Source organism: Hydra vulgaris, chromosome 08 (assembly GCF_038396675.1).
Source record: "Hydra vulgaris chromosome 08, alternate assembly HydraT2T_AEP".
Lineage (NCBI taxonomy): Eukaryota > Metazoa > Cnidaria > Hydrozoa > Anthoathecata > Hydridae > Hydra > Hydra vulgaris.
Window position 1 is genome coordinate 28,439,898 of NC_088927.1, and position 72,089 is coordinate 28,511,986.

Here is a 72,089-nt window from a genome sequence, read left to right on the forward strand (position 1 = left end):
TTTAGTACTGAGAATGCAAAACAAACGGTGGAACTCATAATATAGACGTTAAATCAACGTTAATTCAACGTCGCGTTAAGTTCATGAGCTCAACGAATTTTCAACGTTGATTAAATGTTGATTTTTGGTTATATGACATCACAACTAAAAATAGACCGTAAATCAACGTTGAAATAACGTCGTGTGTCCACTGGGTAATATCACTGTGGGAGTAAAAAAGATTGGAGTCATCTGCAAAAAGAATACAATTTAATGGGTCTGTTGCTAAATTTAAATCATTAATATACACTAGGAACACCAGTGGTATTAAAATAGAGCCCTGGGGAACCCCACAAGTTTACGGCAATCGGGAATGTTTTCTTTTGTTCATAAACTATAAATTGTTTTCTATCGGCCAAATAATTTTTAAATCAAAATGCATGTTTATTTTTTACACTATAGTGTTTAAGTTTTTTTCTATTAGTATATTATGATTAACGATTATGAAAAATTTTGTGTGACAGATCAATGAATCTCCTAAGGTAAAGTAGTTACTACTGAATGCACTTGATATTTGATTTACTAGTTTCAATCACTGCATGCTCCGTTGAATTTCTTTTTTTGAAACGAAATTGTTTTGAATACAGCATGTCGTTTTCTGATAAGTGATTATTAAGTCTATTGTACATTATTCTCTGATCAATTTTGAAAAACAAGGTAAAATAGATATTGGCCTATAATTAGAAATATTTGAGTCATCTCCGGACTTAAATATCGGCGTGATTCGTGCAATTTTTAGCTTTTAGGGACGATACCTGTTTTAAGTGAAAGATTAAGTATGTGAAATAACACATTATATTAGAGGGTTCTATTATATTATATACTAAACTGCACAACATTAACGTTAATTTTATCAAATCCAGCACTTTTGTTAGTTTTAAGATAAAAAAGGCGGTTTGCAATTCAATTAGTTTAGAATACAGTCATCCGATAACTTTATCGTAATTTTTTAAATAAGATTTAAACGGCATTGAATTCATTGGAATTTTTAATGCCAAATTCGGACCAGTATTAGTAAAGAAGCTGTTTAGCTTTTCAGCAGTAATTGACTTATCATAAATTGTGTTTTTATCAATTGTTATTTTTTTTGGCAGAATGTTTCTCGCATAAATATTTTTTCCTATTAGTTCTTTAATTACACTCCATGTTTTTTTAGTGTTTCCGGTTGCTTTGCTTAATAGCTTTGCATAATAAAGCTTTTTTTGAGTTCCTTTTTGTTTTTTCAAATATATTTTTATAATTTTTATATGTCATTTCGTTTTTATAAGTTTTTTTTTTAGATTGTTCTCATATAACTTTTGTTTTCTTTTTGAAGATTTTAGTAACCCGTTAGACATCCATGGAGTTAAAACAGTTTTGGTTTTTACAGTTATTTTTTTTCAGGAAATGTGTTACATGATCTTGCTTGCAGAATTGATTTAAAAATGATTCATATGCGTTGTTAACGTCATGTGACTGCAATACCGAATTCCAATCAACGTTGTCTTTTTTTAAAAGATTTTGAAATTTTTTTACCAAGTTTTCATTGATCTGTCGCCTAAATATAATGGATTGAGAAAGAATACTGTTAAATAATATGTTGTTAGTAACTAGAAATGTTGGGAAATGATCTGATAAGTCAAGTGCCTGTGTAAAGACTATTAAGATGGTTATTAGTTATTATATTACCAAATATGAGGTTTAGTCACTCTCGTTGGCTTGTTTGTTGACGGAATTAAATTATATTGAAGAAGAGTATTAATAAAATTGTTAACATTATTATTTGAAGCATGGTTTATTAGGTCTATGTTAAAATCCCCAACTAAGTAGGCATCCATTCGGGTTTTATTAATATTTGTTAAGAATGGTTTAAGATGAGTTTTAAATTTTTTTAAGCTAGAAGATGGAGGTCTATATGTGGCATTTATAATTATTTTTTTTGTGGTTTTTTTTCTTCTTTCAATGCATAGTCATTCACAATCTTTTTCATTTACACAGAGATCGTGACGTAAATTATAACTAATTGAGTTGTGAACAAAAATACATACACCCCCACCAACACCAAAACCACGTGGTTGATGAAACTAATAGTAATTAATTAGTTCAAATTGGGCATTTGTTTCACCACGCTTACACCAAGTTTCCGGTAGACAAATAATTTTAAAATCGTGTTTTAATTCATCCAACAAAAACCTTAGATTTTCAAAATTTTATTTAAACTTCGAATATTAATGTTTAAAATTGAAAAACTTTTTTTATTTTTTTGAAGATATTGAGAAGATTCAATAACTGTATAGTATTGGCTTTCAATTTTTTGATTAAAGTTATTAGAGTCATCGACGTCACTGAGTGCGACATTTTCATCTAGAAATTCAATTATAAAGTTTTCCTCCATTTTAAAGTAACACATATATAATTAAACGCAAAAATAGTTAATAAAATAGTTAGGAATAGTTAAAAGAAAAGTAATAAACCAAACTCTTACTGACACGGTTTCGGGATTTCTTTCGTTTTCTTAGACACCCACTCGCGTACAATCAGCTTATCATATGATATGTATGCAAATTTTCCCAGCTGCCGCTCAATTTTCATTTTTTCTCTAAGATCTTTTCTTATTAAGTTCGTTTCGAAGCATCTTCGTTTATGTAGATATTTTCACCCTTTAATTTAGAAGAAGTTTTTAAAATTTCTACCTTATCTTTGTAGTCTAACAGCTTAATAATAATTGTGCGTGGTGTTTTTGCATCTCGGAATCATCGAATTATCATCGAGCCCCATTTACATTGAAAAGATCGTTAGTTTATATACAAAAAAGAAAAGTAGCTAAGTACATAATTAGAATTTTACACATGATAGTTACAATATATAAATTATTATAATATAAAAATTAACGTTAAAATGTACACACAATATATCAAAGATTAACAACATCATAAAAGTATTAAAGTTTTTTAACAAACAAAAAAAATAAATAAATAAAAACTGCAACAAGAGAGAAGTAGTGTCAGTAACTATATTTTTAGGTAATTTTTATTATTTATATATTTATTTAAAAGAAATATTAAATAAAAATGGTATTTTGGGATAAGAGACTCTTAGATTCTTTCGTGAATTGTTCCAAAGAGATGTTTTGATCAAAAAAAGAATATTCATGAATATTCTTTTTTTTGTAATAAATTTTGAAAAGTGTTTCCATAGAAACGGTCCACGGTATTGATACAATAAAGTTGCAAACTGAAAATTTAGTAGGATACTTGTGCGAGATTTCACTAAAGTAAGACTGAAATACAATAGGAGAAAGCCCATGTTTTATTTTAGAACTGTAGAACTTGGTGTGTATTAAGTTTATAGTATTTAATACTATAAACTTAATATAAGTTTATAGTATTAAATACTATAAACTTATATAAGTTATTAATATTTATACTTAGGGCACCAAGCTTCCTTCAAAGAGGTTCGCAATGAAAAGTTCTGTGTGCACCAAACACAATCCCGCATGCGTGTTTTTGCTTACTATAAATTTTTTTTAATTTGCTATAATTAGAACTACCCTATACAATATTACAGTAAGAGATAAAACTATGAATAAATGAAAAGTATATTTTTTTCAAGGAAGCAGTGTTAAGATATGGTTTAGTTTTATATAATATGGAAATATTTATTGAGATTTTATTTTCTATGTATTTTATATGTGGTTTCCATGACAAATTTTAATCTAGTATTACTCCTAAAAAATTAACTATTGGTTCCTTTTTAAATAAATGTTTTATTGATTAAAAGATTAGGTAATTTTAGAGGAACATCATCACCTTTACTAGGTTTGGAGAACAAAATAAAATTAGTTTTTTCTACATTTAACGAAAGCCTATTACTTGTAAACCACTCGTTTATTTTTAATAGTTCTTTATTCAATATATTAAAAAGAATTTTATGTTTTTGTTGCAATAAATAATTTTTTTAAATATTAAATTCAATTAAAATATTTGATGCTAAGTAAACTTTTACATACAATAAAAATAATAATGGTCCTAAGATTGAACCTTGGGGCACACCACATGTAATGTGTTTTTCTTTTCAATTTTTTTATAAACAATACATTGTGACCTGTTCACCAAAATAAGTTTTTATTTCTTACTCCATAGAGTTCTAGTTTTTTTATAAGTATCTTATGGTTAACAGTGTCAAAGGCTTTTGACACTGTTAACCATAATCACTGTTAACCGGATTAATAAAAACTCCTAAAGTAAAATAGTAATTATTGAATGCATCGATACATGATTAATGAGTTCGATTACCGCATGGTTACTTGATTTATCTTTTTTTAAACCCAAATTGCTTACTGTAAAGCAAACTGTTTAACATCAAATAATTATAAAGTTTGTTGTACATAATACGTTCCAGTAAATTCGAGATGCAAGGTCAAGACTGAAATAGGACTGTAGATGGAAATACTAGTTTTTGTCACCAGATTTAAAAACTGGAGTGATTACGGCAACTTTAAGTTTTTTGGCAAAACATCTAGTTTTAATGAACAGTCGAAAATATGAAATAATGGCGGTTTAATCATATGGAAAACTGACTTAGCAACATTTACACTAATTTTGTCAATGTCCTTTTATTATTTTTAAGACTATTAAAAGCATTCCTTATCTAGCTTAAATTTAAATTAGAATCTTCCATAATAGTATTACACGGTTTAATATAAGATTCAAACTCTTCGGTACTTGGCAGAATTTTCTCGCCAAGTTCGGCCCTACTTGTAGAAAAAAATCGGTTTCGTTTCGCTATTTTTTTTTTATCATAAATCATTTTCCATGTCAATATAAAGCTTTTGGAGGATATTATTTTTTACACATTTATTTTTACCAATTATTTGTTTAATTATATTCCACGTTTTTTTAGTGTCGCCGTTGGTTTATTCCAGCAACTTTGCATAATAAATTTTTTTAAAGTATTTTTTTGTTTTTTCAAATAAGTTTTTATTGTTTTCGTAGTTTATTTCATTTTTATATGTTTTATGCCTTAAATATTTAACATTAAGGTTTTGTTTTTTTTAGACGATTTTATTAGTCCCTTGGTCATTCGGGGTTTCAAGAGATTTGAATTTTATAATTGTTTTTTTAATAGGAAATGCTATGTCATACTGTTCACAGAATCGCGCTAAAAATAGTTCATATGCATTATTGACTTCATGGGATTGTAAAATAGGATTGAAATCGATATTTTTTGATAAAAGAATTCGAAAATACAGTAAGGAGTTTTCATTGATCTGTCACGTTAAAACTGTAGAGTTCGAGGGGGGATTATTTTGGGTAATGTTATCAGTAATTAAGAATATTGGAAAGTGATCTGTTAAATCAATTTTGGTTATGCCTGTTTCTAAACGACAGTTTTGAAAATTGTTAGTAACTATATTATCAAGTAATGACGATGTAGTTTTAGTTATTCTCGTTGACTTATTTATTGTTGGTATTAGGTTATATTGGATTAGAGTATCTAAAAAGTATTGAACATTTTTATTTCTGAAACATAATTAAGCACATTTAAGTTAAAATCACCACCTAAGTAAACATTTTTCCGTGTTAAACTAGATTTGGTTAAAAATCTGCCTAAATAAGTTTTTAATTTTCTCAAACTACCAGATGATTGTCTATAAATAGAATTAATTACAATATTTTTGGTGGTTTTGTTTATAATTTCTATGCACAACGACTTATTATCTGTTTCATTAACATTAAGGGTGGAATACAAGAAGGGAACTTCAGTCAAGTTCGATTTGAACTTTACATCGTAACCAATAGTGGCAGAGTAATTTTTAAGGGGAAAACCCATACTCTGCTATTGGGTACTAATGTAAAGTTCAAGTCGAACTTGACTAAATTAGCTACTTGCATTAAGCCATTACGTAAAATACAGTTAATTGATTTGTGGACAAAAGTACTAACACTACCACCAGCCTAGTTAAAACGCGGTTGATGAACTGATGCGAAATTATTTAATTCAAAATTTGAATTTTTTCTCTTGGTTTTAAGCCAAGTTTCCGTGATACAAATTATTTGAAATTCGTGGTTTAGTTAATGCAATAAGAGTTGAAGATTTTAAAAATTTTTGTTAATACTTCGAATGTTTACATTTAATATAGAAAAGTTATTTTTGTTCTGACAGAGATATTGAGTAGATTTGTCAAATTGAATAATATATTCATTTGTCAAATTTTTTCCATTAAAATGATTATCATCACTAGCATTCTCATCATTAAAATTAAATGAAAATTTGATCTCCATTTTTATAAGTAAAATTTAAAATAATTAATTAAACAAAGTATTATATAGAAAGGAAAATAAAATTGTAGTATATATAAATATGTTACGAAATTTTATCGAATGCAAAATTTATTACGGATATTTTATGCTTCATATTTTTACGCATTTTATAAATATTACCCGTATATAGCTAACAGTATTTTTTTTAAATTTCATTTTGTAATTAAATTATGCCGCCATATCAAATAAAATAACGATGGCTTCAGTAAAAAACAAAACAAAGTTTTAAAGCCTAAAGTTAAGAAAGCAACAAATAGGCAATAAAACTGAAGCATCAATATCATAGGAGCCAAAATATTTAAATAACCAAAATATTTAATTAAATGGGGGGAACATATAGGTGTCGTTGAAGATAAAATATCAAAAAATTTAAGTATAATGTACAAAGCTAAGCATTTATTTAAGTTATTTATTTATTATTTCTTAGACATTAAGGTTTTACAATAAATTGTGTAGGCATAAACTACCTGTCAACCTAGTTATATAATACTTGACAATTACAGAGTTTGTATAACTAATAGAAAATAAAATGTGGATTAGTCGTTGAGAAGCCATTCATTTTTTAGATGAGTGTCTTGAAGCAGCTTAAACGTTTTTAGAGATAATGCTGATACAATGTCATTGGGAGAAGAGAGTTCTATGTATTTATTATTCTTAGAGAAAAAAAGTTCAAACGCAAATTTAATCGTGAAGTTTGTTTTTTTAGTTTATATACATGACCACGAGTAATAAATTAGCTACCTATTTCAAAAAGACTTCTGTCACTATTGTTATTTTTGCACCATTTATAGACGTTGATTAGGTCTGCACGATATAGCCTGTATTTTACAGTTGTCATATTTAACGCCAACAATCTTTGTTCTTACTTCAATAAGATTGTTTTAAAAACATTTACTTTTCTTTTATTCTAGCTTGCTCTTCAAGTTACGCGACAAAAATAAAAAACAAAAACAGGCTAAAAAGATATAGTTTCCAACGTAGATTGTTTCTCACACACACAAACACTATTTAATAAAACAATATCCAAAATGTATATCAATTAAACCTTTATCATGTTCTTATTTTTCATGTTCAAACTTGATAAAAATATATTACCAATCTTATTTTATAAATAAATCACATATATCCTACTAGATTTTTAAAATTCAACCACATTCAATCCCAAAACTTATTATTCCGCTACTAAATTCTCAATTGTAAACCGAGGACCAAAGTTGTGGAGCATAATATTAAATAATGAACTGAAAACTAATTATTCTCGAAACCAATTCAAACAAACTTTAAACAATTACTTTCGTTAAATGAATGTGAATTAAGATTCTTCTAAATAAAGTTTCATTAAATTAGAAATCAATAATTGATAGTCAATTAATTAATTACAGTAGATTAACACATACTTAATCAACATATGTACATATATTTTGTTATTTTAAATGATAATATTCTTTTTGAGAAATTTATCTTTATTTTTGCGTTGTTTATTAATCCTATAATTTTACTTTTTAATGTTTATTTGCCTTTACTGATTGTAAACGGCAATAAAAAAGTTCTATAAATTGCTCCAACAATAAAATTTATTTTATATAAAAACATATCTTCTTATTCTTTGAAAAATTATAAATTTTAAACGTTAGGTTATATTTTTACATTTTCTTTCATATTGTTCTCATTTTGGAGATATATACATTGAAAATATAGTTTATTATTAAACTATATTTTACTGTAGCAATGACGTTTTTTTTTTGGTGCTTGACGATAAGACGAATTGTACCTTCTTCTAACCCCGGTCATGTAATAATTTTTTATAAGTTACGACTGTAAAATTATTTTTATTGGGAAAGTGTAACTAAACAAAAAAAAACTCAACTTTTAATATATCCCCTTTGTTATGCTACGTGCACATATATCACTCAAGAAACTCAAGAGAAAATGATAAATTGAGATCTCCAATGAGGTTAAGATCATTATTTTCTACAATTTTCCGTAACTTATGGAAAACAAATGAGACATGTAGGAGTTGTGCACCAGATCTTTCTTGAATTTCTTGACCCGTATTACGGGTCCGGACTTACTAGTATGATATATCCTGATAGTTTCATATATTACTTATGATTAATAAGAATAGACAGAAACACAAAACTTCTTTGAATAATCAAAGCTTTTCTATACTCTTTTAACATGACCTGGCTGTTAAGTTTAAGTAGAAAGCGACGGCTGGAAGAATAAATTTGCAATCTGCAAATGAAAAAACCTAATAGTACTGTGCCGACTTTTGCTGTCCACACCTAAAGAGTATTGTACAACTATGTTGTCAGCACCTAAAGAGTACTGTACAATTTCGTTGTCCACACCTAAAACAAAATTTATGACTCGAAAGTATGAAAACAAGAGTAAAGAAATAAGTGATAATGGAAAACGAAAAAAATTTCCATAAAAAACTGCACATACTTAGATTATTAGAAAAGAGTTTGAATACATATGGTATAGCATAATCAAAATTTATAAACTTATGTGCTACACATATATAACCTCAAATTATATTGATTTATAATTTTACAGAGTCACAACCGACAGTTGATATTAAAATGATTAAAAAAGCGACAAAAAAAGCAGTTTCTTTACAAATTTCGGGTTAAAATCATTAAACTCACTTTAATACACCTAATTCATTTTTAATGATAATGCTTTCAAAACCCTCATTTTTTTAATGATAATGCTTTCAAAACCATCATTTTTTTAATGATAATGCTTTCAAAACCCACACGCAAAAACAATAATTTTTATACTTTTTTTAGAACAAAAAGTATAAAAAATATTTAAAAAACCTTTTGTTATGCAGTGACTAGTAAAGTTTTACTTTACATTAATCTTTATGAACTCATAACTTCAATTTAAATATTTTAAATAAAAATAAACAAAACAAAAAAATTTACAAAAAATTAATCAAAGTAAAGACAAAAACATTTTTTTTCCTTATTTCCCTAATTAAGGCTACATCACATTACACTGCATATCAAATTTAATACTTCAATTAACTGTTTGGACAGAAGGTGAAGCTTTATTAAAAAAATACAGAATATTTCACCGTCAACATTAGGTAATATTCCAAACAAACAAAAAAATGTATTATTATTTTAAACATTAAATAAATAGGGGAGAGTCGGGGAGAAGTGGGACGCGGGAGATGTGGGACAGCTTGAAATTTTAGATTAAGAGCGGTACCCAAATACTGTCATTTAATGTAAACAATTAAATTTCTCCCTCTCTATTTAGCAGAAATTGCTTTCCCTGCGTGCGCTAAAAGCCCTACTTTTGAAATGTACTTTAAAAAAGTGTTACATTTGCGTGAAGTGGGACAGAAAGAAACATGCATCTTCCCGTCGCCAGTTGATTATTTCATTTGGTGAAAGCTTTTGACATTTTTATGTCGATTAGGTTATTTCATCAGTTTCTATTTAACAATATGTGTTTTGAGTTTATTTGTCGCACTTGTATTCACACTTGTCCTACTTTACCCCAATGCCGCGGTTTTTCTAAAAGCAAAAATTTAAAAACTTATATAAGTCGCTGAAACCTAAGGGGAACGAATCGATGCCTAAAAAGAAGGTATATTCGTAAAAAATTGTTTGGTTCAGTTTATACATTAAATAAAAAAGATATTGCACTTACCCTAAAAAAAATTTACGTATCCCACTTCTCCCTACTCTCCCCTATGTGCAATATTGAAAGTATTTTTCTGGTAAACTTTTTTTCGAATAAAAATATAGCTGCTCACGAAAAAGTCTGAATCTATGTATTACAACATGGATAGAGAATATTGATAGATATCGTTATTTTTATGATGCGCAATGCAACATTATCATTATGTGTGAAGTTATTGCCGATAAACTGTAACTAAATGAATACACAAGTAAAAATGAAGATTGGTCAAACTCCACATCGGAAGAATGACCAAATGCTCTGTCTTTACAAAAAATCTCTGCAAAACTTTGAATCCGTTTATACACTGCTAACAATTATACGATTGACATGATATCTGAGAGCCACTGCTATTTCTTTACAAAGTTGAACACAAGATGTGGTTGGCGCATACATAGGAGTACCGGAAGTTGTGTATTCAAAGGGGTATATATGCTATATACCACTTTGAATTTTATAAGCTATTTTCAATCAGCTGGGTTTCCACCAACAGGTTTTCCTCCAATATATTTTGAATTGATTTATCTTCTCATGTCATAGCAATATATCAAAAATGTTGTTAAATACAATTAATAAGTACAAATTGCAAATGATAAAGTGATTTGTAATTTTGCATAATAAAGTAACATATTGACCTATTCTGACCGAGTTTTGAATTTTTATATTCGTTATGGGTATTTTTATGTTTCATATGCTAATAAAAATGCTAATATAATTACAGGTCAAATTTGATTGAAGCAGTAAAGCTTGGCTGCAAAGAAAATTCAACGATGGCGGAACACTTTGAAAGGCTTCGTGGTTGGTTTGAGAGTCAAATGGCTCCTGTGACAACTACTAGTTGCACATTAAAATGGAAGAGCTAGCGAATTCCATAGATATTTATTCAATGAAGCACTTAATGAGAAAATTAGAAGAAAAATACAAAGACGACATAATTATTAGCCAAGCTGAAGGAAAATGTAATTTAGTATGCTTTAAAAATGCGGCTACATTTATTATTAAAAAATCTAAGGTAGAGAACAAAGATGCAAACCAAGGTGAAGTTATTATTAGAACCGCGGCTAAGTTGATAAAGGCAGAAATTTTAAATCTAAAGTTCAGCACAGAGAATTACCCATCTAAACACGATATTGAGCATCATGAAAAAAGTTTAAGCCCATTACTTCGCCTCTTTCATGAAACAAATCACATCTGACGAACTAAAACAATCTTCCATTGGTCAAACTATAACAAAAGCTATTCGATCGCGGTTTTACGTACCGCCTTTGCTTTTTGATTTAGGAATAGAACTAGATCAACATTTGCATCAATATGGTTGACAAATGAGCTATTTAAACTAGGCTTTTGCATAAGTCCATCAGGAATAACATGCTTTAAACACTCTGTTATGGCTAACAACGATAACATTGTTGAAGGAGTGCTGAATGGATTATTTACTCAGTGGGGGGGCAGACAATGTTGATCGTGATCTTGGCACATTCAATGCTAAAGACACTTTTCACGGTATGTAAACACGTTGCTGGAATGATGAACTCTAAAATTTTGGATAACCTTCATCAATTAAAAGAATAAGATATAGTTTAAGGGCAGCAGAAATAAGTTCTGAAATTGAATCTTCCATTTTGCCGATAACATTTCTGATACAGCAGCATTGACAAAGATATTGTTCGAAGCCCATTATTGAGCTTTAGTCATCACAGACTTTTTCACTGTCTCTCGGACTTGATTTTTTCTTGCAAAGTTCGTTAAGGCAGACTCAACTAAGAGCTCACTTCTTAGTTGAGTCTGCCTAATAGTCTACTTTTTAAACAAAGCACCAAAGATGAAGCTGATAGTTCTCTAGAAGAATATCAGTGGTTGCCAAACATGGATTTGGAAAAGATAAACAATAGCAGTGTAGTTATAAGATTCTTAAATCTTATTGAAAATTTAAAAATACAGCATTCCCGTTCATCCAGAAAAGCAAAACTATGGTTGCAATATCTTGAACAAATTAGCATTATAGAAATGCTCGTCAGAGCAGAGAACTCGGGAACTGGCAAGAACTTCTGGAAGCTATCAGTCTCATGCTTAATTTATTTGCCGTAACAGGACATATAAACTATGCCAAAAGTGCTCGGTTATATCTATAATCCATGCACTCACTGGTCTTTGGCCTGATTTAGTAATTGAACAGTGCATGATTAGATCAATAAAAAGCAGTGGAGGCTTAACCAGAAGAAGGTGTATGTCAGAGACTACAAGGAATCTTTGGGTCAGTGCTTTTGCACGAATGCGGTGCAATCCATGATTCCATGTCAACATTGACAAAGCATCGTTTTAAGAGCAATCAGCAACATTGCGAACCTGGTGAATCTCGGCTAAAAACAGATAAAGATTTTAAAGCATTAAAGGAGCAGCTCGAACTGTTTAAACCTTTTGAATTTCAAGACTCGGGATTTCAATGTATGTTTACTGGCCTATGAGCTGATAAGGATGATAAAATCAATTGTGTCCAAGGAGAAAATGTAGTTTAAGATTCAAAACAGTCTTAATAATATTGCAGTCAATCAAGCAGTTATCAAGCGTTCAAAGCGGGTCAAAACACTTGCCAAGCTAATGCCATCTGTTAAAGTTAATGGCGATGCAGTCCACGTAGATCCTAATGTATTGTTCCTAAGACTAATCATGCAAACTGAGAAGGTTGAAGATTTGACTGACTGCTTTGAATATGAATTAACACCGGAGCCCAGATCTCTCTTCAAAGATGGATTAATGAGAAAACCAACAAGACGAAGCGGTGAGGGGTTTGAAAGATTAGACAACTTCGAGAATAATGACACAACCTGTTATTCTTGACGGCGGAGCTTTGCTGCATTGAGTTTTTTGCAGTCTCCCAGCTATATATTCAGACATTATTGAACAATATTGTACATATATTAGAAAAAGTATGTTAATCGTACTTTAATTATTTTTGATGGCTACAAATCATCAGTCAAAGATAAGAACATCAAAGGAGAGAGAAAATTTATCAACATTGTATTCCAACCAAACCCAGTGAAAAAGCCACATGGGATACACCTAGATTTTTCCATATGTAACCCATATGGAGATATTTATTTTTTTGTCCATGTGAGGGTTTCATATGGTATATCCCACATGGGTTTTATGTGGTAAATCCTACATGGGATATAGGTGGAAAATACTACATGTTATATATCTAAATGCCACATACTTTAATCCAAATGGTATAAAAGTAGTCAATACTAGACACATGAAAGGCCGAATGCTTCTATGATAATTTTTAAAATTCTTTTAATTTAAAAATTACTTAAATAGTAATTTATAATTAATCATCGAAGCTTTCAGAGAGGTTTAACTTAATCTGGTATTTGCTACTTTATCCCATTGGTCTTGGAAGTCTCTGCATTTTTATCTTTTACATGTGATGTTTTCCACCTATAACCTGTGGGATTTACCTAAACTATTATGACGAAATCTTATAAAATTAAAAAACGTGTTGCAAAATGAATTTATTTTAAAATAAATGCTATTAATCAATACATCCAAAATAAATATAAAAATATTATTTTTTCTTTTGCGATTTACACGTCACCATTTTATCGATTGAATTAATCAGATGACTGACTGCATAATACCAAGGTTTTTAGTATCTTCTAACTTTCTCAAACATTTTCTAAAAAAAAAAAAATACAAATATATATAAATAAATATATATATATATATATATATATATATATATATATATATATATATATATATATATATATATATATATGTATAAATATATATATATATATATATATATAATATAAAATATATATATAATATATATATATATATATATATATATATATATATATATATATATATTTATATATATATATATATATATATATATATATATATAGAGAGAGAAAGAGAGAGACAGAAAGAGAGAGAACAATTTTAATAAGAATTATTTAGTGAGCAATTTTAATTATTAGCCAGGTTGAAATCATTAATGACTACAATATTTCACAAATAATTATTTTATTTTTAATTTATTACTTACAATGACTAACGTATTATGGGTAATTGAACACATATTATGCGTAATGAGCTTGAACCCGTGAGGAAAATGCTGAAAAAAAGTGATCAATTAGGATAAGTAGTTAAACAAAAAAACAGAAAACAAAAATGTAAAAACCTACTTTTACAATGATGTAGACCTTGGGTGCAATGGCCAGATAAATAAGAAGCATCTCTACTTTTCAGTCACGCACACGGCCTTCTATAATAACAGGCCTTGACATGGCACGAAATGCCATAAACTTGAAGGCCGATTAAACTTTCACTTTTACTTATATGATATATTTTTATATTAGGTTGGGTGAAATGGCAGTCATTGATATTTAAGTTCTAAATATAATTTCAATTTCCAATTTTACTTAGTTCTTGAAGCATTGATATAATTTCTAATTTTAAATTTTATTTCTTTTGAATCAGTTCTGATTAAATTAATTTCAGTTCAGTTCTTATGATTTCAATCATTTTAATTCTTATTTCAGTTTCTAAATCAGTTCAGATTTTACTTCTATCAAATTTCACCGCAATTAGTAGTCCTAACGACACATTTTTTTGAAAAAATTAAAGTGCAATCTTGAAGTTTATGAATTTGGGTAACTTGTATTTGTAAGTAGTTTAAAAAAAAAATCTTATGGCTCCTTCCGGGGCCTTAAAAAAAAAAAATTACCCGCCCAGACGTTGGCGCAAACTATAATTAAGATTACAAACGTATTAGTGAGTAAAAATTTATAAAAATTTTTTAATATTTCTATCAGCTCAGAAGCAGTTAGTAGTTCGATATTGAAGCCAAATCAACACCCCACCTTTGTCCTGGTAACAAAATCCCATAAAATTTTTTTTTGTAAAAAATAAATTAAAAAAATTTTTTTTTGTAAAAATAAATTTTTTCAATATTGTTACAAATAATAATTTAAAAAAAAAATTGATTTTATAAAGATATTTTTGTTTTACAGCTTCCCCTGTTAAAATTTTGCAAATAAACCCAAAAATTTTTACAATAACCTGCCTAACGAACCTTAAAAACTACAACTACTAAAAAACCTGACTGATAATAGTAAATCAGTTGTGACTGGAATATTTATAGTAGTTTTATTCATAGGACCCAAGATGAAATGATCAATTAGGAAAGTTCCCTAAGATTTTAATACTTTTCGATAAAAGACTCTGCACATAAACGCAATTCGTCAACTTACCCCTTGACAACTAGCTCCGGTCTCCCCTATCATTATTTCAAGAAATAATGTCAGTGCGTCAAGTTTTCAAAGAAATTTAAAAAATTTTTTAACTTAGTAATAAACATCTAAATGACCTACCGAATAGTCATAAAATAGTCAATCAATGATTCCAATGGAGTTATAATAACATTTTTTTTTTGAAATTGAAAGAAACTATCTGGTTGAATTATAATTACAAGTTTTTGTTCAGTTTCATAAAACTATTCTTCATCTGTAATGATTTTTTCATTCGATTGCGGCGACCAACAGTTAAAATTCCACAAAGTGAAAAAACCCTTTCTACAAACGCCTGTGATGGACACTAAACTGTAAGTAGTTGGTTTAGGAGGTAGAATTTATACTAAGTTAGCTTGCTCAATATTTACTATACTTTTTTAACATGCAAGTCACTTATTTAACGGCAAATTTTTTTACCTAATATGACTCTTATTTTGGCTAAAAATATTTTTGGTTACTTACAAGAAGTTGAGGCAGCAGTTAAATTTTCAGCCAAAATTAAAGCTGCTATACTTGCTTTTGTTTTGTTTCCAAAAGAGCAGGCCGTTACTTGGCAGCGCTTCATCACCGCTTATGTCAACCAAATACCTTGACAGCTGACTTGCAACAGTGATATTGTCTAGGTTATAAATCTTTCCTTCTTTTGTAAAGATTTTATTTGACAAGAACTTAAAGCGCATTATGGCAGCAAATTCACATTCAGATCCATTTGACTCAGCAGCAGCTTGTAGTTCTTGCTCTACTCCACAAACTTTTATTATACATCTTTGCTGCATGGAGCAAGGTGTCCATTTCCGGTGTGAGTATAAAGACAGCAACGGTTGGAATCTAACAAACATGTGCAGAGCAAGCGGAAGAGATTCATCCGAGTCCGGCTGCAGAATTGATTGAAACCGTTGACGTAGATCTCCAAGAAGATTCGCTGTCGAAAGACTTGTTGATGATATTCTTGTAAATGGCATTCCAAATTGAGTATAGATGGTAGAACCTGTGAAAGAGACTGGGCATCGGTCTGAAGTATATCTGTTTGTACTGCAAATGGTTCCAAAAGTGAAGAAATGTTTCTCGAAGCAACCCATTCACTTGCTTTGAATGTGTCGATTCCTAAATTTAATAAACTCTGTGTTAATAAAATTTTACTAATAACAATTGTAATAACTAATAATTGTCATTGATATACGTCTCTTTTTTCCATGCTGTTGTGATGTGATTTAAAAGGCAGGGTAAAGTCTTTCCGTGTTATTAGTAAACCATTAAAGACTATATGCCCTGTCTTGTTTTTTAATGATAATGATTAATGAACTTACAATTTATTAACATTTTCGTTTTTTTCGTTAAATAAGGTAAGACAATTTTGTAGATTTAATAAAATTCCGAAAACAATTTATATACACTAATAACATAAATAATAAAATAATATGTACCAATTTCTGTAAGAACTTTATTCGCCGATGTCTTTATTTTCAACAGCCGGTCAATCATCTGATATGTACTGTTCCATCTTGAGATGCAGTCAGTTATCACCAGTTCCACACTTGTGGAATAAGTTTCTCAATTGCCACACTCGATTTCCTAATTCTTGATACAACTTGTCTCGTTTCTAAGATGGTTGCACTATAATGTTCATAAACTGGTTTTATGAGAAGCTGGAGTATGTGAGCCATACAGGGCATTCGACGATATGAAATAATGATGAGACAAATCAGTTTGTTCTCACTAAAGATAAATCTTCCTAACATCGTTCATGTTCAGACTCGTCAGATTCAAACTCATAAGATTCAGATTCGTCAGATTTCTACAGGTGCATGCACTTCCTGTAAGAGCCTGATGGCTTTAACCATATTAGACCCGTTGTCTGAAACAATCAACATAACTTGATTTTCTCTAATACTTCCACTGATTCATTTTCTTTAAACATTCGGCAAGCATCTCACCCGTGTGGGGATGTTGGAGTTCCATCAAATTTAGGAAAGCATGTCGTGTTTTATCAATGGTGGTATCATAGAAACAAGCAGATACTCCCAGGAACGATGCTGTGAGACCCTTCTTCGTCCAACCATCAAGACAAATTGTTACTTTGCGTGTATGATTTATCAAGTCTTTCAGTTGTGCAGATTGTCAAAGAAAATGCTCGTTTATCCGCTTGTTGGTGTTTGTTGCGACCCTCGAATATAAAATTTAAATCATTGAAACTCTAAATCCACATCAGTTTGTGTAGTTAGTTACTATAGTGTTACACTAATGATACGATAGTTACAGGTAAACATTTAAAAATTGTTTAGCATTGAATGAATCTAAAACAATAATTTAAAAATTTAGTTGTGTTAATTATTACCTGGCAATTTAAATTTTTGGTCAAGCGTTTATCATCTTTCGAAACGACGGCTGATCTAGCAATACCATTGGATAGCTGGTATTAACAATCATTTCAATCACGCTATCCTGACGCACTTGATATTCACTTGATTCCGTTGGCCACGCAGTGATTCGGTGTTCAAAGCTCTCTCTTATTGTCTGGGTTTTTGTCTTTCCACTATTTTGGGAGAATGTAGAATTGATTTCATCAATTTTACGTTTCAAAAACATTTTTTCTGCATTTCGTTTTTTCTTTTCATCCGTGTAACATTTGTGTGTCTCTTTATGTATTCTCTGAATGTGCGCTACTAAGTTACTGGAATTTTTTCCGCCAAGAAATGCGCCACACGCGCCCTCATTATTTATGTCCTGTACTAGACACTTGGATTTGTCAGTTTTTTGATCGTAAACGAAGAATTTCCATACAGGACTGTCACGCTTCCTACCAGCCAACAACCTTGATAAACTCATTATTCTGTTATTGATTGATTTGCAACTCTTAAGAACCAATAGGAGTAATTCCACGTCAAAACAACCAATTTTTTAAAAAAATGCAACCCTATGTCCTTGGATTTTCTTTATATTTTTACCATAGTTAGTACATTATAAAATAGGATCAATTCCAAAATTTCAAGGTCTAACTCCCAACGGTTCGTGAGTAATGGTTGTTTTAATTTTGGCTACTATTCTGTTCATTTTCCGCCATTTTTAAATTTACATTTCTCCTTATAAAACCAAGTCTTTAACATGTCAAATTGTAAAAATAAGTGACTTAGTTAATCTCAAGGTGAGGAATTTGAATATATAAATAAAAAACTCATTTTATAGTTAGAAAAATTTCCCCTTAATATCAATTATAAATGTCAAAATAATGGACACCTGCCCAGTAAAATTTTAAGGTGTGCGGTATATTTTTTAAGCTTAAAATTTCAAATTAGATCATATTATGTTTGAAGAACATTGTGAAAAAATCATTTCTGCCAAATACATAGTTTTGTCAATATTTTACTTTTGTACTATAAATGTATATATATTGCCATGGTAATTTAGGAAAAATGATAATTATTATCTAATTTGGATACGCTAAGTTATGAAAGTTTTTTAATGCATTTTTTAATTTTCTTTTTGTTTTCCTGTTTCCTTGTCTTTCCAAATTATCAAAGTTTAATTGCTGAATTCAGACATATTCATCTAGTTTAAATGTTGCAACTAATCCAATATAAATAATGTAATTAGTACTTGTGCATTTTAAATTTGCAAGTATAACGTTTTTTAATTCATTATTAAAATGATTTCATGTGATATTGGTAAAGTTTTGAAGTTAGAATGCCATAAAACCTCATATTCTAGAAATAAAGAGATTTTTTTACTACATGACCTAGGCACTGATATTCGTCAAAACATTTTATGGAGATCTGAGTTGCGTGCTTGTGAAGAACTATTCAGCATTTGTAATCGCCATTTTCACTACTTTGAAAAAAGATTTGAAAAGAAAAATGGCAATTGTTGTGATGTTTATAAAGTGCATAAAAAAAATAAAAGGTAATTTGATTTCAAATATATAAATACTATCTGTAATAGTATACAACACGTATCTTAAATACCCTTTTTTTTGTTTAGGTAAATTTTAATGTTGGCTAGACACTTTGAGTCATTAGGATTAAGAGTTTTACCTGGGTGGAAGTTATGTGCTAGCTGTTAGTCAAAGGCAGTTTTATCAGTAGAACACCCTACTGAAAATGAAGTAGATGAAATATTGACAGAAGAAGATGAACCATTTACTCATATTAATTTATCCCTGGAAGTTTTAGGAGAATCTCCAATTAATTTACATTCTGTTGCTTTACATCAACGTGTTGCATCTGCAATGAAAAAATATAAAAAATCAATAAAAAAAGATTGGTGAAGATTGAGCAGCCCATTATGGAATAAGTAATTCGCATTTTATAGATGATTCTACTGCGTCTATTTCGAAAACAGATTAAAATAAAGCATCTGATCTGGATAAACTGACACTCTTGATGAAAGTAAAGATAAATGCTTCTGACTATAAAAATAAATTTAAAATTCTCACTTTAACTCCTGAATTTTGGTCTAGAGACTATGCTTCTAACTACTTTGAAGTTGATGTGAATGCTATTCGAACAGCACGTTGTATGAAACAGGAGAGTGGCATACTTTTACTCCCATTGGACAAAGAATTGAAGAAACGTCTTCACTTAATGTTGTCTCCATTGTTCAAAGTTTTTATGAAGATGATGAATACTCACAAACATTGTCTGATAAAAAAGATTATGTAAGTGTTGAAAAAGGAAAAAATAACAGAATACAAGTACAAAAACGATTGCTATTGTGTAACCTGAAAGAATTGTACAGCCAATTTAAAGTTATAAATCCAGGGATTAATCTTGGAATTTCTAAACTTTGCAGTCTGCTTCCTAAGTGGTGCGTAAGTGTTGGAGTCACAGGTGCTCACTCGGTGTGTATGTGTTTATCATCAAAATGCAGTTCTTCTTTTATATGCAATCAATGGGATATAATTTATAAACATTTAATGAAAAAGGTTTGTTTTCAGTTATAAGTGTGTTTAGTTTTCAAATTGTATAACTTTTCTGATGGATGTGGAGGACAGTATAAAAATTGTGAAAAAATCTTCTAAATCTATGCCATCACTCAGAAGATTTTTTATTGGAAGCTGAATGTATATTTTTTGCAACCAGTCACGGCAAATCTTCTTGCGATGCAATAGGCGGTACTGTAAAATGAACAATAGCAAGAGAAAGTTTGCAACGTCCAAAGAAAAATCAAATACTAACAATCGATGCAAATTTTGAATTTTTATTAAAAAATGCTCACAATAAAGTTCTTTAAAATTGATAAAGAAACTAAGGTTAATGTTGAGAGCTACGCAAAATAAACAATTTGAGAAGGGAAAAACAATACCAGGAACTCGAGGATTTCATCATTTCATACCAGTTTTGAAACATCTATGTTATTTAAAAAAACTAGTAACGATATAAATCCAAAAACTATTAATATAACTAAAAAATCAAGTAACCAAAATTTAAGTTTAATAAATTTTGAGCTAATGCAGAAGTACGAATATTACGCATGTACATATGACTCGTTTTCCATGTGACTGCAGTAGTCGAAAAAAAAATGAAGAATATAATATAATAAAAATAAAGTTTATGCATCCACACGGTCCATCTGAACAGTTTTTCTGGCTGAAAAGCGATGATTATTGTTGGATACCAATTACCAATGTAATAACATTAATAAGTGCACCAACAATAATATGACAAATATGAACTTTAAAAAAGATTTTTACAAAATTAATAAGTATATATTTGTAAATCAATAATTTTTTAATGGATTTATTATAAAAAATTGTATATCAATTCAAGTATGCATCAATTTTATTTATTTTGAATGCCACGATAAGCGAAATATACTATATTTGCTTTTTTTGTAATATTTCATTTAATTTTTAAACTATGCATTTGGCAGAAATGATTTTTTCACACAATGTTCTTCTAACATACAATGATCTAATTTGAAATTTTAAGCTTAAAAAATATACCGCACACCTTAAAATTTTACTGGGGCAGGTGTCCATTATTTTGACATTTATAATTGATATTGAGTTCTTTAATTATAAAATGAGTTTTTTATTTATATATTCAAATTCCTCACCTTTGAGATTAACTAAGTCACTTATTTTTAGAATTCACATGTTTAAAGACTTGGTTTTATAAGGAGAAATGTAAATTTAAAAATGGCGGAAAATGAACAAATCAATAATAGTAGCCAAAATTAAAACAACCATTACTCACGAACCGTTGGGAGTTAGACCTTGAAATTTTGGGATTTATCTTATTTTATAATGTACTAACTATGGTAAAAATATAAAGAAAATCCAAGGACATAGGGTTGCATGGCCTGGTTGTTTTGACATGGAATTACTCATAGATTTTTATTTTATTTTACAACAAAAGATTGGACGCATTGAATTTATACTTAACGTAATGACAAGCACGTGACCAGTTTTGTGGTCCATTAATACATTCTATAATCATTTCAAATATCATCGTTATGGTCAAACGTGTGCGCCAATTTCAAACCAAGTATGTAAAATTTGTAAAGTAATTTGTCAAAAAAAAACTAATTATTGTATCAAACATTTTTAATCTAAATATAAGTTTTCGTTCGTTAATAATTCTTAATTCTATTTGCCTCTATTTTCGTTTTTTGATGCTTATATTCAATTCTATTTAAGTTTTCGTTCTTCAGATATATCCTAATTTTAAGTTTTTATTCACATTAACGAAATCAATTATTTTTACTTCAAATTTTACTTCACGTTAATGAAAATATCACTGATGGCAGTCTATGTTTTCTAATAATAATCTCTAGTAAAGACGGAAATATAAAAAGAAAACCAAAAAATTGTTAAAAGATAATCATATTTTTCGTATTTCAAATTTCATTAAGAATATTTATGAATATTAAAATAGTATCATTAACAAGCAGAACTATAACAAAGTATATATCTATATATTAGAAAGATAACTGTAATTTTAATTTTTTTTGCTAAAAATGGTAACAATAAAAATTACCAACAATAAAAAACACAACATAAGTTGATTCAAGCAAAAAAAAAGTTTTATCAATATATCTCAACAGGGTAAATACTTACAAATCCAAAGATATTGAAAGACATATAGGCTAATGAGAAAATAAAAAACATAACAAGTAAATAGCATAATAAAATAAAACTAATTTTCACATAAATTATTATAGTTTTAGTATTTTGGGAGTGGTAATTAGTGAGTAATTCTTTAGCAGAATATTAGAATATACTCTGCATTGTTTTTTTGTGATTTTAAATTTATATTTAGCAGCTATGAACTGAAACTGAGTAACACAAAATGTTCTGCATAAAGGGTCAGTAGCACCTTGAAAAAAAAGAGCAAAATGTTGACCATTAGACAGGAGTATCAGAAGGAATTTCAAGTCCGCCTCTGTTTAGGCTATATCAATAACTTCCATATTTATAATAATAATTGGTAGAATCATCGTAAATTTTTATTTCACTTTTTTGCACATAGCCAGCTATGTAAACTATACACTAATGTAGATTTATTAACTGAGCTTTCAAGATCATGTATATTATCCAGAAGTTCTTTTTCATTAGTAGAAATATCTTTTAAACATATTTCACAAGTATGACCATCGATACTATCAACAGGAATGTAGACTTGTAATATCAATTTAGTATGTTGAATATTAATTTTTTCAATTACAGATTTAGCGTTTATGAAGCAAGTACCTAGATCCTTGTCGAAGCTTAGAAAAAGCTTTTTCAAGTGGATCTGTTGAAAACCAACCTAATAAGACATACTTGCTCCATTACTAAAAAAGTTTCTACGAGATCAATAAAGCAATAACATGAATGCGCTATTGAATTGCTAGTATCTAGCGTAAGCTGTCACACACTTACCTGTAGGTTTCATAAAATTTGACAGTTCAGCAATATCTGGTCGCAGTTGTAACTGTTGATCACCAACTGAGTGGATTTCTCCGCATAATTCATTTCTAAACCGAATGCCAGCACCAGGTGCTTTGACATTACCAACATTCGAAAAAAAAATTATTTTTTCAATAAATACAGCAGTACCTTCAAATGCTTTATTTTCAATCTCTAGATGCGTTCTTAATGCAGCTACTGTTTCTTCACAAAAAACAGACAAACAAAACTTTACAGATTATTATTATTATTGGTTTTGGATACACTGATTTAGCTGTAAGTTTAGAGAGTTTTAAAAGACTATTGCACTCAGTTTTTAAATTTTGAAAAAGATTAAAAGAACTGGCTTTGGCTAAGTGGAGTGATTTAGAAAAGTTTCTAAATCATTCCACTTAGCCAAAGCCAGTTCTTTATTGTTTAAAAATTGAAGTTCGTCAGTCTTTTCTGTCAACCAATTGTTTCATATAGATTTTAAGAGATGCACATAATCATAAAATAAATATATACCTGATCTTGATAACCATGGTTTACTATCAACTGTTTTAAATATTCCAAAAAATCTTTTTTAAACTACTAATTTTCACCATAATCTACAATGTCTTACTATTTTCAATATTATTTATCTTATGAACAATTTGTTGACATTGAGCAAACTAAAATTCAGAGGAACAATTTGCAACAGGTTGAGCTCTACATATGCAAATTCTGGACCTCCAAAAAGACATTTAATCATAAATGATAAAATTGTTTTAGCTAACTTTTCAGGGTAGTTTACTGCTTGACCAAAAAAAGCACCTCTTTGGTAAAGTAAAGAAGCTTTGACATAGACCTCATCAATTAGTAGTATGGAAGCTCTTTCAATGAATTTAAATTCATAAAAATACTATTTATGAAACTTACAATCCTCCATTGAGCTTATTTTTGAAGTCAATCGTTTTAAAGTCCTTATACTTGACAACTTGTAGTCAATACACAAACAATCATATAAACTTCGTCGCATAGCAAAATACTCATATGCTCTACATATAATATCTGGAAGCATATAAAACTTCACCAACATTAATTTTTCTCATAGCATTAAGGTGTTCGAATAGAATATTTAACTGAAGCGAACTTTCTTTTTTTTTTTTAAATCTAACTGCTTCAAATAAAGCTGATTTTATTTTCATTAACTTTAATTCGTTTACAGCTAAAGATGAAACATTACAAGTTGTGCCATTATGGTTAGCTAAAAATGAATAATCATTGAAAATTACTAAAATAACTAATGGAACACCAAATTTGTACATTTTTGATTGTATGTGTAAACTTTTTTTAAGCTGGAAAACAATAACATCGTTATTATCACTTAACAAAGCATGATATCGTCAAATATAAGTTCATCCTCTTTTAGAAAATCATTTAACTCATCTGGTAAAATGCTTCGAAAACCGCTTGAAGTTACAGTTTTTCTAACTTTACTTGCTGAAAAAACTTGAGCACTTTGACAATATTATTATCTTACAATGTAGCGCCTTGAACCTTACAACATTATCGTCTTGAAGTTGCGCTATCTAATTTATAAACCAATCAAATTTTAAAGATTTAGTAAAAAAGCGTGAACACAAATTTTCGTCTAATGTTAAAAGATGAAAATGTAAACACAGTTTTAGGAATTGGCCTTCAGTTTAACAACTTTGTTGCGCGATGTCAAGGCTTGTTATTATAGAAGGCCATGGTCACACATAATATAATATGTGTCACACATCACAAATTTAATAACAACAATGTTATTAAATTTGTGATGTTCAAATATCATACGAACATTATTTAACATGTTCATATGATATTTGAATATAGTTCTTCATATATCTGCAAACAATTGACTGATGCATGTTCAAATGTTGTCAAAAACCAAGCATGCATGCATGGGACACTGCAGTGTCCCGACTAGAAATGCTGGTTTGAAAGTCAAATTTTCTTTATTAAAAAAAAAAAATTAAAATAGGGGGGAGATGGGAGGTTTCTGTAACTTTTTTTATGCTCCAAAACTTTTAACTTTATATATAATAAGGTTCATAAAACTTAAGTAACCACATTGAGGAACAAAAACAGGATATTTACAGAAACTTTTCAATTTTTAATCTGGAGTACCACAGTGTAATTGGGAATAGAGTCTCTGGGTCCAGTATTCAAAGTAATACAATCTAAAGTAATATATAAATTAAATAAAATGCTTTAAAATGCATGCAGTTATACATATAACTCCTGATAGTTAACTATATGTATAACTGATTATCATAAAATTTTGTTTATCTGACATTTTTAAGTTTATGCTTGAACAAATTAGTACCAATTAATTCATATTCAAGATTTAGTTCAAGTTCAAGTTCTTATTTGTTCATTGTTTTTCACTATTTTATATTTATTTGTTCAAATTTGTTAACTAGTACTAATTCTAACTACAGTAAGAGTATTTATCATTGTTGAACATGATTTTATTAGTAACTTAATTTTACTTTCAACATATTTTGAGAACACCCTTTACATTTTAAATGATGACGGCTTTACTTTTCTATTGATGTTAAATTTATTACATTTCAATAACTCAGATTGAATTTTAACTGAATTATTGTAAGCTTTGTAAGGGTTTGTTGTATATAAAAAGGTGTTGTAAATAAAGTAAAAATAATATATATATATATATATATATATATATATATATATATATATATATATATATATATATATATATATATATATATATATATATAGTATTTCTAGGCTATGGGATCATCCATAAATGATGCAGTAGATAGAGGGGCAGTGTGAGGTTAACAATTGACAATGGGGAGGGGATGTTGAGACCAAAATAATGTCAATTAAAAAATTGAATTAAAAAAAAAAGTAACATATTTTATTTAAAAAAAAAGTAAAACAATTTATGCTAGCTATGAGCCGGTTTTAGAGGTATTTACACCAACAATGTGGTCTAAAAATTTCTTGCTTTTGTTGCTTAAAACTGTAGAGGATCATAGGAAAAACAATTTAAATTCAGAAATTAGCTTGCTTATCTGAAAGAACAATTTATATCTTTTTTACTTTTAGTACAGTTGAGAATAAATGTATAATTGAACCAGAAAAAAATTGATAATTTATGCATTTTTTTTCATTATATTAACAATTCAGATATACCATCATAATATGATAACAAAAACTGACATTTTCAATGGGAGATGGAAAAAATTGACTGAGTTTGGTAAAAAATAACATATTTAATGAACAGATAATTTCAGCATGTATGCATAGATGACCCTATGATTTAGGTAAAATAAGTAATCAATTTGCCATATTTCTCTTTAGAAAGTGTAAGAAAAAAGCATTGTTATGCTGATAACCTTCCTGCTTGAGCAAGCTTTGACCACCTATTTTATAAATTTAGGAGACAGAAGTGGAAGTGCGAAAGGCAAAAGAACTAATAACAATGCTCTAAATTGATTTTAACTTTGTAGACTAACATTAATATAGTATTTAGAAATAATAAATGAAGTTTACATGATTTTTATAATTTGTATTTATTTCCATTAATGATCAGCTGTCAGTCTCTATTTTATAAAATGAATTATATATATATATATATATATATATATATATATATATATATATATATATATATATATATATATATATATATATATATATATATATATATGTTATATATATATATATATATATATATATATATATATATATATATGTATATATGTATATATATATATATATATATATATATATAATTTCACTTTATTTACAACACCATTTGATATACAATGTATATATATATATATATATATATATATATATATATATATATATATATATATATATATATATATATATAATTTTCACTTTATTTACAACACCATTTGATATACAACAAACCCCTACAAAGCTTACAATAATTCAGTTAAGATTCAATCTGAGTTATTGAAACGTAATAAATTTAACATCAATAGAAAAGTAAAGCTGTCATCATTTAAAATATAAAGGGTGTTGTCAAAATATGTTGAAAATAAAATTAAGTTAATCTAAAGTAGTTTCAACAATGATAAACATTCTTATTGTAGTAAAAAATAGTACTAACTGATAAATTTGAACAAATAAATATAAAATTAACAAAAACAATGAATAAAATAAGAACTTTAACTTGAACTTTAACTAAATCTTGAATTTGAATTAAACAATTGGTACTAATATTGGCATATTATTTTATTAGGGTTGCCAGATGTCCCGGTTTTACGAAGGAGAACGAATGCAAAAAAAATATTTTTACATATTTGGCGCGAATTCTCCTTCGTAAAATAGGTACATCTGGCAACCCTAATTTTATTTAAACATTACTTTAGATCATATTACTTTGAAAACTGGAGCCAGAGGCTTTATTCCCAATTACACTGTGGTACTCCAGATTAAAAATTGAAAAGTTTCTGTAAATATCCTGTTTTTGTTCCTCAATGTGGTTCGTAAGTCGTAAGTCCCTTGTAAGTCCCTTCGTAAGTCGTAAGTCCCTTCGTAAGTCGTAAGTTCGTAAGTCCCTTGAGTCCTAAGGACCTTATTATTATATCTAAAATTAAAAGTTTTAGAGCATAAAAAAAGTTACAGAAACCCAACTCCATCCTTTTTTTTTTAATAAAGAAAATTGGGAATTCTTCGAATTTCAAACCTGTATTTCTTTGTGGTACACTGCAGTGTCCCATGCATGCAAGATTGGTTTTTGACAACATTTCAACTTGCATCAGTTAATTGTTTGCAAATAATTTACTCAAAATCTAAATTCAAATAACTATTATATTATCCTAATAATACGTCTATTTGCACATATCTTAATCTTTTTTCTATAAAGAAAGACAAACATTATTCGTGGTACTTACATACTTGCTTGCCATTCTTAATATTAATATAAAAAATTTTCACAGAATATAAACGTAACGCAATGCAATGTCGATTAAAAAATTTTTTTTTTAGTTTTCTTTAAAAAGTTTTTTTTTTAGTTTCCAGCTTTCAAATTAATTCCCATACAAATCCCACAGGAAACCCACGTTTGATTTCCCATGTGTGTAAATACCATATGGTTCCCACATGTAATCCATGTGGGAAACCCACATGGGTTTAAGGTGACAAATTTCCATACGGATACCACATGGGAAAATCCATCCCACGTAAATCCCATCAATCCCACGCGGAACCCACGCGGAACCCATGTGGGACGCGGTTTTATTTTTCACTGGGAAAAACCAAGTGAACTGCAAACAATCTAAATTTCTGTCAAACAGCAATAACAAAACTGCTTTGATCAAGCGTTGGGAATAAAGCTATAGTAAATCATATAGTAGTGGAATGCGAAGGAGACGCTGACAGAACCATTGCTACAAAAGGAATTGAGCTTGTACAAAATGAAAAATGTATGACTATCATAGCTGATGATACAGACATTCCTGCATGTTGGTTCACATGTGGGATCAAATTATGTGTGAGATTTTTTTCCGCCGCAAAACTAAAATATGTATGAAAAAAAATACAGTATTCCAAGATTCCTTTGCAACACAAGATCAGGTAGTTAATGTTGGAATACAAGTGGTTTTGAACATGTATGGTATGCAAGACAATGATCATATTTTTTTAATTTAGTTATAATATTGCTTATTTTATAACTATACGTCCATACTGTTTTGCAGTGGTTTAATTTAGCTCAACTATTACTATAGGTGAAAAAAATAAACAAGTCTCGCTAGTACAACTTAGGAAACAAAAATATATGAGAATGGCGGCAACTTCCAAAAAAGGAATTCAGCCAGAACGACTACCAACAACCGAAAGCGCGATCAAGTACCATTCGTTTTGAGTGTATTTACAAATTCAGCAATGGTTGGGAGTCAATATAGATAAAACAAAGTGTAGATGGAGAAGGAAAAATGTCGTTTTAGTACCTATAAAGACAGACAAGGTACGTATACTGGAGCAGCAAAATAAACCACAAATGCCAATTTTACTTTCAAAACGGATTTCTTGATAATACTCATTTTTCAATATACAGTCTAAATTTAAACCAGCTCCCAAAAATAGTTTTAATTAACTTTTCAACTTAAGTATTTTTTTATTCAGGATCTTGCACCAATTCATATTCTTAATATCATAAGATGTAATTGCGGTACTAATACTTAAACACAATGTGGAAAACAATGCCAATGTCGACGTCATAGAATAAATTGCATGACAGCCTGTGGACTGTGCCAAGGTTTAGAGTGCACAAATGCACCAAAACAACAATATCGATGATAGCGAAAAATGAATATGAAAGTAGTGAAGATGGAGATGGAAACATTTTTGAAAAAATGTTTAACTTTTGATATTATTTCTAATTATATTAGTCAAGCGTAAAAAACACTAATATTTAAACCTTAAATGAAAAATTATTCAAAAGTTGTTAAAAATATATTTACTATGAAAGAAAATATTTCAAAAATGCTTGTTTTTTTAAATAGTTATACTAATAAACAAAATTTTTTTTATATTTCAGTCTCAATTTCAACTATTTATCTAATAACTTTTTAAGTAAAGGTGTTTTTATATACAATAAGCATTAGCCTAAATAAAAAATATTGCAAAAAAAACTGCTGACATCAGCATTTAAGAACATGATTTCTGAAGCATTTTTGAATTTCATCTTTTTAAACTTTTACACATTAGGCTATATCTGCGCAAAATTTCATAAAGACCAAGCAACTTTATAATAAGTTATTACAACTTATTGACAGTAAACACGACGTGTTTTTTTTGTATTTTTAATAAATTTGAATAAAAGTGAGGTGAGCTAAAATAATCATAACTTTTTTTGCTCAAAATGGATTTTGGAGGATTTTGGACATGTTAAAGTAGATAAAATTACGCTTCGAATGATACCAAATTCAGCTTTATACAAATTTTGTCCAGGTCGGATCCTAATTTGACTAGACTATTATGATAATCTGCAAAAATAAATACAAATATTATAATATTTCGACTTCAAAAAAAACAATGGACTGTTAACGTGCTCAAGATACGCAACTTTTCGCTATTACATAAAAATGGTCTGCGAAGTAAAGTAAAATTTTTTTGTTGTTAAGGCGAATTTGTAAAATTTATATCAAAATATTTTATAAAAATCTTATCTTTGACAATGTATAACTTAGATTTTAAATGAAATGAAATAAGAGGTTGTCCATAAAGTTCGTACGCTCATAGGCGGGAAGGGTGAGGTCTTCAAAAAGCGTACAATAGCGTATGGGGGATGGGGGGAGGATTTTTCAATTTAAAAGTACGTACTTTAATTTTCTAATTTATCACAATTAACGAGTTAATTGATAGAAAAGTTACATTCTGACTAAAGCTTCTAGTTAGCCAACATAAAAAGATGTATGGTATATGGAGTGGAGGATATAGTCTCCCTCTATACACACACATGTATTGGCGCCCTCAGAATTTTTTGATGTTTCAGATAGGACACTTTCACACATTGTGCAAACTCCTAACTTAAGTTTTTTTATACCTATGCCAAATGAGGAGGCTTTGCAAAACATTGGAATGGCGAAGGCCTGTGAACAAAAAGCCCTAAAACGCTTGCCCTCCCCTGCCCATACGTGAGGGTACTATTGTAGTAAATTTTTCAACTTTACCAACTAAAACTAAATTTAAATTTATTACCAGATTTAAATTTTTGTGGAAAAATATTGTAAATTACAAAAGTTATGACCATACAAATTTTCCGACACCCAAAATGAGAGGGGTGTAAATTTTGCATGGTCATAACTTTTGTAATTTACAATTCTTTTCAACAAAAATTAAAATCTGTCGATAAATTTAAATTTAGTTTTAGATGGTAAAGTTGAAAGTTTTGCTACATATTTCTCTCACGTTTGAGCAGGGAAGGGGGGAGTTAAACGATTTAGGGCATTTTGTTCCCAGGCCTCCGCCATCCTGGTTTTTTGCAAGTCAACCTAATTTGGCATATAAACATACTTAAATTTGGAGTTTGCACGATGTGTGAAAGTGTTCTATCTGGAACATCAAAAAATCCTGCGGGGGCCAATGCGCACATACCACCCCTTATATACTGGGCCTGAGTAAGTCCTATTTTTTGAGTCGACAAAAAACAGGTTTTAGCAGGGGCGTGGTTGATGGGTCGGAGCCCTCCTCAAAAACGTGTCATTAGCGTCTCAAAATCTTCCAAATTTGACCGCTAGTTTTTGCTAAAATGAAAAGCTTCTTAAATTATCAAAAGGGCACAAAATTTGCTGTTTCTCCCTCCACCACCCGCATCACCCCTCTTCATCCTCCAATTAAGGAGTATGGGTAGCTTACCCTCGGCACTGGATTTTAGCTTTTGTTTTCAATATTATCGATCTTGCGTAAGACTTGTTTTTTACTTACTTAAGAGGGGTGTCTGAAAAAATGGTCTGCCTTAAGTATAGTTAATTTTTATTTGATTCATTATTAAAACAAAAAAAAAATACACAGGGATTTCTCCGGGAATAGAACTTTGGTCACGGCCGACTATTCCCTTCGCATTAACCTCTCGATCAAACATACACGATTTAATACGCAGCTTAAATTTAATAAAATTAATATTTGCATATAAATTTATAGACGTTTTTTAAATGCGCAAACAAAGGGCTTTGGGGTCGTATAAAGTATCTAAGGTACCCTTTACCTTTTTTTTTTATCAATAAACTTTTTTATTGAGATAAAAAGTTGAGAAGGGAGGGGGGTGGGTATTTTCAGAAATGTACGTACTTTTTAAGGGGACATAAAAGAACACATGGCAACAGGGGGAAGGGGGTCAAATTTCAAAATTTTTGGCGTACGTACTTTATGGACGACCCCTAAATGGAAATTTAATATTGTTTATAATTATCACTTACTTCTACATTTGGGTTTTAATAATATCGCCTGCTACTGCTTGTATTTTTTGTTCTTTATTACATTTTAAAAGATTTCGTTAATATTTTATAAAACTTATAAACTAAAATATAATAATATAAATAGTTACAAGTAAAGATTTTTAATATGTAAAAAATATAAATTTTAAGGCTATTTTTTTCACAAGCTCCAATCATTGCAATTTTTTGCAAAGCATCCTTATTTGACATAAGTATAAACATATAAATGTTCGGAGTTTGCTCTATGTCTGGAAGTTAAATATCTCGAAGACCAAAAACAGCTGGCGCAACCCCTGCCTTTAACCACTGCACCATGGCTCCTCGAAACTTCGAAATATATAAGTTTTTAAACTAATAAATTGAACTATATTACCCTATATCATATGAAGCAATGGTAATCTACCCATCGGAGTATATAGGGATGCAGCCCTACAAATATTGTTAAGGTAGATAATCAACATAATCATAATCAAAAGACAAAATCAAAAGCATAATCAAAAGACAAAACTTTTTCAAAAATTGATGTTTTTGCAAATTAGATATTCTAATGTTTAAAGTTTTTTTATGCTTTTACAATATTTACAACTTTATACAGGAAGGTATAATTTTAGTGCCTAGCAACGGCCATAGCAACAGTTTTTTTTTGTTAAAGTTATTATACTAAATGTACTTTAAAACTTAAAGTGGTACATCTCTTTTGCTATTCTAATGTTACCTTGTACGTCCAAATTGTTAAATGTTAAATAATTATAAGTTATGCTGTTGCAAAGTGCTAACAGCAGGCAGGCTTTTTTTTTAATAATTTTTTTCACTTTTTACTATTTTCTAATGTGTTTGTTGAAATTATATAACATTTTAGTTTGATTCTAGTAAAACAATTAAGATTTACTATGACAAACCTTCGAAATAACAAAAGAAAGGGTGTTGGTGGTCGTGGTTGTAGAAAATCTGTACATATTGTAAACAATAAATGTGGTATCAACGGAAACAAAAAAAAATTTAAAAATTGAAATTATTACCAAAAAAAAATTTACCATTAAACCAGCTGAAAATTCTGGAAGCAGCAATGATTATTTTTTATTCATAAATTTTAAAATTGGCTTCCCAACAAGAATGTGGGGAAGCCAATGTCACGAGTATACTTTACTTTTTAGTGCTATAAAGCAAATCGAACATTAATTTCATAAAAATGCATTTATGAAATTAATGTTCGATTGGTTATGGCATTTTGAGAATTTGGTAAAGGGCACGAATCAACTAAAACATTTGCACGGTGTATGAAATATGCACTCAATATCTAATACTGCCTTTAAAAAATAATAATAAGTTATTTTCTGCATACAAAATTTTTGCAATAGAAAGTATGCAAAATGCTGCAAATAAAGCAAAAACGGAAGAAATCGTCCCAGGTATACATTCTTGTCGTGTGTCAACTGATGGAACTTGACAAAAAAGAGCAAACTCCTCGTTGAACGGTGTAGGGACAGCAGTAAGCAAGGAAAAGTGTTTGGATGTTATTGCTTTATCAAAACATTGACAGGGTATAATATGAGAGTGCCTAATATCAGGTGGAAAAAAAAGGACAACAGAATACGCAAATTGGAAAGTTGCACATAGTTGTAAAATAAATCATTAAAAATTATGAAAAGTAATGGAATCCTCAAGTGCTATTGATATTTTTCAGCAATCCGTAAGTCGAAATAAACTAGTTTATAATGAATCTTGAAGACGGAGACACAGAGTCTTACAAAGAACCCTAGAAACCCTACGATGCGCAGTTTGGTATTACACGGTTAAATTTGAATGTATTGGACATGTAAACAAATGAATAGGTTATCGACTTAGGACACTAGTACAAGAATATAAAAATACTTTTACACCATTTGGTGGAAAAGGAAAATTGACAAACAACTTCATCAATTTAGTAACACATTATTATGTTATTGTCATTCGAAGAGGTCTAAAGTTAAATTGCACTAGCAATAAAAATAATTATATAATGAAAAAGTGGATAGGTGCTATCCTTCATGTGTATGGTGGACAAAACATGCGCCACATGTTTTGTCCACCAGGAGAAGAATCGTGGTGTAGTTAAAAGAAAAATAAACTTAAAAAGCACAAAGAGAGGATTAATTTACTAGAGTGGATGTTTCCTATTTTATCAAAGATTTTCCAAAATCTTCCAAATGATGACCTTTTTTGTAAGTGCATCCTCAAGGATATTTAAAAATGCTAACGAGTCCTTGAATAATATTATCTAGATGAAAAGTCTTTGTAAAAAGATCAATTCTTCAGTTAGGTGTATATAGCCCTTTCTTCAATTCAACGAAGGTCAATTTGGACTTTTTTTATAGTGTATAAAAAAACTTGGAATACAGACCGGTGCCTGTTTTAATAATATATCTGAAAAAATGAACCGACGCAGCATCCAAAATTTACTTATTAAAATATCTGATAAGACAAAAGCAAAAAGAAAAAATCTAAAAGCCTTCAAGAAGGGTTTATTGGACTTTAAGGTTTAAGACTTACATAAAGAGGGAGGAAAAACTTATTTAAAAAGAGGATTTTAGTTTTAAAAATAATTTTTTTTTCTTGCTATTTGATTTTCTACCATATTGTTTTTCAAGAAAATTGTCTCACGAAAAACATCATAACTTTTGAATTAATAGTGATAACTACTTGATATTTTTAGGGCTTATTTATCCAGTGTACTGCTAGTGTGTGAATTTTTTTGAAATAAATTTATTACTTGTAAGTTGTGGTTAAGGAACTAAGACCGGAGGTCTATTAGCCAGTTTTTTGAAAATACAGTTGTTTTAAAGTAAAACTTTTAGTAGAAACAAGATCTTTTAATTAAAAAAACTCACGCACGAGATACAGGTAGCACGCACAAGTAGGGGAGACCGGGGCTAGTTGGCCGCAGGAGTAAGTTGACGAACTGCGTTTATCTTCAGAGCCTTTCTTCAGAAAGTGACAAAAATTACACAGAAACTTCCTTATTGACCATTTCATCATCCACTGTAGTGTTGTCAGGATCTGCGTATGCGCATGGGAGATATTGAGATTTATGCGTTTTTTGACACAAACTTAACTTTTAGAACATCACAATTGGTTTACTATATCTAGTCAGACTTTTTTTTCAAAGTTGCTGTTTTTCAGGATCTATAGACTGTTTATTAAAAAAAAAGCTTTCGTGGTATGTTGGCAAAATTTTCACGTAAGTTGGCTCATACCATTTACTATGGAAAAAAAAGAATATTTTTATAAAATTATTTATTTTTTTTTAATTTTTAACAGTATTGAAAAAATTTATTCTTACAAAAAAAGTAAACAAAAATTTTTTTTAGTTTTTTTTTCACAGATAAAAAGTGGGCTTTGTGGTTTTGGCTTTTATACGGACTAATATTTGGTACCAGCTATAAGTAATATTAAATTTTAGGATAAAATTATTGCGAAAATTAATAGTAAAAAAATTTCAATTAATTTTGCACTTAATAGTGCATTAATATTAATTTTTTATAGTTTGCGCCAACGTACCCCGTAGTGGGGTAAGTTGGCACAATTTTTAATTTTTTTTCTGAGGGCCCGGAAAGGCCCCAAGAATTTTTTTGTAAATGAATACAAATTTTATAAGTTACCCTAATTCATACACTTTAAGACTACACTTTAATATTTTCAAAAAAATGTACTGTTAGGGCTACAAAGCTCATAGAGTAAAAACCAAGCAAACTATATATATAAACTAGAGATGACCTTTCGATCTCAGATGCCGATAGTGAGGTTTTTACAATTGAAATAACCAGCAACAAATCAAAAAACATACTAATCTCCACATGTTACCGGCCACCTGAAGGTGATTTATTTAAATTTTCCAATCATTTAAAACAAATTTTTATAAAAAACAATAATGAGCAAAAAAAAATATTCTGTATTGGAGACATAAACATAGATTGTTTACAATATGATAAACATGCCAATACTAAACTTTTTTTTGACGAAATGCTTCAACATTACATCTTCCCAATTATTAACAAGCCAACTCGAGTAACTCCAACTTCAATCACTGCAATAGACAAAATATTAACTAATTCATTGTTTGATACTTCTCTAAAGGCAGGAATAATAAAGGCAGATATATCTGATCATTTTCCTATTTTCTTCTCCTTGACGCAAGATATAAAATCTAATAATAGTTGTAAAATTAAAATTTATAAAAGAAAAATCAACAAATTTGCTATTCAACAATTTAAAGACTCACTGTCGGCAGAAGAGTGGGATAAGGTATACCATGAATGCAATCTTGGGCACACTAACTCTGCTTATAATAACTTCGAAAAATTTTCCTAAAAAGCTATAATATGCACTTCCCAATTAAAGTAAAATTAATAAAAGAAAAACATTTAAAATGTCCATGGATCACCAAAGGTATTAAAAAATCCTCAAAAAAAAAACAAAAACTTTATATTAAATACTTAAAAAATAGAAATGAGGCAAACCTAAATGTTTACAAACAGTATAAAAACTTGTTTGAAAAAATTAAAAAAAATTCAAAGAAAAACTATTACTCAAATAAAATAAAAAACACAAATGGTGATATTAAGAAAACTTGGGACATCATGAAAGAAATAATTGGGATAAAAACCTGCAAAATAAATAGTTTACCTGCTCAAATTGTCATAGATAATAAAGAGTATGACAATAATAATGCAATTTCAGAAAAATTTAATAGTTTTTTTGTCAACATAGGCCCAAATCTAGCTTCAAAAGTCAATTGTCCAAACAACTCATTTGAAACTTATCTAACTAGTGTCAACAACGAATTAATATTTAAAGAACTAAAAATTGATGAACTCGAAAATGCAATAAACTCTCTTAAAACAAACAAGTCCCCAGGTATAGATGACATTTGCAGTAATATCGTCGTCAATGTCTTTTCGGAGATACGCAAACCTATTTTCGAAATATTTAAATCATCAATTATAACAGGAACTGTACCAGATAAATTAAAAGTAGCTAAAATTGTACCTATTTTTAAAACCGGTGAAACATTTCTAATAAACAATTACAGACCAATCTCAATACTTCCAACCTTTTCTAAAATACTTGAAAGAATAATCTATAATAGATTATATGAATACCTAATTCAAAACAAGTTCTTAAATAAAAAACAATTCGGCTTTCAAGCACAGCACTCAACAGAACATGCAATTTTAGATTTAGTTAATAGCATAAGTGATTCTTTTAATAAAAAGCAATTTGTATTAGGAACTTTTATAGACCTATCCAAAGCATTTGACACAATTAATCATGATATCTTACTAAAAAAAATGGAAAAATACGGAATAAAAAATACTAGCCCAGATTGGTTTAAAAGTTATCTGTGCAACAGACAACAATGTGTTATTTCGAACGATAATAAGTATTCTAATTTACTAAAAATAAAATGCGGAGTTCCCCAAGGTTCCATTCTTGGTCCTCTTTTATTTTTAATTTATATTAACGATCTTCCACAATCACTAAAAAAACTTGATGCAATAATATTTGCTGATGACACAAATTTATTTTATTCATCAGCATCAATTGAAAATCTCTTTGAATCTGCAAATGATGACCTTGAGAGTCTAAACATTTGGTTTAAAGTAAATAAATTATCTTTAAATCAAGAAAAAACAAAATACATCTTGTTTCATTCCAACCAACAAAAAAACAAAATACCAAGCATGCTACCATTACTAAAAATTGATAACATAAACATCGAAAGAACTGAAACTATTAAATTTCTTGGGATAATTATTGACGAAACGATTTCTTGGAAACCCCATATAAAAACATTAAATACAAAAATATCAAAAAGTATCGGCATACTTTACAAAGTCAAAACTATACTTTCCCAGGAGAATCTGAAAGTTCTCTACTTTTCTTATATACAAAGTTATCTAACATATGCTAATATTGCCTGGGGAAGTACAAATAAATCTAAATTAAGTTCTCTATATACACACCAAAAACACGCATTAAGATTGATTTATAATAAAAATAAATTCACTCATGCCGATCCTTTACTTAAAAACTTGAATGCTTTAAATATCTATCAAATTAACATCTACCAAAATGTTTTATTTATACTCAAATATAAGCTCGGACTTGTCCCAACTCATTTTACTAATAACTTTTTTCAAACCAACGCCAACAGATATACCACACGAGGAACCGGAAACTTTACATTGCCCATAAAAAAAACAAAATTTTCGAGGTTTTCAATTGTATACCGTGGCCCCTATTTATACACCAAAACAATACTTCAAAATATAGAACTTACTAAACTGGATAATCTTATTGCCCTGAAGAAAAAACTAAAAGATCTCATAATTAACAAAACCAGTTTTATCGATATGTATTAAATATAAAAGAACAAATAATATAATAAAATATAAAAAGAACAATTTAAGCTATAAAAATAAATAAAAAAGAAATAAAACATAAAATATAAAAAAAAAAAAAAATAAAAAATGTTAGCAACTATACATAGTTAAATTTTTTCTGAACAGTAGACCTCAAAAAATTAATGTGTGTCTTTACTCTTTAAATTTTTAGTTTATTTTGAATTTTAAAGGTTCTCGATGAAAAGACTTTTCTTAGTCTTCTGCGAGTTTCCTTACAACTACATAGTACTACTAATATATGTTGATATATATTTTCAACAAATAACATATATTTTCAACAACAACGACAAGCAAGTCCCTAGTAGCCCTGTGGTGCAACGGACTTGCGTATATTTTTTAAATGCATGGGTTAATAGCCAGCACATTAAATTATAAACCACGAATTTATTATTTTAATTCGCATGAGTTAAAATGTCAAACGCGCATGCGTTAAACAGCATTGTTAACGCTCTTTAGATATTGTAAATATTTGTGGTGGACATTTATATAAACTGGAGACATGTAAATATTATTTGTTTTTGAAATATATAATAATTATTGTTGTAAAAAAAAAAAAAAAAAAAAACTAGCCCCGGTCTCCCCTATACCAAGTTTAAAAGTAAAATGTGCTTTTAACATTAGTAATTGTGTTTCTAGTGAACTTTATTTTTAGGAGTTATTTTGACAGTTATAGGCCTCTATGTCATCATATATTTTTGGAGTTCAAAAATATATATATTTTTTACACCTTCTGTATCTACTTTTGAGAAAATTAATGCTTTATGAGTAAAAAGTAACTTTTTTGTATTAAATAAGAACAATCTTAAATACAGTTTTTTGTGAAATCTTTCAACGTGCTAATTTGGTTGTTGATGTGCTAAATTGCTAATTTAGCATTTCTTTTTTGTCTGAATTGTTAATTTAAAATTTATGTTTTTATGTATGTTAGCGGAAATTTTTATTTATTTATGATTCACCTCCCGAAAGGCGAAGAAGGCCGCTACAAATGAGGAAGCTACTTGTAATTATAACCCTCTCTCAACTCTTTATTTCCGAAACATGAACCTTGACGAACAAGGAAGCTGCGCGTAGGAAAAAGATGAGTGCGGTCCTTCCAGGGACGTGGTGTGAATCGAACTTGAAATCTCTCGCTTATGAAGCGAGCGCTCTACCACTACACCACTACAGCATTAAATGAGAGCAGAATCTTACTTTTCTATTATGTTTCTGTCAAGCAAAAATTTTATCTTTTATCAAAATTTCATATTGCGATAAGGTTTTATACAGTTTTTGATAATATTTTAAAAATTATCAAAATGCTTAAATCACAAAAGCAAAAATAAACTCAACGCCTTGATGAGCATAATCGTTTGTTTTTTTAAAATGCTGTATTTTAAATGGAAAAAACAAAATTTTTAACAAACTTAATTTTCTATATTTAAATTTGTCTCAAAAAGTTAGGCTTCATAAAAAGCAGATCCAATTATATTGACATTTCTTTTAATGTACAAACCCTCTGAAAAAAAAAATAAAAAAAAAAAAAAACCTGACGTAAAAATATCTAAAACCTTTCTATTTCTGAAAAAGACTGAACTGAGAAAGAGTGATAAAAAAAAAAACTTAAATAAAAAAAACTTTAAAAAACTAAAAAACAATTTTCTCTAATAACTTATTTGATATTACAAAATTAGGCAGTTTAATTGCGATCATGTGAGTAACACTTTTATTGCTACCTGGTTTTCCGGAAAATTCGTCCAGGTACAAATTTTAGAAATTTCCATAAATTTTGTTGAGTCTCAGTTTTAAGTTTTACTGCACATGCACATTTTTTATAAATTATATTTATAATTTAAAACATTTAATACATCTTTTCTATTTATATTATTCAAAAATAAATATTCCGTTCAATAAATGCCTCAATTTTCATAAAAAAATGTGCTTACTTTTTTTTGTTGACCCTTTAGATGTCTATCTTTAATATAATTTTTTTTTTTAGATTTAAAAGAGTACTGTGGACAAAGCCCCACCAACCAGTCGGACGTTGGATCAATTCTCTACTATATTTAATATCTGATAAAAGGTATTGAGCTTCCTGTACCTGGTTTTATAAAATAATTCATAAGGTGAAATCTAAATAATACAGCTAAATACTGTTTTCTATTTTCTTAATTACTTTAGTTTATTAACAATTTTATTAACGTTAATAGAGCAAAAAAGCAAGTTTCAAGTAACTTGTTAAAATATCTTCTTTTTTTTGTTTTTGAGAAACTAAAAGCATAAAAAACTCTCCTGAAAAGATTTTTCTTTTTCAATAAAACAAAAATTAACAAAGCAGAGATGCAATTGTATATATATATTTTTGTTTGTTTTTAAGCTTAAATTACAGTTTTACATGCTTACTTTCCTCAATATATAAAAAGTTAAAACGCTAGAAATTTGTAGAATATATATATATATATATATATATATATATATATATATATATATATATATATATATATATATATATATATATATATATATGTGTGTGTGTGTGTGTGTGTACATATATATATATATACTCTAAACATTTATATGTTTATACTTATGTCAAATAATGAGGGTTTGCAAAATATTGCGATGATTGGAGGCTGGGAACAAAAAAGCCTCAAAATTTTTGCAACACCTGCCCCAAAAGTGAGAGCAACAAGTTGATCAAATATTTTTTGTACTTTTCTTAATAAGACTTATATTCAACAATAACTTTTAAGTTTCATAGTATTATCTCTCAGCGTTCAAAAATTATGACAATATAAAGTTTAAACCCCTCAATTTGAGGGGTTTTTAACTTTTATATGGTCATAATTTTTGAACGCTGAGAGATAATACTATGAAACTTAAAAACTATCGATGAATATAAGTCTAGTTGAGAATAGTACAAAAATAATACACCAACCTGTTGCTCTCACAATTGGGGCAGGTGTTTCAAAAATTTTGGGGCTTTTTTGTTCCGAGCCTCCAACCATCGCAATTTTATGCAAACCCTCATTATTTGATATAAGTATAAACATATAAATGTTTGGAATATATATATATATATATATATATATATATATATATATATATATATATATATATATATATATATATATATATGTACACACACACATATATATATACTAGCTGGAGTTACCCGGCGTTGCCCGGGCCAATATTTAAAAGTAAATGAGCATCTGGAACTTTGTTATACTAATTTTGGGCTATGCACAGTATGATTGTGCAATATTTTTTAGTGTTGCACAATAATCCCACAAAATGTGACCCTGTTGGTTGAAGCTATGAAATAACTAAAAGACATTAAGGAAGAAAAAGACATTTTTTTTATTTTTCACTTAAAAAAAAAAATTAAGAATTTCCAAAAGAACATTTACTCAAATTTTTCAATTAAATTGTTCTCTCACACTGGAAAAAAAAGTTGAACATGTTACAAAAGTTAAATCATGGGTAATTTCTTCACATTGGATTGTTATTGTTTTCTTTTAATAGGACTTCTTTAAAGAGGATTTCTTTCACTAAAGAGCCTTCTGATAGACAATGTTCTTGATTTTTTCTTCTGGAGTCAAAATGAAAAGATTTCGTGGAGATCCAACTCTGGAGCATGCAACATAGAGCTGGCCGTGAGAAAAGCAGGGCTGTTCCAAATTGATGCCAGCCACTTTGAGTGACTGTCCCTGCGCTTTGTTAATGGTCATGGCAAAAGCCAGCCTGACTGGAAACTGGAGGCGCTTGAAACTGAATGGGAGGTCATTGGAAATCATTGGAATCCTTGGAGTGAAGACATTCTCACCTTTGCCACATCCAGTCAGTATAGTTGCTTCAATCAAGTTTGAATGGATAGCTTTGATGATGATTCGAGTTCCATTGCAGAGCTTGGGACTGTCGAGGTTGCGAAGAAGAATGATTGGTGCTCCAACTTTCAGGTGAAGAATGTGAGGAGGACATCCAGATGGTTCTAAAGAGTTCAGAAATTCTGTTGGATAGTTGACAGCTTCACTGGGGTCCATAACCATGTCAATGGAGTTGTAGGACTTTTCATTGCCTGGGAGCATTTTCTGGATCTGCACATTGATCTTGGTGACAGACTCATTTTTGGGAGCCAGAATAGCTCTCTCACAGATCCAGTCATGTCTGGTGAAACTCTGCTGGATGTTGGGAAACACCTTGACAATGAGTTCCTCTGCAGAATCCACCAGTGTGCAAAAGTTGGCAGGGAATTTAATGAGCCCTGTCTGCACATCAACTGGTGCCTCACCATTGCCCAAGGCAAGGAGCCGATTGGAAAAGGCTCCTGCTGACAGATCACCAGACAACTTTACCCTCATGTTTGTTGTCAAATAAAGTGTTCTGAGACTCCTCCACAGGTAGGAAGCTTTTAGGTTTTGCCAAATTGCACGGCTGAGGCTGCCGAGCCACACTGGATCCCATTTTTAAGCCCTCATGACCCCGGGGGTCGAGATACGGGGTCAAAACCCAGCTAAGAAACTTCTCCCCCTCGAGGACTACCCCGATGTTAAATTTCATCGAGATCGGTCCGGCGGTTTGGATTTCTATAGAGAACAAACAAACAAACACACACACATTGCCCTTTATATATATTAAGATATATATAATAAGATATATATAATATATATAATATATATAAGATATATATAATATATATATATATATATATATATATATATATATATATATATATATATATATATATATATATAAATATATATATACATGTATATATATATATATAAATATATATATATATATATATTTATATATATATATATATATATGTATATATATATCTATATGTATATATATGTATATATATATATATATATATATATATATATATATATATATATATATATATATATATATATATATATATATATATATATATATATATATATATATATATATATAAAATAATAGAAAATCGCTTAAAATTATTAAAGTTGTTTAACCTCCAACCATCGCAATTTTTTGCAAACCCTCATTATTTGATATAAGGATAAACATATAAATGTTTGGAGTAAGATGAAAGTACATGGAGTGTTTCAGACAGTGGTTGGATAAAAAATGGGATTGCATTTCTATGGTTCACAAAGTCATTTCTTTCCGCAAAATTGGGTTTTTAATAAATGTATATGAGTTTGTTTACTCTTAAAATATATAAAAGCTCTCGTTCAATAACTAAAGTATTATTTTTTTGGGTTTACAAAAAATTCAATGCCTTTGCCCTATTGCCTCAAATATAGCAAACGAGCATTGCAATTCTTACATATAGATTGGAATTTTATAAATATGTATAAATTTGTTTACTCTGACAATATAAAAAAGCATTTGCTCTTTAACCAAAGTTAATTTTTATTATTTTTACAGGACCTTAATTGTTACCGCCCCAACCGCCTGGATTCGGGGAATCTGACCTAAACTTTTTTAATATTTCTTAGAAATTTATAAATTTAAATGAATTTGTTCACTCTGACAGTTTGAAAAATCTCTTTTTCTTAAGAACTTTTTAGAACTTTTTTAGAACTTTTTGTATTCTTGGCCCAATTTGCCTTAAAATAGGAAAAAAGGTCATAAGTATTTCTACATACTTACATAATATTGATAAATATAAATGAATTTGTTTATTCTGACAACTAAATTGAATTTTTATTGTTTTTACAGTGCTTTGATTGTTCTTAGCCCTAAATGCCCTAAATGGGGGTAAAAGGCCCTAGATTTTTTCGTATTTTTCTTGATATTTATACATGTAAATGTATAAATATCAAGAAAATGCGTAAATATAATTGCCCAAAATGGGGCAAACGAGCAGTGGGATCCTTATCTAGGAGTCCCTAATAAGAGAATAATTATTTGTAGAATTAAATGCTTTGATTCTTAAGTTAAAAAGAAAATAATAAATATGATTTAGCATAAGAACTTCAATGAAACTCTTTCTCATTGATGGCATTTGAAAAATAAATTTATTATCAAAATTTGGTGCCATAAATTCTAAACGAAAAATCAACAAAACTTGACGCGTCATAACTTTGGAACTAGTTATCGAAATTAAAAAAACGAACTCATTCTAAAAACGTCTTTGTTATCTGCGTACTTTGGTATTAATTATAAACAGATATATTGATAATAGTGAAATCGTGTAAAGTGTCTAGCTATATATATACTAATAAAAAAGGTAGAGTATTTCAAAATTTCACTAATTTTTACAAAAAAAGTAGTTGATTTTCACAAATGAATAATTGTTTTTTATAAGTATAATTAATTTGGTGATTCTTAATAATACAAAGATTAAATATAATCACATCTTTTAATAATTTGCTTATTTTAGACTTTACCTTTACGGGCATTTGTTTTTAAAAGTTACCTTCTAAATGTATTTTAAAAGTCTTTTAATCGTCTTCTTAACATTCTTACGTAAAGAACGTTAAAAAGACGTTTGAAAAACGTTTAAAAGACATTTAGAACGTAACTTTTAACAACAAATGCCCGTTGGGAAATAGTATTCATTTTATCAAACTGTTGTTTTGCTAAAGAATTATTATAGCAGGTTGCACATAAACATTATTTTTAAGTACAAATATTCAAATGAAAAATTGCAATTATCAACAATTTCCATTCTTAATTATTTATCAACAATTATGATCCAATTATTTAATAATTTACCTTTGTCAACAACTTAAAGCATTTTTGTACTGTAAAGTAAGCATTCCTTATTATATTCCAATCAGTTAATGTTTGAATAATATATATTAAACAGAGCAGGAACCAGCTTTTAGTGGTCTTTGAAGTAGCTAACTTCCAGACACGGAGCAAACTCCAAACATTTATATATTTACACTTATGTCAAATAAGGATGCTTTGCAAAAAATTGCGATGATTGGAGGCTGGGAACAAAAAAGCCCTAAACTTTGTGCCCCCCTGCCCCAAACGTGAGAGCAACAAGTTGATGAAATATTTTTTGTACTTTTTTTTAACTAGACTTATATTCATCGGCTTTCAAAAATTATGACCATATGAAGTTTAAACTCCCCTCATTTTGAGGGGGTTGCATCTTTGCTTAGAGCTATAACCAAGCGTGGCGCCAGCATTTTTCGGTCTTCGAGATTACTAACTTCCAGACATGGAGCGAGCTTTAAACACTTATATAATTATACCTCCAAACATTTATATATTTACACTTATGTCACATAAGGATGCTTTGCAAAAAATTGCGATGATTGTAGCCTGGGAACAGAAAAACCAAAATTTTAACACTCTTCCTGCCCCAAACGTGAGAGCAACAAGTTGATGAAAGATTTTAAACTATTTTATTCATCGATATATTTTAACTTTCATAGTAAAATATTTTAACGTTCAAAAAATATGACCATATAAAGTTTAAATCTCCCTAAATTTGAGAGAGTTGCAAGTTTAAATTGGTCATAATTTTTGAACGTTATATATTATTTAATTATACTATGAAACTAAAAATTTCTGGATAAATATAAATCTAGTTAATAAGAGTACAAAAAATATTTCATCAACTTGTTGCTCTCACGCTTGGAGCAGGAGGATGAAGTCCAAAATTTTGAGGCTTTTTTGGTAATTTTTTTTTTATTTCTCACCTCTCCATCGCCGAGAAGGCCAACATAAACGAGGAAGCTTTTAAATGTCTCTAAAACGTCTTCAAAACATTCTTACGTAAAGAACGTTTGAAAGACGTGTAAAAAACGTTTAAAAGACATTTAAAACTTAACTTTCAAAAACCAATGCCAGAAGGGTTATACTACCCTCTCTCAACTCTTTAATTCCGAAACACGAACTTAGACGAACAAGGAAGCTGCGCGGAAAAACAAGTTAAATTCGGTACTACCAGGGACGTGGTGGGAATCGAACTGGAAACCTCTCGCTTATGAAGCGAGCGCTTTATCACTGCATCAATACTGCATCAAATGAGAGAAGAATGTTAATTTGCTATTATGTTTCTGACAAAAAAGAATTTTTCTTTTTGCGATAATGTTTTATACATTTTTTATAATATTTTGAAAATTATCAAGATGCTTAAATCACAAAAACAAAAATACACTCAACGCCTTAGTGAGGACATTTGTTTTTTTTTTAAATTGCTTTACTTTAAATAGGAAAAATAAAATTTATAAACAAACTGAACTTTATATTTTTAATTTTGTTTTAAAAAGTTAGGCTTCATAAAATGCAGATCCAATTATTTTGATAATTTTTTTTTTAAATGTAAAAACTTACTAAAAAAAAAGTGAAAAACTATAACCTGAAGTAAAAATATCTAAAATCTTCTATATTTTCTATTTCTGCAAAAAACTGAACTGAGAAAGAGTCATTAAAAAATTTTAAATAAAAATAACTTTAAAAAACTAAAAAAGAATTTTCTCTAATAACTTATTTGGTATTACAAAATTACAAAATAATTACAAATATATTTAGCATTATTTAATATATTTAACATTGCAAAATAGCAATAAATATATTCAAAAAGTAACTCAAAATTGATTCTTATTAAATATTAGACATTGATGAATGACGTCAAATTCGATTGAAATGTAAAGTTAAAATTTATTAGTTTGTCATTCGAAATTTAAAAATCGCGATAAAGGTTTTTTATAATGAGTTTTAAAAATATTTTTCGATCTTTTAAAGAAAAGTATGATTTTATCATACTTTTCTTTAAAAGATCGAAAAAAAGCGAATAAACAATGTGAACCAATTCTTACAATATATAATAGAAAAAGTTTTGAAGAGATATCAAACAGTTGTACATCGTATTACCCCACTGTAAGGTTGGGTCAGAAAATGAGGATATTTATATTTCGAGCAAAAGTTTACTGTTGTTGAAATATGAAAGGTTAGTTAAGAACATTGACTGCATAAGGCAGTTCAATTGCGATCATGTGAATAACACTTTTTATTCCTACGTGGTTTGTTCGGAAACTTCGGCCAGGTAAAAATTTTAGAAAAAATTTTATAATTTTTGTTCAATCTCAGTTTTAACTTCTACTGCGCATCTTTTTTATAAATTATACATAATTTGAAATATTTAATACATCTTTTCTATTTATGTTGTTCAAAAATAAATAAACCGTCGAATAATTGCTTAAATTTTCATAAAAAACGTGCTTCCTTTTTTTGTCGACCGTTCAGATGTCTATCTTTAATACAATTTATTTTTAGATTTAAAAGAGTTCTGTGGGCAATGCCCCATCAACCAGTCGGACGTTGGACTAATCCACTACATTACCTCATATCTAAAAAAAGGTATTGAGCTTTCGGAATCTGTTTTTATAATATAATTCATAAAGTACAATGTAATTAATTTACTAAATACTGTTTTCTATTATCTCAAAAACTTGTTTGTCTAAATAAGTTTATTTGTTTTATTGTTAAACATAGTTTAAATATTAATTTCAATAAATAATAAAATATCAAACAATTATATTATATTTTATACTATTAGATGCAGCTTTCAGGATTGCAGTTTTTTTTAAACACTTTTATAATTACTTAACTTACATTGACCATACCTAACCTAAAAGCCAGGTTCAAACAAGTATTCTATTGTCATATTCTTTTACTTTATACTTAAGCATTATTTTTTCATAATACAAAACGTATCTTGCTGTATGCCGAATTATACATAAGTGTAATACCGTTAAATAAATCGAAAGATCTTGTTTATCCTGATATACTTAAATATCATTTTAATCAGTTTCATCGTCAGGTAATTTATTTTTGTTCTTTAACTTTTGGTTTAGTTTATTAACAGTTTTATTAACATTAATAAAGCAAATAAACCAAGTTAAACATTAAACCAAGTAACATTTTGAAATATCTTCTTTTTTGGTTTTTATGAAACTTTAAACAAAAAAACTCTACAGATAAGATTTTTTCTTTATCAATAAAAGAATTGTACAAAGCATAGATGCGTTTCTAAAATAAATTTTTGTTTTTTGTTTTTTAGCTTAAATAACAGTTTTACACGCTTAGTATGTTCGATATATGTTTTGAGTTTGTTACGAGGCTCTGACGACGTTGTTAAATCAGGTTGTAGCACTGGCAAAGGTTGTTTTACTTTGCAAATTAAGTTTAAACGAAGCCAAATACTGAATAATAGTTAAGCTTTGCTAACAAAGTTTATCGAGTATTCTGTACTCATAAAATTTTGTTCAATAAATGTACTATTTTCTATTCGCTTCACTATTCATTAAATAATTCGGTCAACTCCCAGTGGGCACAGGACCTAAATAAGACGTCTTTTGAACGTTCAAAAGACGTCGAAAACGTTCAAAAGACGTTTAAAAGACGTGTTTTTTACGTCCTGTGCCCACTGGGCTGTTTGTTAAAATCCAGTTCAAAGTTCAAGAATCTGGATCTAGCTTTTTAGTTAATTTTGATTATTCAATATTTAAAAGCTAAATATCTTAGAAAAATATTAGTCATGTTGTTAAATACTTTTTGTTCTTTTAAAGACACAATAACAATATGAGTTCAGTAAAATCACCTAAACAAAATGTTTCACCCGGCCGAAACAAGGTCTGGAAATACACTCCAAAAGAGGATATGTTTTCATTGGGGAACAAACACCCTTCGCAATTTTCTGCTGAGTAATATTTGGTATATTTGAATTACAAAGTATATGACAGGTAAGAATTATTTCAGCGTAGTTAAATGTATTGCGAAATGGAGTTTCTTTTTTTTTTTTTTTGTAGATACACATTAAAAAAATAAAAAATTTATAAAATTAAAACAAAAATAGTTACAGTTCATCATATTTTCTAATTTACACTTTATTAATTTATAGAAATTTATAGTTAAAAGGTTGTAATATAGTTAAGACATTCATCTCACCTGCCATTGACGAGCAAAATTAAGCAAACAATTACGGTATTTGTATGCTCAATATTTCCTGCGCATATGTTGAAGCACTTCTAAGTTGATACACTAAGGCACAATTGCATTGAAGTTAAGAATACATTGACATAATGAAAACAAAAAACATTTCAGAGAAAAAAAAAGCATGTTCTGCATGGGTTCTATTCGCGAACTGTGTGGGATTTATGGGAACCAATATGGAGCCCAAAGGAGGTGGGACATGCGTTTTTTTCTTTCACTAGGATATCATAATAAATTTTTAGTTAAAAAACCCTTTATACAAAAAGAGTTACGATACGATACAGAAGAGAAGAGATACGATACAGCGTGGTCAAAATTTATACATGGACTTGAAAAGTTACAACTTTTTGTACCACATATATAATATTATATCATATTTATAATAAAGTTTAACATATTATTAACCGCTTAACATTATTTTATAATATTTTATCTATTTTAATTTTTAATTTTGCAAGTTTTTATCTAAATAAAATGATATAAAGCGAATTTTTTAAAATCTCTATAAATAATACACAATACTGCACCATCATCTTCAAAACAAGGTTCCAAACAAGCAAAATGTTGTTATTGTTCCTTGCAAGAATCGTTTTTTTAAAAGAAGTTTTCTTTTGAAGAAAATGGTATGTCTGTTTTAAAAAAGCTTTTAAATTTTTTTGCTATCATAATGCATAATGAGTGTTCCGTTTAGAACAATTCCATATTAATATGATGATTTAATGCTTTTTGCCAATATTTTTCTTGTGTCATTCTTTTAAATATTTCAACATGCATTTGATTTCCTATTTCCGGATTGTGTTTTTGAGGGTTCGGGTTTAAAGTTTCCACTACAAGAATTTTTTTATAAAAATTTTATATTTTAATTTTAACATAAAAATATATAGCATTTTTTTTTAGTTTTTATATTATTTTTAGAAAAGAAATTAAGAAAATTTGTAATACACCGGAAAAAATATGTTTAAAGATAGCCACGAATATATTCGAAATGATGTATCATTAGAACACTTATTATATATGTTTGTCTTATCATGTCCTATTATGTTGAATAGTATAATAAAATATTATGTAACTTATATGTGAATGAACTTTTATAATTATAAATGCATCAATAAAGTATTTGTGTCAAATTTACCCCTAATGGATATATATTGATAAAGTATTAACTACTTTTTTTATATTAAGTTTACATTTATTGATAAGTTTTACTATTTTTCTAATTAATCTTTTCAATTTTAAATATTGTGACCAAAATAGTTTCTACGTCCAATAGACATATATATGTTTATAACTACGTTAATTATATGTCCTTTTAATTTTATGGCGAGAAACTTTATTTAAAAGTATATTTAAAAACTATATTTATTAAAGTTTTGAACACAGACGATGCTTTTATATACTAAAAGATTTTTAAAGTTTAATATTAGTTTGTAAATTACCCCATGGGTGGGTTACCTTGTTACAGAAAAATTTCTAATTCTTGATACAATACAAATTTCTAGTTTTACTTTAAACAGTCTTACAAGTTCAACCTGTTACCCTAGTAGCAAGCAACATTGGCGCAATGTTGGTACAATATTGATTTCAATATTGGCTAAATATTGTTAACAATATTGCACCAATATAAAATGTACACATTTTGAAATATATAGCTAATATTGAATTACAATATTGGCTATACATAAACTGCAATATAACGCCATCATATATATATATATTTTTTCACAATCATATAATGAGAGCATGAAGTTTAACGCAAGTCATTTTAGAACGAATACGGTAAATGCTTATAAAAATCAATACATGTGCGTATAAACATGTACGTAAACAGGCTCACACGACAACACGCGCATCATTAAAAAGTAAAAGATTCGGCGCAATAACTTTATTTAAAAATGTAGCTAATGAATTCTATCAGTAAGCAAAGACGACACTTGTTGAAATTTCATTACATTTTTATTTGTGGGTTTATAAAAACTTAAGAAAGGCAAAAACCTGACCAAGTAAAACTAAAACAAAAGGTAACGCAACTATGATTACAACAACTTTTATAATTTTTTAAATTACTGATTTAATATGGTTTAAAACCTAAGGAATTCTATAAAATGATTTCTCAGAGTAGTTACTGTAGTAAAAAATCTAATAAAAACCCATAATTAACGAAAAAATATCAAGACAAATTATTTACTAAGGGTGTTGTGATTAACCATTTCGAGAAATTTGTGATTAACTAATTGTTTGATTATTGAAACTGTTAACGAATTGTTTGATTAACGAATTGTTTGATTAACGAATTGTTTGATTAACGAATTGTTTGATTAACGAATTGTTTGGTTAACGAATTATTTAAAAAGAAAAACGATTAATCGATTATTAATCGATTATTTTATGAAATATAAAAATAAAGTTTCTCTTTAATTACACAATAAATAGAATTATTTGAGTTTTTTTTAATATAAATTAAATGTGTTTCGATGTAATAAAACATTCCACTATAATAAGAATGGTTATAATATTTTAATGGTTAAAAGTATACTATAGTTATTGAAAACATAATAAGTTTTATAACTAATTCGTAATACATTAGTGAAAAACGTTTCAGAAGTTCAAATAAAAGTTTTATAAGAAATTTTTAATGTAAGTAAATTTAAATAACGTTTATTTCATGTCCATTTTGTTTCTGTAAGAGATATGAGCGAAGAAAGGATAACCAATCAATAGTTTCATCATATAAGGATGTCTTAATTTAGTTACAAAAAGCCCTGTCGCACTAAAACATCTTTTAACTTTGACCTACGATGGTGGAATAGTTAACAAAGCATTATACGTTTGTTTAAATAAATGACTTCCACTTCTTTTGTTAATTTTTTTCAAAAATGCTCCTTTCTTTTTTAATAGATGAAACGTTATTTTGAAAATTTATTACAGTTGAAACATTGGTGTTTTTCTTTGACAAAATGCAATTCAATTCTTCTTTTTTTGTTATATTTTCAGTACATTCATGTGTAGCCTCATTTTCTTGATTTAAACTATTTTCGTTACCATTCTGATCAATGAGAAATAAACGATGAACAATTTCTTTAATTGTTAGAGCAATTTCGTTACTTGATGGTCGTGTTGGGTAAGTGTTGGGATCATCTAAATATTCTAACAAGTCTTCTACATTAATAGTTCTGCTTCTACATTAATACTTACTGCTTCATAGAATTTCATACCAGTTTCACTTGATTGAGTTTTCAATTTAGAAAGTTAAAATTCAAATACTTTTAAAGCATCAATTATATTGCAATCTCGCCTTCCCAATGCAAGTGAACTTACCTCAATGATTTCTAATGATTCTACAAATTCATCAACCTGCTTAATTTCACAAGTTGTTGGATATAAATGAATAACTGACAAATTTATTAGTACTGATTTTAATGATTTTACTGATTTTAACTGATATTCATCTTTATTATAAATCTTTGCCATAGATAAGCGAACTTCTCTATATAAACCAACTTTATCGGCATCAAAGTCAAGGCTTTTATGAAGTATCCTTGCTTTATAGCTGATAGCACAATTTAAAAGGTTCTCTACCATATTATGATTCCATTTGAAGTTTTTTTCTTTTTGTTTTATCAATAAAATTAGCCATTTTGAGTGAGAGTGAAACTGCAAATAATAAAATCGAAAATTATTTGTAAATTATAAAAACAAAACAACTAAAATTATAATTACACGGAAGTTGCCAATTTTATTATTAAATTTATTACTTTACGCGGAAGCTTTTAAATTTAAAAAATGTAAGAACTTGTACGCAAGCGTACAAATTTATATAAGATATTACCAGCCCGTTTGCCGAGATCTCGGTAAAAAACAGTGGGATTTATTAAACAGATTATGCTGTTTTATATTAATGTATTTAATATTATTACTAATATTGTTATTATTGCTATTATTATTGCTATTATTATAATTATATATGTATATATACATATATATATATATATATATATATATATATATATATATATATATATATATATATATATATATATATATATATATATATATATTATATATATATGTGTGTGTGTGTGTGTGTGTGTGTGTGTGTGTGTGTGTGTTTGTGTATGCTGTTTTATATTACTGTATTTAATATTATTACTAATATTGTTATTGTTGCTATTATTATTGCTATTATTATTATTATATATATATATATATATACATATATATATATATATATATATATATATATATATGTGTGTGTGTGTGTGTGTGTGTGTGTGTGTGTGTGTGTGTGTGTGTGTGTGTGTGTGTGTGTGTGTGTGTGTGTGTTTGTGTGTGTGTTTAATTTATCAAGTCTGTAAGAGTTCTTTGTATCTAATCCTTCAGCTTCATTTATAGAATATATTGGTATTGGTACATTTTCGTATTCTTTTTTGTTTTTTTTTAATGAGATTTGTTTGTGATTTAGCTAGGTCGTCGTCAACATAAAAAATTGTTTTTTCACATATGCTATGCAATACAAAACAAGCATAAATAACAGTAGGAACAGACTCTAGTTTAGGGTCTACCTTTTTTGTTAAAATACCCTATCTAGCTTTAAGGTGACCAAAGGCGCACTCAATAGGATTTTGTGCTGCTCTAAGCATGTAGTTAAAAATTACCTCTTCATTATTTGAACAATGTTCATATTCTCTCATACAAAATGGTAGTAATGGATAGGCTGGATCACCAATAAGATAATTAGTTCTCTGGTTATCTTCTCTGCTTTTTTTGTTGATTTTTGAAACGTTTGAGGAAGGTAACATTTCTTAACTTCATATTTATTGATGAGTTTTCAAACACTTTAAAACCATGTACACTTCCTGGCCACATGCACTCAATATCCATAAAATAGCCTTTGTAATCACATACAGCTTGAACACGAAGAGAAAAATATTGCTTTTAGCAAAAAAAGTCTTTGAGTTAGTTAATGGACGACAAATAAGGATATGGGTGCTATCGATGCATCTAAAGGCTTGTGTCATTCCAAACTAACTTTCAAACTCTGAAACTTTATTTCGCATTTCAGTTTGATTTCTTGGAAGAGTTAGATACTTTGGTCCAAGATACTTTGATATTGCCTTACAAACAGAACTTATAACGGCAGATGCAGTGCATACTGCAATTCCAAAAGAATTTGCAGTCATTCTCAAAGATCCAGTATCTTTTAAGTAAAATAAAGTAGAAGCTACTTTTTTATCTGCTGATAGAGCTCTAGAGTTAGACGAAAAAGGGTCAGGAGATAAATAAGGACTTAATTCTGAAACCAAATTCATGTAAACAATTATTTAAACACAAAAATGATTCGAAAAAAACATGGCAAATTATAAAGGAGGTAATCGGTAAAAAACGTTTATACGGTAATTTACTTCCGAAAAATCTTAAAGTTAATAACAATTGTATTGTAAATAAATCCTTAGTGGCCGAAACACTTAATCAGTTTTTTGTAAATATAGGTCCTATTTTATCATCAAATATAGCAACTTCTAAAATACACTTTAAGTCTTACGTAACCTCAAACAACATTAGTGTTATGTCTAATCCTAAACTTACGGAAAATGAATTATTAGACGCAGTCTCTTTTTTAAAGCCCAAAAAAAGTGAAGGTTTCGATTCTATAAGTAGTAATGTCGTTATTAAATCGATAAAATACATCACAATTCCATTATTACATATTTTTAATTTATCTTTAAAACATGGTGTTTTTCCAGAAAACCTAAAAATTGCAAAAATCATTCCAATTTTAAAATCAGGCGATCCTTCTGAAGTTGCAAATTATCGTCCAATCTCAATTCTTAATTGTTTTTCTAAAATATTAGAGCGAGTTATGTATAATAGGCTTTATTCTTTTTTAAATGTAAATAATATTCTTTACCATAAACAATTTGGATTCAAATCTGGCCATTCCACCGATCATGCAATCATTCACCTTGTTCAGGACATATTTAAATCGTTTGATGAAGGCAAGGTTACCCTTGGTCTTTTTATCGATTTAAGTAAAGCTTTCGATACAGTCAATCATCAAATCCTTCTATCGAAACTCAAAAGTTATGGTATAAAAAATACTAACTTGTCCTGGTTCGAGAGTTATTTGACTAATAGGAAGCAGTATATAGTTTATGATGAAGGAAAAACTAATTATGAGACAATTACATGTGGTGTTCCTCAAGGATCAATTTTAGGGCCACTTCTATTTCTTGTTTATATAAACGATTTAAATAAATTTTCTAACATTTTAAATACAATTTTATTTGCAGATGATACCAGCTTGTTTTATTCCAATAAAGATATCAATATATTATTCCAAACATTAAACAAAGAACTAGACAAACTAACCCAATGGTTTAAATCAAACAAGTTATCTTTAAATATTACTGAAACAAAATACACTTTATTCCATCGCCTACATAAAAAATCAGATATTCCCTTAGAACTTCCGGACCTTTTTATTGACAATCAATTAATAAAGAGAGAGCAATCAATAAAGTTTTTAGGCGTGTTTCTAGACGAAAATGTAACCTGGAGGGAACATATAGGTGTAGTTGAAGATAAAATATCAAAAAATTTAGGTATAATGTACAAAGCAAAGCAGTTATTACATCGATCTTGTTTAAAAAACATTTACTTTTCTTTTATTCATTGCTACTTAAGTTATGCGAACATTGCTTGGTGTAGCACTAACGCGACGAAAATAAAAAAATTGCTTAGCAAACAAAAACAGGCTATAAGGATAATTTCAAACGTAGATCGCTTCTCACACACACAAACACTATTTAATGAACTCAATATCCTAAATGTATATAAACTAAACCTCTATCAAGTTCTTATTTTCATGTTCAAACTTGATAAAAATATATTACCAATCTTATTTTATTCAATTTTTGAAAAAATAAATCACATATACCCTACCAGATTTTCAAAATACAACTACATTCAATCCAAAACTTATTATTCCGCTACTAAATTCTCTATTGTAAACAGAGGGCCAAAGTTGTGGAGCATAATATTAAATAATGAAATGAAAACTAATTATTCTCTAAACCAATTCAAAACAAAACTTAAGCAATTACTTTTGTTAACTGAAAATGAATTAAATTTTTTCTAATAAAACTTCTTTATATTAGAAATCAATAATTAATAGTTAATTAATTAATTACTTTAGATTATTAATACATAATTAATCAATAATTGTACATATATTTTTATCATTTTAAATGATAATCTTCTTTTTGAGAAATTTATTTTTTATTTTGCGTTATTTATTAATCTTTTACTTTTATTTTATACTGTTTATTTGCTTTTACTTAATTGGCAATGAAAAGTATTATAAATATAATTAAATAAGTTAAACTATAAAATACTCTACCAATAAAATGTTTTTATATAAAATCATATCTTCTTATTTTTCAAACCAATTCTTAAATGTTATTTTTGTCATTTAATATTTTAATAAGTTACGACTGTAAATTTTTTTTTATCGGCAAAAGTGTAAATAAAAAAAAAAAAAAAAAAAAAGTAAAGAAACAATGAAAGCCTAATATTTGTTTTTCATACATTATTGGGAGCTACACCAGTTATTATATTATCCCACCATAAATCAGTTTTGCCAGTTTTAAACCAGCAACTACGATTTTTCTCTTTTAAAGCGCCTCTCTCTTTCTTGTATCATCTTTTAAAGTGATTGTGATCGCTTTTGAATATTATTTTAAAAGAATATTATTTTAAAAATTATCAAATTTAAATTTGTGAAGCTTATATAATACTATTAGGTTTTTAAGAAGCATTATTTGTGTTATAACACCAGTAAAACATATTGTTAAAATGCAATGTATTTTTTTGTCGATAGCCGCCATCTTTATAGTTATTATTTTACAGAAAAAGAGGCGAGCCCTGCTAGAAAAAACCAGGCTGACGTCATTTTTTATTTTTTTGGCAAAAATTCATATAAACGCAATTTTAAAACTGGCTTATTTTCCGGGCTAGCTCGGCAAACGGGCTAACTCTTGTCCATACAAACAGGCCCTTAAATTAAAAATTATAAATGAACGAAAAAAGCAAAATTTTTACTAGATGTTTATTTAAATTGCAAAGTAGTTTAATTGACTCTATTAAAATATTAATGATATATATATATATATATATATATATATATATATATATATATATATATATATATATATATATATATATATATGTATATATATATATATATATATATATATATATATATATATATATATATATATATATATATATATGTATATATATATATATATATATATATATATATATATATATATATATATATATATATATATATATATATATATATATACATAAAAAAGCCGCCATATTTGCTAAGATTATACTAGCTATATTAGCGAGGTTTTATATGTATATATGTATATGTACATATACATATATACATATACATACACATATATAAACACGTACATAAGTTCACAGATATATATTAAGCAAAATAAAATTTAAAAAAATTAATATTTGAAATAAGAAAAATTCAAATCCAAACTAGATTACATATTTTTCTCTCATTTAAGAAAAAAAATTAATTTTAATTATTGTTATTAAAATCTATAAAGCTATAAATCTATAAAATTTCTTTTTTCTAATATAATTGACTATAATGTAAATAATTAAAGGTTTTAGACTTTTTCAGACAAATAAAGTACGCACTAATAGATAATAAAGTATGCACTAATAAATAATAATTTTAAAACCGCTGTAAAATTACGTCACATATTTACATGCTAAATATTTCACGTTATAGAAAAGTTTGCGTTTTGCAAAAATAAAAAGATTACCAAGATTTAAATAAATGAATGAAATATTTTCATAAAATTTCTTAAAAATAATGTAGACAGATAGTATAATAGCAACATAGGTTTGAAGTCGTAAATAATTAAATTGCAAATCATACAAACCAATCATAAAAAATCATAAAATCAAATCATATAAACCGATTTTTATCTGTTACAAATAATAGATAAAAAGATCATTAAAAATCGTACAAACCGATATAAGTAATAGATAAAAAGAATTTCAAAAGATTTTCAAAATAAATTTGCATATCGTCAGTTTTATAATCTATTTTTTTTAACTTTTTTTTTTTTAAATATATTCAAAAAAAAGTTATTCCAGATAAATTTTTTCCAAAGATACGGTCTACCAAATAATATGCAAAAGTGAAAATCATCATTTCGTAGATCGTATTTTTTGTTTTGTTACAAATAAACTATGAAAAAGAGATGGAGATAATTTCGTTTTACATTTGCACATAAAGCAAAGAATATAACGTTAAGTAGATATATGTTTAAGAAACTCATTTTGCTTAGAAGAGGCTTCGAATGAGTTTGTCGATCATACGAATAATCAAATTACGTTCTGATAGTGAATAAAAGGCTCTAACTTACTTTAGTTTGTTTAGGTACTAATGTTCTTGGCTATTTTACTTACGTGCAAAGTAGTGTTGTAATAGCTCATTTGAAAGATGATTTTTTTAAATTATTAAATCATGCAATAAAAAGTGAGGTTTTAAAATTAACTTCTATTCCATGCATATTAGCACCACAAAAAATATTATCAAATTATAAGAAAAAAATTTATAAAAAAAAAAAGCTTTTCATTCTACAGCTTAGCATGATAGTTATACAAAAATATATACAAGCTGAATGTAATAAGTATAAGAAATCAAAAACAATATGCTGGTACCCAGTGAAAAAGCGCACATGGGATACGCGTGGATTTTTCCATATGTAATCCATGTGGGGATTATTATTTTGTCCCATGTGGGTTTCATATGGTAAATCCCACATGGATTCCATATGGTAAATCCCATATGGGATACGCGTGGGTTTTTACCATATGTAACCTATATGGGGATTATTATTTTGTCCCATGTGGGTTTCATATGGTAAATCCCACATGGGTTTTATGTGGTAAATCCTACATGGGATATAGGTGGAAAATACTACATGTTATAGATCTTAAATGCCACATATTTTAATCTAAATGGTATAAAAGTAGTCAATACTAGACAAATGAAAGTCCGAATGCTTCTATGATAATTTTTAAAATTCTTTTAATTTAAAATTTACTTAAATAGTAATTTAAAATTAATCATCAAAGCTTTCAAAGAGGCTTAACTTAATCTCGTATTTGCTACTTTATCCCATTTGGTATTCAAAATGTGTAGCATTTTTGATCTTTTACATGTGATGTTTTTCACATATAACCTATGTGGGATTTACATAAACTATTATGACGAAATTTTATAAAATTAAAAAACGTGTTGCAAAATGAATTTATTTTAAAATAAATGCTATTAATCAATACATCCAAAATGAATATTACAAAAATTATTTTTCTTTTGCGATTTACACGCCGTTTTTTGTCGATTGAATTAATTAAATCGCTTCGGCTTGCATAATACCAAGGTTTTTAGTATCTTCTAACTTTCTTCAAACATTTTCTAAAAAAAAAAAAAAAAAATACAAATATATACAAATATATATATATATATATATATATACATATATATATATATATATATATATATAAATTTATATATATATATATATATATATATATATATATATATATATATATATATATAGAGAGAGAGAGAGAGAGAGAGAGAGAGAGAGAGAGAAAGAGACAGAGAGATTTTAATAAGGAACCTTATTAGTCGAGCAATTTTAATTATTAGCCAGGTTGAAGTCATTAATGACTACAATATTTCACAAATAATTATTTCCTAATTTATTACTTACAATGACTAACGTATTATGGGTAATTTTACACATATTATGAGTAATGAGCTTGAACCCTTCGACCATATAAACTGATAGACACGCCGTAAGTGAAATATTTTGAAGCCAACATCTTTTAGCGCGTGACGTCACGTTTGGGCAGAAGAAAACGCGTTAGAAACGAAATAAAGCTTTAAGAAAAAGTTAAATGTAAAATTTTGTAGTAAACATTGTTATTGTTTTTTAAAATAATATTAAATTTATCATTTTATTATTTGTATCAACTTTTAATACATTCTTAGATTTCTTAGAATAGAAAACGTAACAGTTATGTTATGTTTTATTATACATTACATTAATATACAAAATAACTTCTTATTGATTCGAAAATAAAATTTGCTTTGTTAATACACTTCGTATACGTTTATTATGTCGTATATCGTTGATCGAGTCAGCTTTGTGGTGCAATCGTATCTTTAAATATTTAGCAATAATAATTTTGACTAAAGATATTATATGATTACCTTGAGGATCTTCATCAAACATATGATCATGCAAACAACTAAAAACAGATTTGTGCATATTACGCAAACATTTGATCACTAATATTTCTATTATGTCCCTTTTATTTAAACTATCTGTTTGCTCTAATATTCTGAATTCTGTTTCAGCCAACTTGCATATATAAATAACATCAGGTGATGCGTTTATAAGGCCAGTCTTTGGATTTAAGGTATACTGTTTCAGAGTCACAAGTGTAGAAGTATTTTCATCCGAAGTTAAGGCACAAATACAAGGATTACATTTTACCACTTGTTTAACTTGCCGAACTACAAACCCAGCAATATAGCTTACAACATCAACAACGTAAAAAGATAGTGTTTCAAATTTTGGAAGCTTATAATAAGCATGATCATTTAACTGAGACTGACTTTCAAAAATATCAATATCACCCCTTAAATTAGCATCTAAACATTGTATTCCCGATGGTATAATTTGAGACTTTCGGTTAGTACTTGCAGTTAAAATTGATATTGATGTTTGATCTAAGCAATTTGCATTTTGAGAACCAGTCACTTCACAATGAATTAAAAGACGTTTATACGCACTTTCAAATTGGCGAGCTGTTGGGTTGTTATTATGACCACCGCAACTACGAATAGCACTAAAAAAAACTTCAAGATGGTCTTGGGATAATTTATATGCTAAAACATATTTCAATATCGGTTCATTGCTATTAACATTTTCTTCATAAATTGACTTCAAAGAATTCAGACTAATTATCATGCCTAGAAAACCCATTTTTCTTCCTGTTGTATACATAAATTGTCCATCTGGTAATTCTCTAAGGCTTTTCAGATATTCAATTATTTGATCAATGCGTAAAAATATTTTTTCTTTGTTCCAACTTTGTATGCCACACTTCAAATTTTTTGCTAGTAAATTCCGACTATTTAAAATATCAAATGCATCATTAATGTTAGTAACAAAAATTTCAGTTGGTTCACTATTTTTAAAATTTAAAGGGTGGTTTGTTTGCCTTAAGTACATTAATGCTTTCGCCACACTTAAACTTAAAGTCTGAGCTGCAATTTTCACTTTCATTTTTTCTCGTACCCAGTCAATGTGTCGATTTCTAATTTTTGTAGCAAGGTGCAGACCTTCACTATTCTGTATATCTACTAATTTCTGCAAGTATGACCACTCTATAGGATTTCCATTAGTATCATAAATTGCTGGTCTACTTGCTAGTGCATTTCGTATGAGCTTTAACATGTGTGGAGGATCAGGAAAAATGTGTATTGGATGATTTGATATAGGATGAGGAAACCAAGTCTTCATGTTTTCAATAGAAATATTGGATCCTAAAAAATTTGCCATACTAATATTTGAAGCAGTTCCATCAAATGTAAGCGATATAATTTCTGCACCACTTTCATAAATAAACTGTAGACAACGTTTAACAATATTAGCTTTTTCAAATCCTCCTAAACCATCAATTAAAAAATATGCAACAGGAAGTTTCCAACGACCATTTACACAGTTTACCATAAAAACTAAAGCTTCTTTTGCTTCGGGTAAACTATCATCATTAATATCAGCACCAAAATCAATATAACCATAAAATTTATGGCCTGTCCATTCAATTTTTTTTCTAATGGCCATCTCATCTAGCATCAATGAACACACAACACGTTGACCAATTTTCTGAGCCTCTTTTACATTTCTATGAAGAGTAACTAAAGCTTCTTTACTAAATCCAGGCGAACAGTCAACACTTTCATACCATTTTTGTATCGTTCGTGGATGAGGAAGTGCATTATTAAATGTTTTCCTAACATAACTATATGCTTTAGCAGAATAAAAATTTAATGTTAAAGCAAAGCTTCGTAATTCTGGTGGGTAATGCTTTTTAACTTTTCCTTGTAAAATCCGACAAAATAACTGTTTTGTAGACTCAGACATAGTTCCCTGTAATTAAATAGATTAAATAAATTGATATAACAATAATATATTTTTACTTTATAACCCAATCAAGTAAAATGGGGCATTATTGATTGGGATATCAAGATGATAGCATAGTAAAAAGCCAAACAGATTTTATGTAAATGACACACAACAACCCAAACACACACACTTGTTAAAATAGTTAAAATCAAAAGAAGAGTCATACACCAAATTATTACAATAGCATTACAATCATAACTACAATTATTACTGTTATGACAAATACAATAATTAACTCATTGCTATTCCTACCGTAATTATAATGAACTAAATTTTTTCCTAACTGTTATCTAATGATTAATGTAGTAAATTTTTAATAATAAAAACTTACTAAATTAAAACCATATTTCAACAGTAGGTTGACTAAAACATAATAATCCCAAAGGTATAACTTAAATAAGTAAAAATATTTAAAATAATTAAATAAAAAAATAAAATAAGAAAGTCACAAATATAAGTATATTTAACAACTACTCATAATAAAAATTTATATCATACCATTAGTGTAGTTGATATTTCTTCAGAAATCATACTTTTTGATTTAAGATGACTAAGGAATGAATGTAAGTCTTTAATCCTTTTTATTAGACGACGCTTGGATTGCTGTAGCATTTTAATTGTCTTTTTTTTAGCAGCAAGTTTACTAATAGTTAATTTTATAAACTTTTTACTGTTTTCTGGTGTTACCATATCATTTTCATCAAAATCACCAATATACCGTTTACCATTAGTTTTAGGATTGATTTGACATTTTTGAACATTAATGTTCCTAAAATATAAAGGTGTTATATGCCACAAAAAGTAAACTCAAACATTTAAATCAATATATGCCATTGCAAAAGGATTAGTTAAATTAAAGTTACTGTATTGAATCATTGGTGATATTATTGTTAACATTAATGATATAATTGTCAATATTATTGTTCCTAAAAATATATAGGTATTATGTTACAAAAAGTAAACTTAAAAAATTTTAAATCAATATATGCCATTGCAAAAGGATTAGTTACATTAGACTTACTGTATTGAATCATTGGTGATATTATTTGAAATAATACTTTGTCTGTTTTTTGGTGGTTTTCTAGAAAAAGAACTTTTTCTTAAATGTGTTGGGAAATCAAATATAGAAGGAATTGCATCAGTTTTTAGTTTCTTTTGTGAACTCCACGGACTACCTTCATAACAGTCACTTGTGAAATGTCTACCACAAAGTTTAGACTGTTTACTAGGAGTAAAACCATCCCTCCGCATAACTTGTATCCATTTTCTCCTCAATTCCAGATCTTTCGGAAAACTACCAACAAAAAAAAATATTAAATAGGTATATTAAATTAATATATTATTTAAATTCGAAATATAACGTAGGATCTAAGCAAAGATTTATTTGTAGCAACTTACCCATGAAAAGAAACCCCTTTTGTATATCTTTGAGTGCAATTATATGCAGAACAAGATAAAACCATGATCTATATAATATACCTATATTCTATTTGAAAATTAAAATTTAAACAAAATAATATACATAAGAAATATTAAAACTTTAAAAGTGTTAAATACATCAAGCTATTTTCGCCCTAAACCGATATTATAAATCGTTGAATGCCCAAACGTGACGTCACGCGCTGAAAGATGTTGGCTTCAAAACTTTGTGAATATTAATTTACGCTAAGGCGTGTCTATCAGTTTATATGGTCGAAGCTTGAACCCATGAGGAGAATCCTGAAAAAAAGTGATCAATTAGGATAAGTAGTTAAACAAAAAAACAAAAACAAAAATGTAAAAACCTACTTTTTCAATGATGTAGACCTTGGGTGCAATAGCCACTGGATGCAAAAGTATCTTTACTTTTTCGTCACACAGACGGCCTTCTATAATAACAGGCCTTGACATCGCGCAAAATGCCGTAAAAACTGAAGGCCGATTAAACTTTCACTTTTACTTATATTGATATATTTTTATATTAGGTAGGGTGTAATGGCAGTCTATGTTTTCTAATAATAATCTCTAGTAAAGACGGAAATATAAAAAGAAAACCAAAAAGATGTTAAAAGATAATCATATTTTTCGTATTTCAAATTTCATTAAGAATATTTATGTAATATTAAATAGTATCAATAACAAGCAGAACCATAACAAAGTATATATCTATATATTAAAAAGATAACTATTTTTAATTTTTTTTGCTAAAAATGGTAACAATAAAAATCACCAACAATAAAAAACACCAACAAAAGTTGATTCAAGCAAAAAAAAAGTTTTATCAATATATCTCAACAGGGTAAATATTTACAAATCCAAACATATTGAAAGACATATAGGCTAATGAGAAAATAAAAACATAACAAGTAAATAGCATAATTAATTACAAAACTAATTTTCACATAAATTATGATAGCTTTAGTATTTTGGGAGTGGTAATTAGTGAGTAATTCTTTAGCAGAATATTAGAATATACTCTGCATTGTTTTTTTGTGATTTTAAATTAATATTTAGCAGCAATGAACTAAAACTGAGTAACACAAAATGTTCTGCATAAAGGGTCAGTAGCACCTTGAAAAAAAAAAGCAAAATAATGACCATTAGAAAAGAGCATCAAAAGGAATTTCAAGTCTGCCTCTGTTAAGGCTATACAGATAACTTCCACATTTATAAAATTAATTGGTAGAATCATCATAAATTTTTATTTCACTTTTTTGCACATAGCCAGCTATGTAAACTATAGCCACTAATGTAGATTTATTAACTGAGCTTTCAAGATCATGTATATTATCCAGAAGTTCTTTTTCATCAGTAGAAATATCTCTAAAACATATGTCACAAGTATGACCATCGATACCATCAACAGGAATGTCAAGTTGCAATATCAATTTAGTAAGTTGAATATTAATTTTTTCAATTACAGATTTAGCGTTTATAAAGTAAGTACCTCCAGATCCCTGTCAAAGCTTAGAAAAAGCTTTTTCAAGTGGATCTGTTGAAAACCAACCTAATAAGACATACTTTGCTCCATTACTCAACAAAGTTTCTACAAGATCAATAAAGCCATAACATGAATGCGCTATTGAATTGCTAGTATCTAGCGTAAGCTGTTTTACACGCTTACCTGTAGGTTTCATAAAATTTGACAGTTCAGCAATATCTCGTAGCAGTTGTAACTGTTGATCACCAACTGAGTGGATTTCTTTGCATAATTCATTTCTAAACCGAATGCCAGCACCAGGTGCTTTGACATTAACAACATTCGAAAAAAAATTATTTTTTCAATAAATACATCAGTACCTTCAAATGCTTTATTTTCAATCTCTGGATGCGTTCTTAATGCAGCTACTGTTTCTTTGCAAAAAACAGACAAACAAAACTTTACAGATTGTCTCTCTATTGGTTTTGGATAAACTGATTTAGCTGTAAGTTTAGAGAGTTTAAAAAGACTATTGCACTCAGCTTTATATATAGTTTCAAACAATCATATAAACTTCGTCGCATAGCAAAATACTTATATGCTCTACATATAATATCTGGAGTATATAAAACTTCACCAACATTAACTTTTCTCATAGCATTAAGGTGTTCGAATAGAATATTTAACTGAAGCGAACTTTCTTTATTTTTTAAAAATCCAACTGCTTTAAATAAAGCTGATTTTGTTTTTATTAACTTTAATTTGTTTACAGCTAAAGATGAAATATTACAAGTTGTGCCATTATGGTTAATAACAAATGAATAATCATTGAAAATTATTAAAATAAATAATGGAACACCAAGTTTGTACATTTTTGATTGCATGTGTAAACTTTTTTTATTAAGCTGGAAAACAATAACATCGTTATTATCACTTAACAAAGATTGAATATCGTCAAATATAAGTTCATCCTCTTATAGAAAATCATTTAACTCATTTGGTAAAATGCTTTGAAAACCGCTTGAAGTTACAGTTTTTCTAACTTAACTTGCTGGTGTGGCTAAACAACTAGGCGTAAAATTTTAAAAACAGATGGTGGGTTTAAAAGTCGTTGCTTCCCATATTTGCTTTCAAAAGGTGCTTCATTTGGCCAATGAAGTTGACATACTGCTGTATAGTCTGTAACAATAAAACCAGTTCTTGGGATAGCTTCACTACATCTTTTTCTCTCCTCTAGATTCTTCGGGACATTATAAATTGATATTTTTGTTGTAGTTGAGTATTGATATTGTAGTTGTATAAATTGATATTTTTGTTGTAGTTGAGATAGTTCGACTTGCAAAGAGATACACAGCATTTTAAAGGCATTTTAATTATTAAAAAAACTTACCGTTAGTTTGACAATACTATTATCTTACAATGTAACGCCTTGAACCTTACAACATTATCGTCTTGAAGTTGCAATATCTAATTTATAAACCAATCAAATTTGAAAGATTTATTAAAAAAGCATGAACACAAACTTTCGTCTAATGTTAAAAGATGAAAATGTAAACACAGTTTTAGGAATTGGCCTTCAATTTAACAACTTTGTTGCGCGATGTCAAGGCCTGTTATTATAGAAGGCTGTGGTCACACATAATATAATATTCTGAAACTAATAAACAAACATCTAAATTTCTATAAGTAAATTTATTCTTTGATCATTGCCTTCATATCCTATCTTATTTTCATATCATAATCTATTATGGTATTCTTTATATAACATATCACAACAATGTTATTAAATTTGTGATGTTCAAATATCGTATGAACATTCTCTAACATGTTCATATGATATTTGAATATAGTTCTTGAGTATATTATCTGCAAACAATTAACTGATGCAAGTTCAAATGTTGTCAAAAACCAAGCATGCATGCATGGGACACTGCAGTGTCCTACAAAGAAATGCTGGTTTGAAAGTCAAATTTTCTTTATTAAAAAAAAAAAAAAAATAGGAGGGACATATGGAGGTTTCTGTAACTTTTTATGCTCCAAAACTTTTAACTTTATATATAATAAAGTTCATAAAACTTTAGGGACTTACAAAGTGCATTGAGGAACAAAAACAGGATATTTACAGAAACTTTTCCATTTTTAATCTGGAGTACCACAGTGTAATTGGGAATAAAGTCTCTGGGTCCAGTATTCAAAGTAATACGATCTAAAGTAATATATAAATTAAATTAAATGCTTTAAAATTCATGCAGTTATACATATAACTCCTGATAGTTAACTATATGTATAACTAGTTATACATAATATTTATTATATAAACTTATTTTTTAAGGTTATGCTTGAACAAACTAGTACCAATTAATTCAAATTCAAGATTTAGTTCAAGTTCAGGTTCTTATTTGTTCATTGTTTTTTCACTATTTTATATTTATTTGTTCAGATTTGTTAACTAGTACTTATTCTTACTACAGTAAGAATGTTTATCATTGTTGAACGTGATATGATTAGTAACTTAATTTTACTTTCAACATATTTTGACAACACCCTTTACATTTTAAATGATGACAGTTTTACTTTTCTATTGATGTTAAATTTATTACGTTTCAATAACTCAGATTGAATTTTAACTGAATTATTGTAAGCTTTGTAGGGGTTTGTAGTATATTAAATGGTGTTATAAATAAAGTAAAAAGAATATGATATATATATATATATATATATATATATATATATATATATATATATATATATATATATATATATATATATATATATATATATATAGTATTTAGGCTATGGGATCATCCATAAATGATGCCAGTAGATAGAGGGGCAGTGTGAGTTTAACAATAATTGACAATGGGGAGGGGAAGTTGAGACCAAAATAATGTCAATTAAAAAATTGAATTAAAAAAAAAAGTAACATATTTAATTTAAAAAAAAAGTAAAACAATATATGCTAGCTATGAGCAGGTTTTAGAGGTATTTACACCAACAATGTCTAAAAACTTCTTGCTTTTGTTGCTTAAAACTGTAGTACTGTTGAGAATAAATGTATAATTGAACCAGAAAAAAATTGATGGTATATGCATTTTTTATATTATATTAACAATTCAGATATACCATCATAATATGATAACAAAAACTGACATCATTTTCAATGGGAGATGGCAAAAAATTGACTGAGTTTGATAAAGGGTGAAGGTGTTCAATAAACGGGTCATCATCTGACATCATTATGCATAGATGACCCTATGATTTAGGTAAAATAAGTAATCAATTTGCCATATTTCTCTTAAGAAAGTGTAAGAAAAAAGCATTGTTATGCTGATAACCTACCTATTGAGCAAGCTTTGACCACCTATTTTATAAATTTGAGAGACAGAAGTGGAAGTGCGAATCGCAAAAGAACTAATAACAATGCTCTAAATTGATTTTAACTTTGTCGACTAACATTAATATAGTATTTAGAAATAATAAATGAAGTTTACATGATTTTTATAATTTGTATTTACATCCATTAATTATCAGTTGTCAGTCTCTATTTTATAAAATGAATTATATATATATTTGTATATATATATATATATATAAATATATATATATATATATATATATATATATATATATATATATAAATATATATATATATATATATAAATATATAAATATATAAATATATATATATATATTTGTATATATATATATATATATATATATATATACATATGTATATATGTATATATATGTATATATATGTATATATATATATATATATATATATATATATATATTATTTTTACTTTATTTACAACACGATTTGATATACAACAAACCCCTACAAAGCTTACAATAATTCAGTTAAGATTCAATCTGAGTTATTGAAACGTAATAAATTTAACATCAATAGAAAAGTAAAGCTGTCATCATTTAAAATGTAAAGGGTGTTGTCAAAATATATTGAAAATAAAATTAAGTTACTAATAAAATCACATTCAACAATGATAAACATTCTTACTGTAGTAAAAAATAGTACTAACTGATAAATTTGAACAAATAAATATAAAATTAACAAAAACAATGAATAAATAAAAACTTTAACTTGAACTTTAACTAAATCTTGAATTTGAATTAATTGGTACTAATTTGTTCAAGCATAACCTTAAAAAATAAGTTTTTATAACAAATTATATGTATATCTAGTTATACATATAGTTAACTATCAGGAGTTGTATGTATAACTATATGCATTTTAAAGCATATTATTTTATTTAAACATTACTTTAGATCATATTACTTTGAAAACTGGAGCCAGAGGCTTTATTCCCAATAACACTGTGGTACTCCAAACTAAAAATTGAAAAGTTTCTGTAAATATTCTGTTTTTGTTCCTCAATGTAGTTCGTAAGTCCTTTAAGTCTTAAGGACCTTATTATATCTAAAATTAAAAGTTTTGGAGCATAAAAAAAGTTACAGAAACCCATCTCCATCCTACTTTTTTTTTTTTAATAAAGAAAATTGGGAATTCTTCGAGTTTCAAACCTGCATTTCTTTGTGGGACACTGCAGTGTCCCATGCATGCAAGATTGGTTTTTGACAACATTTCAACTTGCATCAGTTAATTGTTTGCAAATAACTAACTCAAAATCTAAATTCAAATAACTATTATATTATCCTAATAATACGTCTATTTGCACATATCTTAATCTTTTTTCTATTAAGAAAGATAAACATTATTCGTGGTACTTACATACTTGCTTGCCATTCTCTCTATTAATATAAAATATTTTCACACAATATAAACGTAACGCAATGCAATGTCGATTTAAAAATTTTTTTTTTAGTTTTTTTTTTAGTTACCAGCTTTCAAATTAATTCCCATACAAATCCCACAGGAAACCCACGTGGGATTTCCCATGTGTGTAAATACCATATGGTTCCCATATGTAACCCATGTGGGATTACCCACATGGGTTTAAGATGACAAATTTCCATACGGATACCACATGGGAAAATCCGTCCCACGTAAATCCCATCAATCCCACACGGAACCCACGCGTAACCCATGTGGGACGCGGTTTTATTTTTCACTGGGTAGTTGTAACTCTTTTTTTCTTTCTATTTTCTTGAGGAATATTCTATTGTTCTGTAGCCTTTGTAATGAATAGCATGATTCCAGCACCAAGTAAAGTCTTCAATTAAAAATAGAATCTAAGAACTTGACAGGTCTGTAAATTCGAGCTAAATATAGTATTCAATAATATACTGCATTTATATTATATTAAATTGAGATAAAATCTTGATAGGTATATTACAACTAAAATAAATTTAAAAAAATTGTTTCCCATCCACAGCAAGATTTTTGTTGTTTTCTCTTTAGAAAATATAATCGTCAATAACGCAGACCAGACAGTTTACGGAGATATCCCGATTATTTTTTTTTATTTTGATTATTTTTGATTCTGATAACCTTTGAACCAGGCTGCAAGCAACCACTATTAAGTTGGGAATTACAAGAGAAAAAGAATAGAGTTATAAGATATGCTTATCCTTTGCTAATATGATTATAATTATATGAGCAAGGATCGGTTGACAAAAGATTTAAGTTGAATGTTGTCGGTCGTAAGTTTAAATTTATAACTGAATAACAGCAATTTTTTAAAAAGAATTTTAACTACGATGAATAAGATATCGCTTATTTATTGTAGTTTGCGTGTTATTTATGAATGAATAAATGGGTAATTTAATTGAATTAAGATGCGTTTATTATATATGTATAAAATACAAAAATACAAAATTTTATCGCACATGTTAGCAATGAGAATTTTATACGTAAGACTTATGACGATTTGAACAATTAAATATCTTGTCACTAAAGATCTTTTAATGGTTACATCATCAACAAAAAGAAGGAATACGTTATTAGGCAGCAGGTGTTTTTTATCGTAAGGGTGAAAAGTTTTTCATTTAGTTTTATCAATTTTTAATGATATTTTGCTTAATTTAAACTATTCAAAAATTTTGACTAGCTCAATGTTCATATTGCTAAAACGTGTCATAATGTCATTGTGAGAGAGAAATAAATTAGAATCATTAGCAAATATAACATTCATTAGGTTTGATGCTTATATAATAAAGTTCCTTGTGTGTTTCAAATGTAGTATTTCATACATACCAGACGACACGTTCTAACCTGCATAAACAAGTTGCTTTCGATTATTTAGGTAACATTTTAGCCAAATTATTATGTTATCTATATTTTCCACATCTGATGTTAGAGAGCTTTTTTATAAATATGTAGGTTTTTTAGCTTCTTTCGTTTTAGC

The 72,089-nt window shown here is 28.1% G+C and overlaps 1 protein-coding gene and 2 long non-coding RNA genes across 3 annotated transcripts; all 3 read right to left on the reverse strand.

The window, feature by feature from the left end:
- Positions 1–36,087: 36,087 nt before the first annotated feature.
- LOC136084259 (uncharacterized) lies at positions 36,088–36,517 on the reverse strand. Its single transcript, XR_010640435.1, has 2 exons — positions 36,438–36,517; positions 36,088–36,362 (listed from the first exon to the last, which is right to left on the reverse strand). It is a non-coding gene; the product is annotated as an uncharacterized LOC136084259 (long non-coding RNA).
- Positions 36,518–36,974: 457 nt separating this feature from the next.
- Positions 36,975–42,962, reverse strand: LOC136083204 (uncharacterized). Its single transcript, XM_065802609.1, has 2 exons — positions 42,428–42,962; positions 36,975–37,204 (listed from the first exon to the last, which is right to left on the reverse strand). The coding sequence occupies exons 1-2, from the start codon at positions 42,960–42,962 to the stop codon at positions 36,975–36,977; spliced, it is 765 nt and encodes a 254-aa protein (XP_065658681.1).
- Positions 42,963–59,894: 16,932 nt separating this feature from the next.
- Positions 59,895–68,185, reverse strand: LOC136083722 (uncharacterized). The gene is made up of 3 exons (XR_010640019.1): positions 64,653–68,185; positions 60,378–60,448; positions 59,895–60,076 (listed from the first exon to the last, which is right to left on the reverse strand). It is a non-coding gene; the product is annotated as an uncharacterized LOC136083722 (long non-coding RNA).
- Positions 68,186–72,089: the final 3,904 nt, after the last annotated feature.

Bases quoted from the DNA above. Each gene is read 5' to 3' on its own strand.
- LOC136083204 (XM_065802609.1), bottom strand. From the start codon at position 42,962: ATGAGGGTAAAGTTGTCTGGTGATCTGTCAGCAGGAGCCTTTTCCAAT. The intron at 37,205-42,427 runs GTGAGAATGTCT...TTTTAAAAATAG, and splicing joins ACTGACTGGATGTGGCAAAG to GTACAATTTTAGCTACTTTT.